This window comes from Octopus bimaculoides, chromosome 11, assembly GCF_046866305.1.
Source record: "Octopus bimaculoides isolate indiv1 chromosome 11, ASM4686630v1, whole genome shotgun sequence".
Classification (NCBI taxonomy): Eukaryota; Metazoa; Mollusca; class Cephalopoda; order Octopoda; family Octopodidae; genus Octopus; species Octopus bimaculoides.
Window position 1 is genome coordinate 29,274,580 of NC_142938.1, and position 72,089 is coordinate 29,346,668.

Here is a 72,089-nt window from a genome sequence, read left to right on the forward strand (position 1 = left end):
TCTCAAAAAAAAAATTAGCGAAATACCAAACCGTAAGCGGGCAAGACATTGAAAATTATATATAATTAAAAAGTTATTCGTGGACCAAGATTTCGGAGTTAAAAATCTCTTACCGAGAAAATCTGCTCCATCTTCAGCACGAACTGCTAGTGGCAATTCCAAGAATCTTATACAAGTTGTTCACCGCTAGATGCGAACGTGTATATGGTTCTGTTAATTACAACGAACTGGTAAAAATCAGATGTCTTCGTTTTGGCGCGCTAATTCCGGAAATATGTCTGCAGAAAATAGTTACTGCGTAGCATATATCCAATTTGAGAACTGGGTTATGGTTAATTAAAATATAGGGTAAAAATCAGATATTAATTAATATCGAATTATTACCAGGAAGCTAGCATATTTAAAGAATCCGAGAGATTCAGAAAAAATATCTGAAATCTAAATGGATTAAGGTATATTTTTATATATAGAAAGATGACCAGTAGTGTGGACATTTAATATGTTAGAAATAGCTAACATGTTGTGTCTACTAAGACCTAGTACGCAGTAACTATATTTCTGCAGACATATTTCCGGAATTAGCGCGCCAAAACGAAGACATTTGATTTTTACCAGTTCGTTGTAATTAACAGAACCATATACACGTTCGCCTCTAGCGGTGAACAACTTGTATAAGATTCTGGGAATTGCCACTAGCAGTTCGTGCTGAAGATGGAGCAGATTTTCTCGGTAAGAGATTTTTAACTCCGAAACCTTGGTCCACGACTAACTTTTTAATTATATGTAATTTTCAATGTCTTGTCCGCTTACGGTTTGGTATTTCGCTAATTTTTTTTTGAGAACTACTAGGTCTTAGTAGACACAACATGTGAGCTATTTCTAGCATGTTAAATGTCCACCCTACTGGTCATCTTTCTATATATAAAAATATACCTTAATCCACTTAGATTTCAGATATTTTTTCTGAATCTCTCGGATTCTTTAAATATGCTAGCTTCCTGGTAATAAATCGATATTAATTAATATCTGATTTTTACTCTATATTTTATATATATATATATATATATATATATATATATATATATATATATATATATATATATATATATATATATATACATATATATATATATATTTACATACATACATACATATATATATGACATATATGTATATATCTATATCTATATCTATATCTATCTATCTATCTATCTATCTATCTATCTATCTATCTATCTATCTATCTATATATAATATTATTATAAGATCTAGTAATTAGTCATATATTAATATATTAATTAATATCGATTAATTATCAGGGGGCCAGCACATTTAAAGAATCAAAGAGATTCAGAAATATTATCTGCAATCTCAGGGGATTAAGGTACATTTTAAAAAATAACGTCGACCACTAACGTGGACAATTAATGCGCAAGAAATAGATCACATTTTGTGTCTATTAAGACCTAAAAAGTTCTCAACATGAAATATAGCAGCATACCAAAAACGTGAGCGGGCAAGACATTTAAAATCACCTAAAAAAATCATTATTAAACAGGAACCAGGTTTCGGATTTAACAAATTCTTACCATTTGTCTATTCCTCATCAGCCTGATTTGTAATGTAGCAGTAATTTTCAGAATCGTATGCGTAGTTGCCCACCGCCATGTGTGCACGTGCATATGGTTCTGCTAATTACGGCTTAATGGTAAAGTTCAAAAGTCTTCGTTTTGGCGCGCTAATTCCAGGAATATATCCGCAGAAACTATTTACTGCGTCGAATACATTCAGAATGAGAACATGAGTAATGGGTAAATATTATTATAAGATCTGGTAATTAGTCATATATTAATATATTAATTAATATCGATTAATTATCAGGGGGCCAGCACATTTAATGATTTTTTTAGGTGATTTTAAATGTCTTGCCCGCTCACGTTTTTGGTATGCTGCTATATTTCATGTTGAAAACTTTTTAGGTCTTAATAGACACAAAATGTGATCTATTTCTAGCGCATTAATTGTCCACGTTAGTGGTCGACGTTATTTTTTAAAATGTACTTTAATCCCCTGAGATTGCAGATAATATTTCTGAATCTCTTTGATTCTTTAAATGCACGCGCACACATGGCGGTGGGCAACTACGCATACGATTCTGAAAATTACTGCTACATTACAAATCAGGCTGATGAGGAATAGACAAATGGTAAGAATTTGTTAAATCCGAAACCTGGTTCCTGTTTAATAATGATTTTTTTAGGTGATTTTAAATGTCTTGCCCGCTCACGTTTTTGGTATGCTGCTATATTTCATGTTGAGAACTTTTTAGGTCTTAATAGACACAAAATGTGATCTATTTCTTGCGCATTAATTGTCCACGTTAGTGGTCGACGTTATTTTTTAAAATATATATATATATATATATATATATATATATATATATATATATATATTTACATACATTCATACATACATACATGCATACATACATACATACATTCATACATACATACATACATATTCATTTTATGTAGGTACCTACAAGAAAGCTTTCGATGGTTGTTTGCAAAAGGGAAAATTGTTGAAGCCGAAAGAGTTGTGAAACGCGCAGCAAAACTTAACGGAGTCCATTTCGAATCGACATGGACAAAATGTCTGAAATCTAATGAATCTGCCATGGAACTGCATCAATTAGATGAACAGTCCAAACAACTGATTGACAGAACTGCAACAAACCCTGAAGACGAAACCAATTTTCATCCTAAAGAAACTGCGCTTGGATTGTGGACCATGATGAAATACAGTAAAACCAGAAATATCACCCTAGTTGTCATGTTCGCATGGTAAGTCTTCTTCTTCATGATAATAATAACCCTTTCTACTGGAAGCACAAGGCCTCAAATTTGGGGGAAGGGGATTAAGTCGATTACATTGAGTCCAGTGCGTAACTGGTACTTATTTCATTGACCCCGAAATGATAAAAAGCAAAGTCGACCTCGGCGGGATTTGAACTCAAAACGTAAAGACGAACGAAATACCGCCAAGCATCTTGTCATGAGTGCTAACGATTCTGCTAATTATTTTATTGTTGTTAAGGTGATGGACAATGGAATGTTTAGCTCGAAAGACACAATGCAGTATTCTGTTTTTACTTACGATCCCTTATGTTATGAATTCTAGTCCCACTGCAGACATTAGGAAATTACAAAAAGGTGTTCTAATAAGCTACACTGCAATACTAGTGAAATACTACACTGCAATACCAGTGAAATAACGGAATCCGAAGCATCGACCTTACTCACTGCCCTTAATATTGCTGGCCTAGTGCCTAAATCAGAAACTAAGGCAGTGAGCTGGAAGTATCAATGGCGCGTCGGAGAAAATGCAAAGCGACATTTCCTCCGGTTCTTTAGTTTCAGTGTTTAAGACCTGCAGAGGTCAACTTTGCCCAATAAAACAAGTACCAGTTCAGCCCTGGGGTCAATGTAATCTAAAATTACTGGCCATTGTAGCAAAATTTGAAACTATTGTTATTGTTGTTGAAGCTGTTGTTCTTATTCATGTTCCTGTTATTAATGTTTTTGATAAGGCGTCGAGTTGACAAAATTGTTTGCATGCCGGGCAAAATACTTAGCAGCATTTCGTTTGTCTTTATGTTCTGAGTTCAAATTCCACCTAGGTCGACTTTGCTTTTCATCCTTTCGGGCTCGATAAATTAAGTTCCAGTCGAGTACTGGGGTCAATGTAATCGACTGTCCCCTTCCCCAAATTCCAGGCCTTGAGCCGCCTATACTAGAAAGGATTATTATAATCATCATCATCATCATAATTATTACTCTTATTTAGGCGGCGAGCTGGCAGAATCATTACCGCTCCGGACAAAATTCCTTCCTGATTTCAAATGTCGCCGATGTCGTCTTTGCTTGTCGTCATTTTAGGGGTTAATATTATAAGTACTAGCACATGTAATCGACATGCCCGCTGTTTCAAAATTGCTTGCTTAGTACCAAACTTGGAAACCATTATTAGTTCATCATCAATAGCTAAGACACGAACTCTTTTCGAACTTTATCGAAAATTCCGCCGTCCATACACATTTAAGATTGTGACCACAAACAAACTGTTCATTTATGATAGAGAGACTTAGACACCGACATGTCTGTGTTGTTAAGAAGATCTATTTGCAACCTCGTGATTCTGCGTAGAGCTTTAAGCAAAATCCTTCTTTTATAATCTCATGTTGATCAGTTCCTTCTAAGTATATTGTAGTTGGAATCAGGGTAGGTAATATGCACAAGTCTACCTTGTGCTATATTCTTTCCTTTCCGTTCTGTTCTTTTATCCAGAGTAAGTCACAGCTCTAATCTATTTTTTTATTTTGAATTTCTAATTGAGCACTTTTGCAATTAATGTTTCGCTTTGAATTAAGATGTAAAGTGTTTGAATGCATTTATGCATGTATAATTATGCATGCATGTACGAGTGCATATATACAAACATGTATATCAACGATTAAGGTAGGCGTCATAACAAGCAGATGGGCATCGAATGAATGTCTTTGTACTGAATTACAGGCAATCCTTTACCATATTTGTTATTCGCCAACTTAAGAAATGCAGTAAACCTATTATCATAATATATAGTTTACAAATTACAATGCAAAATATACTATTAATGATTTTTTTGATAGTGACTTCGAAGTTTTGAAAGTAGTTAGCGTCGAAAGACTAGCGAGGCCAACAACGGGCAAAATATCAGAGTCACTGCCTTTATGATTAAAAATAAACATATATTGAATCTTTCATTTAATGTTCGCATCTTTTATACTCATAAAGTTATCATTTAATTAAGCAAAATTCCTTATATTTGGACATGGTAGGTGCAGCATTGTGAAAGGCACAACTAGATGTTGGAGATATATAGCTCTAGTAAAACATTCTTTACATTTACTAAACCCCATCCACACGATCCGGCAGTGTCCTGCGAGCAGGCGTTGGGTGTCTTTTATCAGGCAAACTTGACGCGCAAACCAGCGGAATGCTCTTGACCGTCGTTGAGCGAAATCACCAGACAATGGCTGCCTACTTGGTGGTTTGCAGCCATATATTATTGCTCTTAGCTGTTCATGCGACACACCATGGTCACACTCACCGGCGTTCGACTAAGACTTCCACCAACCTCACTTGATTTCAGAAAGTTAACAGCAATAATATCGTGATAGGTGCATCATTTATCTTTTACTTATTTCAGTCATTTGACTGTGTACATGCTGGGGCACCGCCTTGAAATTTTAGTCGAATGAATTGCCCCCAGTTCTTATTTTATAAAGCCAGGTACTTATTCTATCGATGTCTTTTGCCGAACCGCAAGATTACTTAGACGTAAACACACCAACACCAGTTGTCGAATGGTGGGTGGATGGGGACAAACACGGACACACATGCTAATATATATATACATACATACATACATACATACATATATATATATATATATATATATATATATATATATATATATATATATATATATATATATATATATATATATAACGGGCTTTTTCAGTTTCCGTCTATCAAATCTACTCACAAGATTTTGGTCAGCCCAAGGCTATAATAGAAGACACCTGCTCAAAGTGCCACGCAGTGGGACTGAACCTGGTATCATGTGGATGGGAAGCAAACTTCTTACTAAACAGCCATGCTTGCGCCACAAATACATATAAAACAACATTAGTTATATTTGATAATGTACAACAAAAAACTGACCATTACGTGTAATATCTTTAAGAAAAAACAAAAGCCAAATATCTTTTTTTTCCTGTGTTTCAGGCTCATTACCAGTTTGACATATTTTGGACTCTACTTGACCTCCAGTGGTTTGTCTGGGGACCGTCATTTGAATTTCTTCCTCACAGCATCCATGGAACTTCCCTCCGTTTACCTTAACTACAAATTATTCATGCTGTTCGTAAATATTTTATGTTTGATTCACATACGCATATATATACATGTGCACACGTGAGCGCGCACAGATAGATAGATAGATAGATAGATAGATAGATAGATAGATAGATAGATAGATAGACTGAGAGTGTGTGAGACAGAGAGAGACGGAGAGACAGATGGAGATACAGATAGACAGATAGACCGGCAGACAGAAAGATATTTGTATTTGTGTGAATGTCTTTAACACACGTGCGTTCTAAATCTTAATTTAGAAGGTGAATGAAGATTGCATGGTGGAGAAAACATTAACTGGTTCAGAGAATTCTGGTGTCAAATGATCAGGGCACGCTAGAAGCTTTATGTGTTATGAGATGTGTACATTAAAGATGTGTACATTAAAGAAGCGGAAAAAGAGTGAAAAGGGGAGAGAGACAGACAGACAGAGAGTTGGGGTAGATAAATGAAATACTGAAGAGATCATTGAACAGGGGTTGGTGATCGTGAGTACAATAATTTTACAAGTTTTGTTATTATGTATACCCCAGAATAACCTTAGTTCAGCTGTCTATGATCAAAACAGTTCCAGTTGCTATCATTTTACCTCTTTGTTCCAAACACATTCTATTTTCAACTGTGTTATCAAATATATGCCTTGCTTTCATCTGAGACAAAAAGATATGATTTCAGGCGGCAAACTTGTGGAATTGTTAAAGAATTGGTCGGACTGCCTTTCGCAATCGTTGTTCCAGCTCTATGCGCCCTGAACTCGAATCCCTCCGAAGTCAACTTTATCATTTGTCCTTTCGAAAATATATGCCAGTCAAACATTGGAGCTCGCTCTCTCTCTCTCTCTCTCTCTCTCTCTCTCTCTCTCTCTCTCTCTCTCTCTCTTTCTCTCTCTCTCTCGCTCTCTCTCACTCTCCCTCTCACTCACTCCTCCCTACCCTTCTCTCTCTTTATTTCTATCTCGCTCCTTTTCCTTCTCACTCTCTCTTTCCGTCGTTGCTTTTCTTTATTGCATTGTACGTATCACCGAAAGGTCGACTACGATATCTGAGGTAATTTACTCCGTGTACTAATCTATGAAACTAATTATTCAAGCTCACCACCATAATCTTATTTTGTACCATGTTCCAGATTTGGACGGAAGAAAACCATCATATTTTTCATTGGTGCCTCAGCTGCGACATTGTTAACCGTGGCAGTTCTGAAGTCGGTCGGTGGTAAGATACCTATATTTTATAGGCAATATTTGAGCACAAAAAGTTGGTTTATATATATATATATATATATATATATATATATATATATATATATATATATAGGCAATTCCTCTCAACACTATCTAGTAAGAGATTTCATTTCTCGTGGTGAAAAGGATAAGGGAGTGTATGTAAATGTTCACAGAACAGACACCACTTGGCCTTGACAACACAAGACTTTCGATGCAGTAGACCTCACAAAAATTCAAACTACACTACACTTATATAAAGCTATTATCTACCATTAATATTTCCTTTACAAAACTCTGACATATCCACTGCATAAAACAAAATAAATTAAGCTGATTTAGAAACGGAATGACAGCGGTCAGCGAATAAACGAAAAAAAAAACCCACAACGTGAACAAGGAAAATCACATGGCGATGAAAGGGCTCGGCAGGCTTTTAAAGCTAGCATGGAACAATACTAAACGTGCGTGTGTCTGTGTGCGTGTGAGTGTATGTGTGCATTTACACACACACACACACACCCACGCACACACACACACACACACACACACACACACACACACACACACACACACACACACACACACACACACACACACACACACACACACAGATTCAATGCAAACACAAGAATGATGGACCAGAAGAGCTTTCTAAAAAGAGATTGTATGAAGTGACAGCAAAACGCAGAAATGTTAACTTGATCGCATACTTATCTTACTGTTTATGCTTTTATCTTGAATATTCAAGACGATCTTGTAAACAGAGAGAGAGAGAGAGACAGACAGACAAGGGAAAGGCAAGTCATCTGATTTATGCAATTTTTTCTGTTTTGGTGTTTAGCTCTCTATGCATCGTCAAGTGGTTGAAGATCAAATTACACTGACATAAGGTCAGATATATTTGAATAGTCCAAAACATTCGAGGCCAAGTCTATTAAGTATCAGTGAATTTATTTAGCGAATTCTTTAAATTACCACGTTACCATTCATACATCTAGAAGGTGTCATCAAATGCAGTTTTTGGTGTTGTCATCATTGAAAAGAAGATATCAACTGAACAGAAGTTAAATATATTAAATAATATTTGAATTGAATTTATATTACCTCGTTTTCGGTTGTCAACCCATTATAATATGAGATCTGTTTTAAGTCTGTGATAATGTTGACCTATATTTTCTATTTACAGACAGTGACGCCATGAATACTTCTATAGTAGTTTTGTCTTTACTTGGAATGGTTGGTGTCAGTTGTGCCTTTGGTGGTGTATGGTTATATACTCCTGAAATCTATCCGACCACATTAAGGTTAGCATTAATCACAAATATATACATGTTCTTTTGTGTGTATGTGTGCGTGTGTGTCTTTGTGCGTGTATATATATATATAGTTTATACGGGTGCAGGGGTAGCTGTGTAAGATGTTTGCTTCCCAATCACATGGTTCCAGATTCATTCCTCTATAGTTTCGAGTCGACCAAAGCCTTGTGAGTGGATTTGGTCGATGGAAACTTAAAGAAGCCCGTCGTATATATATATGTATGTATATATATATATATATATATATATATATATATATATATATATATATATATATATATATATATATATAGAGAGAGAGAGAGAGAGAGAGAGAGAGATAATAATAAATAGAGCAAAACGCATGTCAATAAAAGTTCCTTTAATTCCTACATATGTTTCAAAATAAATGAGAATACTTTCACATGTTTTATTATGAACTCCCTGAAGAGAAATAAATGAGGAACCCCAACAGCTCTTTCTTCTTTGTGAAAGACTCTCATTTATTTCGAAACATGTGTAGGAATTAAAAGAACTTCTATTGACATGCGTTTTGCTCCATTTATTATTATCCATATCTTCTCAAAATGTATCACTTTAACTTGGTATCTCTACCTGTAAAACGGCTGTGATATCTTGTTTTTTAGTGTAATTTTGCTACCTCTGGTAACTATTAACGTATTTAAATTATCGAAAGTTTTAATAACTGAGATAATATTAATATATACATAAACTTATATATATATATATATATATATATATATATATATATATATATATATATATATATACATACATACATACATACATACATATATACATGCCCAAGCTGAACAGAATAAATGGTATCATTGTAAAACTATTTAAGCGTAAGAGTGGCTGTGTGGTAAGTAGCTTGCTTACCGAGTTTATGTTGGCAGTCTAATTCCGGTTACCATTGAAGATAGACGTGTAGCTCATAGCTCTGCCTAAGGAACAGAGGAAACCGTCAGGGTAAGCGAATTTGCTTTTTTTGCGAGCTGGGTAGAAGTATTGTTTTTATTTTTACAGTATATTCTGCCCAGCTCTGGGGCATTTCGCTTGTGCTTGGCGGTGTTGAAAATTTGAAAATTTGAGAAAATTTGATTGAATTGTTGCCTGTTCCAGGCATAGTGTATGTGGCTGGCTGCAGGTGGGCGTTTCTATGAAACAGCCAAGATCAGCAAGCAGAAACCATTTAAAGATTTTTTTCTCACTTCGGTCGCTGGATTACGGACCAGGACAATTGTGTGTTTATTTGAGTGCAACGGAGTACCAGTTCAAGCCAGGGCTGGAGTACGGTGTAGCCCATTTTGTTCCTGCCGAGGATTCTGTGTTTTTCCTTTTTTTAAAAAAAATTCTCTTTCTTTACTCTTTCCTTGAACTGTTTTCCATGTTTTTCTCTTCCTCCCTTTTTTTTGTTTCTGTTTCGTTTACTGAACTATTTCTTTTTTCCTGAACTGTCATCCTCAACTGGACAATTATTTCCTATTTGAATATTTAATTATGGCAGGAAAAAAGTTAAAAGAGAAGACTACTGCTTTGGAGTGGGAGATTGTCCCACCCAAGCAGTGGCTTGAATACCTTGAGAAGAGGACGGTGGTATTACGGACCTATTCTAGGTCGCGTGATAGGGATATTATTTATAAAAATTATTTTGTGTCCAGGGGTATCAAATATGCAATGGTGTGGTTGCTTTTTGACACCCCTGAAAAACCTTGCATTGCTGCAAGCCATCCCCTAGAAGGGGAATTAATATTGTTCCTTCCCACATATTGTGGGAGGAAGGTGATAAGAGCCTGGGTAAGTGGTCTACCCCCGGGCACCGAAGCGGGGTGGATTGGCAATACCATCCAGCAGGGCCTGGGGGATAGCCGGATGGTATCTCCAATCTCGGCGACCGATTGGCAGGGATCAAAAGCGAATTTTGACCCTGTGGAGCCCATCGGCCGCGGCCGAAATAGTCTTTCCAGACTTTTTTAAAATGGCTGGCTGCAGGTATCCGGTGATACTTGAGGGACACCCCCAAGTGTCACTCGTGCCTGGAACCAGACCATATTAAAAAGAACTGCCCCCAGGACCATGGTAAGGTTCTGGAATAGTCACTGGAAGCCACCTCCCCTACCCGGTCAAAGGGAGAGGTGGATGTGGTTGAGGAGGCTTCAGCATCCTCAACCTAAAATCTTGCATGATGCACCGGATCTTATTCTGTTTTCAACACTTCCCAATTTTTTATATCTTTGAATAAATGAAGATATGGTAGAAAATGGAATACAAAGGGTCTCTGATATTTTCCTGTAACTTTTACCTACTTTCCACTGTTCAATAATTAAGTTTTTCACCGAATTTGTGACTTCTTTACTTTTCGCCATTATTACGACTCTAATTTATGTTGTCTCAGTGCTGAATGAAGAAGCTATCTTTTTGACACTTAAAAATGACCACTGATAAGATTATTGGAACAAACGAGAAAGTTCTAGTAAAAAAAAAAATATTTTAACAGTATTTTGTGACAGAAACTCATAAATTTATTCTGTACGAATACTTTTTTCACCCCCTAAATATTTATAATTGTATATAAATTCATTTGTTACTATAATTTATTAGTTTCTTTTGCATATTCTTAGTTTATGCATGTGTATGCAAATATACTATTGGTATATCCCATTTATGTTGATTAGAAATTAAATAAATAAAGAATTTTGACATGTACGAATATTTATTTCCCCCCACTGTATGATTTCTATGATTCTACCAAATATTGTACACAAATTCAAATACTTTCAGCCTCCACCCCAATTTCTATTTAAATTTAATCCTTACTCATAGCTCTCATTTTAACTGCTAACTCCAAACCTTAACTTTAAATCCTCAATTTAAGGCGTTATCTCAAAATTTTAACCCTGACCCTAAGATTTGTGTGTGTGTGTGTGTGTGTGTGTATGCGCGCGTGTGTATGCGCGCGTGTGTATGCGTGTGTGTGTGTGTGTGTGTGTTTGTGTGTGTAGACTAGCAATCTGTTATGTTTAAAGCATACACTTTTGGAAAAAATTGAAAATGAAAAAGTACCACAAGGTACGTACTTTAAAGTGGATGAACTTGCAATTTAGAAAAACCAGTGTTTAGAACCTAAAAAATATGAGGAAATTTCAGAAAAAAAAAAAAAGAAGTTATGTGGAGCATTTATCCGATAATTTGTAAAGCAATATTAAAGCAAGGGACATACCTAAACTGTACTATTACACCAACATGGAGCACTTAGTTTCTTGCAAAGAATAGCTGAGGGCCTATTTTTTTCAGTGTTAGTCCTTGATGTGACATTCCACATGTTTCCAATCTGTTATTGAGAAACTCGCTTGTATATGTCAGTTTCAGTACACAGTTTCAAAGATCTACAGCTGTTGGTTCATCCTGTCTTTAGTCTGGTCACAGGTAGTAAATATATATGTACAAATATATGTGTTGTTAATACAGAGAAAGAAAAAGAAAGATAGAGAAGAAGAAACAGGGAGAGAGAGAAGGGGAGAGTGAGAGGTTAGGTGGTACAAATAGTAGAAATATGTAACTCAGTGTCTAAAAGGACAGCATATATACATGTATATTTCATTTGATTGAAGTGCTACATAAGTGACTCATGTCAAACGCATCCTATCTAATATATATATATATATATATATATATATATATATATATATATATATATATAATTATATGTATTTCTTCTATCTTAATGAATAAAAATTCTTCGGATAGAATAAATGGGTTAATAGAAACCAATGTAGCAAAGAACACAAAATAACTTTGGTGTAGTTCTTGTTTTTAAGGCAGGAACTCCTTGAAATTTTGGGTATTTGAGTATATTTAAAAATGAGAAGGTTACAATTTTAATATCACAGCTCCCTATGGATCACATAGGTTGTAACCCTTTGAAACATATGTAGGAATAAAGTATGCAATTATAACATGCGTTTTCTCCATTCCTTAAATTTATATATATATATATATATATATATATATATATATATATATATATATATATATATATATATATATATATATGCAAAATATTCTATAATTATAAACATAATTATAATTAGGGGTCAGCTAATTGCTTCACCACATACCGAATTTAGAAATAGGAGTTTAAAAATTCCTTAGGAGAAAAGGAATTTTTAAACTCCTATTTCTAAATTCGGTATGTGGTGAAGCAATTAGCTGACCCCTAATTATAATTATGTTTATAATTATAGAATATTTGTGTAATTTTACCTAAAAAGGTTATTTTAACGTACCGATCTACTTGGTAAAATTATTAATTAATTGATTAATTAATTAATTAATTAATTTTACCTTTATATACCTATATATATATATATATAATTATTTAAAATTATTTAAAATTATAATACAGGGTATCAAGAGATACCACCACGCTGAAAAAATAGCAGTCAAATCCTGACTCTAAAACCACAATAAATGTCCGCATGGCACGATTAGCGAAGACGAAGACCAAATAAACAAGTAAAAATAAAGATAATTCCAAATCCCGGATTTCTGGCTTTGCATAAATAATAATGCTCTGCCTTCATCAGTGGAATATTCCACTGGCAACAGACCATCAACGCTATCTCTACACCCTCTCTCTCTCTCTCACTCTCTTCTCTCTCAATATAACTGCCTCCCTTGTTCATCTCTCTTTATCTATCATTCCCTACTTTTTAACCACGTAATAAATATTCTTACCCCAACTCACCGCACGTCGTTTATACTTCTCTCTCACACTTTTTTTCGCGTCATTTTCTCTCTCGTTCTACACCTCTACCTTCAGCTGACCACGTAACCATTTGGTCTAAGTGTATTAATACTAATCACCTTTCTCTACTTCTTCCACTCTTCTTTCTTCAACCCTCCCGCTCTCTCTCACTCTCACTTGCTCCACCACTCACTTGCTCCACCTCTTTAATTAACTAATGTATAACGGGCGAACGAACAAACAAATTATGTGTGTGTGTGTATTGTTTTGACAACCTATATAACACTATTTTGCCATGCTATATACATATTTATATTTCATTTGAAGTCCTCCAATTCATTCAGCACTACTTCACATTCTTATTGTGTTATTTCGTCCTGTTATTTACTATTTACTGTAAATATAGTAGTTCCTTACAAACAAAGTTACGTGATTTCCCGGAGGAAGCATAAACAAAAGCATGGCTAGGAACTCCAACTCTTGTACAGGCAATATACAGTTACCCGTGTGAGAAACAATGTTCAAGTTGTAGCCCAGGAAAAAATAAAGCCTGTCCTTATGATTTATTTACAGACATGGCAAAAGTGAGTTTTATTGGCAGTCGCAGCCCTTTTAATGCAAAAGGATTTCTCTGTCGGATGGTATTAAGGGTATTCTGGATATAAAAATATATTCCATGGAACAACCAGTTAAAATAGTGGTCTAAATAATATCGGGCGTTAACTTTTAGCACCGTCTAGTACCATTACACAACCAAGGCTGGTTACGGTTCCATGATAGCATAATGATGGTTCTTACTTTCAATAGGCATCGGTTTTGTAGGAGTCTAGGATATTCCAAAGAATTTAAGAATTCAGCAGGATAGTTGACAAGTACAGAAGGATGTGAAAGTGGATATAAATATTTTGACTGGAGACCTACAGTTGTTATACATATTGCAAACAGTGACATGAGATTGGAATACTCATTCTTCCTCAATGAGCATCTGAAGCTATTGTAAAGTGAAATGGTTTCAGCCAAGGTCCTAGCTTCCATTCACCAGCGTGTTTTGACCGCGACCGACATTTTCATGATATACAATGTTCGCTTGTTATATTAATGAGTGTTTCAGTAATTTGTTGTGTTGCGTTCAATTCTACCAAATGGGAATGGAAACCTGAGTAATTGGGAAACTCTTTCAGTGTTGTGTCTTAGAAGAGAGTTTCCATTTTAGTCAGTCACTCGATAAACTATGCTGCATGGTCCAGAAATCGCAACTCCCTGTTGAGACAGGAATTTGTGACAACAACTGTTTGTTCAAAAATTGCATTCTGTGGTAAATTCGTCACCATAAATTCGTCAACATGAGCCAACAAAGGAAAATATATGTGATTAGCGGACCAGTTAGAAATATCTCCCTCAATTTTCATACAATACCTTTTGAAAATGGCAAGCAGACATTGAAAAATGCGGTTCTAGATGTACTGGTAAAAAAAAGAAAACCACTGAATAGTCGTGGTTTGATTACCATTCATCATTGATTTGTATGGTTACCTAGGACTAAGTACCAATATAGACAATAATAACCTCGAATTAGGCATCTTATTTGTCTCGAGACAGTTTCTATAAAAAAAAAGTCTCTTTAATTAATTATTGTTGGATTGTCTTTTAACAGGAATGCTGGAATGGGTATAGCCTCAGCTACAGCACGTCTCGGTAGCGTGATCTCTCCTTACACAAGAATGCTGGTAAGTAAAATGTTTTCTTAAACTATAACATAATATATATGCACACACATATATACTCTCCCTCTCTCTCTCTCTCTCTCTCTCACTCTCTCACTCACTCACTCTCTCTCTCTCTCTCTCTCTCTCTCTCTCTCACACACACACACACACACACACACACACATGCATGTGTTTATAAATTTGGCTATGCAGGTATATTGTTCTGCGTATGTTTTAATATGATATTTCTCTTAACTGCGAGATGATCTCGCTGGAGTCTCAATTGCTTGACGGGTAAAATTTTACTTTTGCTATGAAAGCAGAAGAGACAATTCGTATGAGACTAAGCTATCTGCATCAAGGATATAATGGTGCACACATACAGTAAGGAAAACCCAGTGGTATACAGATTTCTAAATCTAAGTCTAGCAAAACTGAATTTGGAGATACTCACTTTCTCGAAATAATTGAGTTGTAGTAATCAGAAAATTTCCCTTCTCTCAACCTAAGTCGTCAGCTTCATGAATTCATAGCAATCATCAATTTCTGCCATTGATTTATAGAAAAGCAACTCTCAGAAATAAAAGGACAGCTACATTCTCTTTCAACAGCAGGAATATTGAATAGTAAGGAAATCATTTGGTTGAATAAAGCTGCAATGGTCTTTCCCACTATTAAGTAAGCTCCTCCAATTAGATCACTTAAAAAATATTGCAATAAGGATTAATTTATTGCAGTAGAATGGGTTTTGCAACAAGCACCACCGAGACGGCAAAGAGCGACCAATAGACTTCTCTCGGAAATTTAGCTCTGTGGAAACTGAATGGAGTACACTTGACCATGGATTGCTAGCGATTTGCCTTTCTTTGTGCCGTTTACATTTTTTTGCAGTGACGACCCTCCCAAATGTTGACAGAACACAAACCATTCATGTTCCGCACTCCCTGCCGCTTCTAATATGCCATACAAAAACAAATGTGACAACTGACCGACGTCATGTTCGATCTCAAGCATACCGACAACTCTGTTGGTGATTCTCTAACAGATGCCAGTGCAGTCGCTAGACAGGTGATTGTACTTCAAGCAATGGCACCAGCTCAGACTAACGATCACGAATATCAACGGCATTCATTCTCACTCCGTTTACTACCTACATAATTGATATGGTTCTGTGTTACCAGCAAAACAGTCCAATCCGTATACCCCCAAATATCAGTCGTAACGTAATCTTCATTGTCCTTAATTTTCCTTCATACACAGAAACCCATGATATATAATGACTGACCAATGTGATTGATCATGTACTTGTTAGGCTTTCGACCACATGTTTTATCAGCCGACATGCTAAGGCCCACCAACACTTCACTACATACATTCAAAAGCTAACGGTTCGCTTTCAAAACGTCTACTTTGTCAACCGACTGCTTATTTCTTCATGGTATTACATTAGTATTTAAGTACACTCAAAACGAGCGATGACTGCTCGTATTAACTCTGAATAAAAAGCTGGCTGTTAAACAGTGCTTATCCATATCTGTTTCTTGTCCTTTCTGTTAATTATCGTACACACCGTCACCATTAATTTCACACACACACACACACACACACACACACACACACACACACACACACACACACACACGCACACACACACACGCACGCGCGCGCACACACACACACACACACACACGCACAAACACACACGCATATATATATATATATATATATATATATATATATATATATATATATATATATATATATATACAATTTGTAAATTTCTATTTTTCAGGCTGCGCGTGTTGTTTGGGGCCCAGGACTTGTCTTTGGTACTGGTTGTTTCATTGCAATGGGCTTGTTATTCACTCTTCCTGAAACGCACAATAAACAACTATCACAGCATTTGGATGAAATGCTGAGCTTCAAACGGGAGCGCGGTAAAGGAGAAGGTGGGAAGAAGAGGAAAAATATAAATTCGAAAAACAAAGAAGAAATTTAATAAAACAATATTTTATTTTACTTTTCTCTGAAGTTATCTTTAAACATGGCTGTTTAGTTTTCATTTACTATTTCTCTCTCGCTTTCACTCTGTTCTCCTTTTCTTCATATGTGTGTGTGCGTGTGCGTGTGTGCGTGTGCATGTGTGTATGTATGCATGTGTATGCAAACATAATAATATATATACACACATATATGTATGCCTATAAGACAAAATGCAGTATTACAGCAGCATGTGTTCATTATATACACGCTGTGTTTATAACACAACCCTTCATCAAAATATAAGAACGATGCAAACGCAATCATTTCCCCAGAAGTATTTTGTCTCTCTCTCTAATGACAAAGATTTTATGTACGCAAACTTCGCCCAGAAAATTTTTTAGCTCTGAATTCAAGATTTTAAATCGCTTTAAATGTACATAAGGTCGCTTAAATCCATGGATATTTTTCGAAGCACCTCAACAGTGATTTATGGAAGCGTTTACTTTTATATAGAATATTTTCTTAAAGGTAAACAATAATGTACACAATGGGGCACTGATAAATGGTTCGAGAAACATACACACTAAATATAAGTTGAAAATGAAAAGTAAAATTAGAATTTGGACCGACCGCGTTCCCATTCTATGTGTCTTCTTATGTGTGAAAATCGCACACAAAGATTTTTTTTTGGAGGAGGGGTCACAAATGAATAAAAATTAACGCACACACATGCATACACCTCCCTCTCACCACCACCACCACCACCACCACTACAACCTATTTAAGAGTAAAAATGCTCTGGTAAAATTCATGTAGAATATGCAGATAAATGAAAATAACTCATTATCACAAAAACCAGAACATAAAAACAAATTGTTGCTGTGTAGACATTGTAAAACAGTTTGAAAAGAAAAAAGGTCATTAAAAACGTCAGAAAAAGTTGATAAACAATGTAAAATGCCAAAAGTTCAAAAAGTTAGCAGCTTTAAAATCCCAAATATTTCATTTCACTGAGGAGTTCGAAAGATATTTATCACTCATCATCCATTAACACGCTATATGTGTGTGTTGTGTGTGTGTGTGTGTGTGTGTGTGTGTGTGTGTGTGTGTGTGTGTGTGTGTGTGTGTGTGTGTGTGTGTGTAAGTAAGTAAGTAGACATATTAATATATATACACACATATACGTAGGCATATAAGATAATACCAAGCAAGTATTTCGATGTGTGCCTGGAGGAACGCTGATTTCAGGTTCAAAGCAAATTTATTCTGAAAAAGAATGATGTAATACTCGCTCAACCAGATCTCCCATAGAATTGCGAATAAAGACTATCTTTATATAGATTATCTCGTTCTAAAACAGACTAGTGTCCTTTAAAGTGAGCTAAGCCGGATTTCTTCAAAAGCAGAATATACTCAGATAGACTTTTGTAAGAACTTGTGTTCAAATATTTAAAAAAAAGTTCATAAATTTTTACGCAATTAGACTCTTGTTTTAAATGCATTTTCTTTTAATCCGATACGTTTTCTACATTGGGTTACTATCAGTCTATACATTTGCATTGTAGACTCTCCCTGTTGTCAGGTAATTACCTCGAAAGGATAGTTGTTGACACTTACAAATCGGATGTTGCTTGCTTAATATTAACTTCGGGGAGCCTTTCAGCATTTAATTGATTAACACGAGACGCAGATTTCTTCAAGAATAGTCATCTTTTAATGATCAATAAAATGTTTGGTTTTCATCAACCAAAGTCAAAACTATTTTTTCCAAATCTCTCCTTTCTTTCCTGAAATTATACAACTTCCATATCTTTACCCGCAAATATGTGTGCATCTGTGTATCTATGAAACTGCGTCTGTGCATGTGTCTGTGTATGTCCTTTTATCTATGTATCGGTACATTTGTCTCTGTGTGTGTGCGCGCACGCGTCTATGTATCTGTATGTCTGAGTGTCTCTGTGTTTGTTTGTCCGTGTATCTGCGCGTCTCCCGGGAGCTCTTACCAATTCGTGTTTGCGTGTGATCCCATGTTTTCACAAGGTATATGTACGTTGGTTTTCTCTTCTCGTTGGCTTTTGTAAACCTCTGAGAAAGGCTGACCACATTTCGATGCACAAAATAATCACAGGTTTTTGATCTTTCAGGAAAATATTTATCTGCTGAACAAATCATTGCCAAAAGACAATTTATCATTGCTCGTGTTTATACCCGAAAGCCATACACAAATGAATACTGTTGTTGTTCTTGTTACTGCTGTTCTGTTCTGGTTATGGACGATGACCAGATTTCTAGGTTTTCTTTTAGTTGCCGAATTTTATTAATATTTTGTATTGTTGCTAAGTTAACGGTCGCTCTTTTCTTTGTTTTCTATGTTAAAGGTATTTTATGCATTTTCGGTGTTCATTCGTGGGGCGTGGCGTTAAATGTTCATGATCGTTTATTTGGGTGACATGAGAAGAAAACGAATTATACTCTTGTCTTAAAATAAAACACTTTATAATTTTCTTTTATCAACCCCTATAATAATTATCTCGAACACTATTTTCTTTATTAAAATTATTTCGCTTCGAAGACAGATTAGAAAACACGTTTGCTTCCTCAGCAGTTAGTAGTAGTAATAATAATAATAATAATAATAATAATAATAATAATGATGATAATAATAATAATAATAATAATAATAATAATAATAATAATAATAATAATAATAATAATAATAATGATAATATGCCCTGATGCAGTACCAGGCAGTGTCTCTTAATTGATTGGAAATGTTATGTACATTGTTTTGTCTTGGTATAAAAAGATGGTCTACAGCAAATATTTTGCTCAATACTAGAGGTTTGCTTGTCAGTTGTTTGACCTTTTACAGTTGAGCATGTCCCTTGGTGGCTGACGATATGTGCATCTCTGATCATGAGCAGAAGTAGTGGGGGAGCATCATAGCTCTGTGTTGAGAGGAATTCTTTGGGGTTTGAATAATTCCCCTTTGGAAACATGAGTGTTTTGCTCAACATCCTTAAACGAACCTTAATCAGGGAGCTGAGCGGGATGGGCAACACGACCTGAAGAAAATTCTAACTGGGACCCACCTGCGAGGTCATGCGCTGTTTATCTTGATATTAGATCACCATGTCATGCACATATGGTTGTGATGCATGTGCTTGGTGTACCCTTATCAGACGGGTAGTCATGATGGGTATAATGGGCTTCATATATTTTACCACAGTGTCACTTTGATGGCATGCACTGCTCTCTCACTCAATAATAATAATAATAATAATAATAATAATAATAATGATAATAATAATGATAATGATAATGATAATGATAATGATAATGATGATGATGATGATGGTGATGATAATACTTTCTACTACAGGCACAAAGCCTGAAATTTGTGGGGAGAGGACTAGTCTATTACATCGATCCAAGTATTTCACTGGTACTTAATTTATCGCCCCCATGGTGCCCTTATTTTTAGAATGCCTTAATTTTATTAGATCCTGAAAATAATTACTTATATATATATATATATATACATACATACATGCATACATACATGCACACATACGCACACACACATACACATATGTATTTATGCCATTTTCGCCGTTTAGAGGATACCCACATGCCATAAGAAGTACTGTGTGTAGAGCTATACCAAGGAAAACCTGCACAGGTATTTTAAAGACAACTTTTAAAGACACACTTAAAAAGATGTATATCCATACTGATACTTGGGAAGATCATGCATTAGATGAGTAGCTTTGGAGGAATGTGAATCCCTGCTTTTAAAGAATTCGAGAACATCTGGGTTGTATACACAGGATCGAAACGTGCTGGTAAATGTATATGCAGGAGATGCGAATCGTCTCCCTGTGAAGTGTTCAATTGAGTCTCTTTCGTCTGGCCAGTGAGGTTCGGCCTGTTTCTCAAAGGCAGGATTATTCACCCACAAACGTTGTCACGGAGCAAGACCCGTCTATCAATTTGATATCCTGTATCATCTTTCATTCTTAGAATAAAATGAGTCCAAAGAGTGGCCTTGCTCTCCTCCTGCTACCGCTATTGTTATGTCTCCGCCTCCAGCTTCTGCACAGATTAATACGCTCACTCCTTCCCAAAACATAAGCCCTCTGGAACTTTCCCTCTGCTCATGTCTCTTCTTAAGATTTACAATCAGTAAAGATTCAACTTGAATCTGAATTGCATCTAATAAATCCAGTGTGGAAGCGGCAGCGAAGGCCACAGGCCCATAGGCACTGTCTCTTTCTTCCAAACACATGTACCCTTGATGCAATTCTCAGGCCCAAATAGCGTCACACAATATTACAAATTTACACCATTGAAAATATGTTACAATCCAGACAGCAAGTTATAAATAAGACTAAACCCCATTTCTTGATTGTTACTTCATTTATCGACTCTGAAATTATAAAAGAGAAAATTGACTTTGGCAGGAATTGAACTCAGAACGCAAAGAATTGAGACATAAACAGCAAAACATTCTATCCGATGCAATAACAGTTACGTCAATTCGCCCACTTTCTAAATTAATTACTCCATAATCAACAAGACGATTATGACGTAACAACGAGCGCTTATTGAATATCTTTTCACTTTTCACTTCTCTTAGCTATCCAATTGACGTGAAAATCAAATTCTTATCGAAATTATATAAATTATTGATTGATTCTTTGAATTAATTGATACATCGATCTCGTTGAATTGGAATTGTTACTTGAACAATGCCAAGCAAAATCAAGGAATTATTCAGCCGCTGTATTTGCATACCTGACGGCGAAATTGTCTTTACAGATTTCCATAAGATTTTATTTCCTGATATGCCAGAATATGACCCCAAAACAATTTTTGCTCCCCAAAAACTTAAATTCCATGATTGCCCCGAAGAGAAACCAATTTTCACCATAGATCACCATAACGTCAAACGCCATTTCATTGTCGAAGACATAAGTTGGTTAACATTGCAAACTTTTCCTGATCCAGATATTACTGAAATAGAACTGCCTAAAGTTATCTCAAACGAATGGAAACCAGAAAAAGCCAAAGTATTTTGCCCCAGCCGCAAGAGGGGCCCACTTAAACGGTAAAGATTGAAGTTTTCTCAATTATAACCAACGCAGCTATACACAAACACAACACATATCGCATACAAATTCACGTTAACAAAACCGTACAGTACACACACAACACACATATATACACACACATACACACATACACACTCATACAAACTTACACATACACACACACACACATACACACTAATTTCACACACACACATACACACACACATATACACACACACATACACACACACGTATACACACACACATACACACACACACTCAGCTCACACACATACACACACTCATTTCACACATACACACACATATACAGGTTGTCCACAAAGTCTGGGTACATGGAGTAAATAAAATCATAACATAAACAATTAAATATAAGAAATAATGATTTCTTAAAGTATGTGTTAATCCTCATGTGGGTACATGGAGTAAATAAAATCATAGTATAAACAATTAAATATAAGAAATAATAATTTCTTAAAGTATGTGGCAATCTCATGTACCCACACTTGGGGATACCCTGTAGATACACACACACATTCTGCATACCTTACGACATTACAATACAGTAATCCCTCAACTATCGCGGTTGTTACATTCCAAAACCCCCAGTGATAAGTGAAAATCCGCAAAGCAAAAACAAAAGTGTGCTCTGTTTTTTAGCTTTAGCTTAGAGCTGTGGCCATGCTGGTGCACTGCCGTTTTGCTACACTGTTATTATTGAGAGCCTCCTTTGATATGTAGCATTTGATGAATAAGGGCGTCTGATGTCACTACCTTCATTTGCACCTCTTGCAGTGAGGTAGGTTCGTCTGGGACGCGCTCGACAGGAAGACGTCCAGTTTTCATCTGAAAACACCTACATCCACTTTGTGTAGGTCCTTCAGGCTCTTTGGCAGAATATTAAAAAGCTGTGGGCCCCTGGAACCCAGACTATTGCAGTGACTGGTCCTGAAGCGCGATGGCATTGTTGGGATCTTTGATACTGTGCAGTGTCGAGCCGTTCTGGCATTGGTGTAGCTTTCAATGCCAAAATTTGGCACAATCCCTTCCAGGATCTTCTAGATGTTTATTACTGAATACCTCTCCCGCCTTCGCTTCAGGGAGTAGAGTCTTAACTGTTTCAGCCTTTCCCATTAGCTGAGTTGTTGCAATGAGACGATCTTCTCCGTGAAGCTTCACTGGATTCCTTTAAGTTCCGCTGTTAATTTTACACTGTTGGTTGACCATAGCTGGGAACAGTAATCCAGGCGGCTAAGGAAGAATGACCTCCAGAGAACCATCATGGTTTCCTTCTCTCTGGAACATTGTCAGGATTTATCCAGCCAGTCGTCTGCACTATGTTACCATCCTGGCAATGTGCATTTGGAAAGAGGTATCATCACTCATGTCGATACCAAAGTCCCTCACGGATTTAGACTCTGGGATTGTAGTCCCCTCTGGACCAGTGTACCCTGTAAGTTTTATATTCAGTTTTGGACGCTGGTAGCGCAGGGCTTGAGATTTTTCAACAGTAAACTGCATATTATTGTCCTCAGCTCATCAGCGAATTGAGTCCAATTCCTGCTGCAGGTGTGCAGCATTGCTGGTGTTCTGTATTTCTTGCGAGACTTTCGTATCGTCTGCGTAGCTAGCAAGGGTGGCTATCCGGGCAGCTGAGGGCATATCTGAAAAGGCCACTATGAAAAGTAATGGTCCCAAGTCAGTGCCCTGTGGAACACCGCTCATTATTTGTGTTTTCTTCGAAGTGGCTCCTTTGGCCACTACTGCCTGACTCCTATCTTTCAAAAAGTCATGTAGCCGCTCTTCAAGTTTTCCAGCTATGCCAAGATCACGCAGTTTGTGGCATATCATACCATGATCCACTTTATTAAAAACTTTTGCAAAATCAAGGTATATTACTCCCACATTTGATTTGCGGAGTAACTGCCTCAACACCCAGTCATCGTGCTGTAAGAGCTGGATCTGGCAGCTCCTACCTGGTCGAAACCATGCTGGGTATCACTCAGCAAGTTGTTTTCTTCAAGGAATGCGATTAGATTCCCTCTAACTATCCGTTTCATGCCTTTGCTGATGTGTGAAGTAAAAGAGATAGGCTTATAGTTTTTAGCATCTGCTCTGCTTCCTCCTTTATGGATTGGGCATATTATTCCCTCCGTCGGTTTGCTTCGCAACCTGCCATTTGCAGGAAAACTCTGGAAGAGAATCTGTAGTGGTTTCGCCAGGGCACGCTTACACGGTTTGAGGAGGATTGCAGGGAAACCATAAGGACCAGCAGTTGAGTTTGCGTCCACATCTATGGTTAGTAGCATATCTTCTTCGCTAATGTCGGTGTAATCCATCGTAACTGCCTCGCTGGTTATAGGTGAAGTGGCAAAGAAATCCACTGGTTCGTTCACTTTCTCTTTTCCAGTGGGGTGGTAAAGACACTTTTGAAGTCATTCAGTACCTCACTAATCTTGGACTATCTGTGAGGGAGCCATCCATTTGGAAGAGGGGTCCTATTTTGCGGCGTCATGAGGCTGTTTTATTTGCCGTATTGACTTAATGTTTTTTATAACCCCAGGCTTCTTTGTCTGCTCTCTCCCTCACATAGCATTGTATGTTCAACTCTGTATGAACTCTTGTGATAACATACACGCAACCACATCAACACCTGGTACTGAATATATATTCCCATTACGGGTCCATACATAGACAGCTCTATTATGTTGTGATCCGTACCTAAAGTCGTCGTCACTTTTACATCATGAACGATGTCCATATTGTTTGTGAAGCAGAGATCTAAAATGTAATTTGCCCTAGTTGGTCTGAGCGCCACTTGCTCTATGAATAGAGCATCGGTGAGGTTGAGCAGGGACTCCATCTGTGCTTGTTTGCAATGAGTTATTCTTGAGGGCATGAGGCTTTTGGGGCCATTTGACATTGGGGATGTTGAAATCACCCATAAGAAATACGCTCACATGGTGTTCCAGTTTCAGGAGGATTTCTTTAATTCTTGTGAGGCAATCTTCAAATTAGCCTATGTGGTGTGGAGCATCTGGTGGGCGATATGTATTACATATGACTATATTATATTGTCTTATGTATACAATTAGAGCGTCAGATACTGAATTTGAGTATGACAGTAAGACCTGGGGTGTGAGGTCTTCACGGATGGATACAGCAACTCCACTGTTCGCAGTATGGTGTAATATTTTGGTACGTGTACTTCTGTATCCTCTATATCAGGGTCCAGATGAGTTTCCACGAGTGCTATGTTTAGGGTTTGATTGCGTGCAGCAAGGTCGCTTAGGAAAAAATGTTTACCTTTGTTGTTGTGAATCAACAGGACTCCTATATTTAGTAAAAAAAACAACTATATTTAAAAAAATATTTTTTTATAATTTGCATATGTTTATTTTATTATAAAAGCAAAACACCACGAAGGACTCGAAAGCTTATATAATAAACCGCAATATGGCGAGGGGTTACTGTACATATGTTGAAATGTTCTAAGTTAAATATAAAGGTTTTAAAACTTCGACTCAAAGAACGGCACCGAAGATCTGTTTGTTAGAAACAGGATTTCAAAGAGGATAGACGACTCATCCCCTTTCTTCTTCTTCTTCTTCTTCTTCTTCTTCTTCTTCTTCTCATTTTTCTTCTTATGCTATCTCTTTTTCTTCTTTTGATGCTACCTCTTCCTTTTCTTCTATTTCTTCCCCCTCTCATTTTTCTTCTCCTCCTCTTCCTCCTCTTCCTCCTCCTCCTCCTCCTCCTCCTCCTCCTCCTCCTCCTTCTTCTTCCTTTTCTTTTTCACTGACTTTCTTTTTTTCTTGACTTTGTTTATCTTTTTCTCTCTCATTTCCTTCCTTCTCTCTACTTCTCTTCCTTCACCTCCTTCTTATCCTTCTTCTTTTCCTTCTCTTTCATCTCCTTCTTGTCCCTCTCCTTGTCCTTTTTATTATTTTCCCTTCAGTTCTCCTTCGTTTTCGTCTTTTTTTCCTTAACTTCTCGCCTTCCTTCCTTCCTTCCTTCCTTCTTCCACTTTCTTTTTCTTCTTCTTTTCTTCTTCTTTTTCTTCTTCAGGACAACTTTCGGGCCGGCACCTATGGACAACCACCAGAGATCCCTGGCCTGGCAATGCTATCGAGAAGCACTACCCGTTCGGGATAAGCTGTACAGGCACGGTTCGAGACACACTGGACCGACCTGCCCGAGATGCGGTCAGAGCGACGAAACCGTTCTGCACGTACTCGTGCAGTGTCCAAAGATTTCCGACCCGTGGGCTTATGCCGAACGGCTGCTGTCACGTGTGGGACGAGTCCGCCTGTCGGCCGAGTCTATTGTGCAAATTGCTCCGCCACCGTCCCTCAACAGGGAAGGCAAGGCAGTGTTCATCATACTGGTGGCCATGGTGAAGGAATGTGTGTGGTGGACCTGTGCGAAAGGATTAGAGACGAAAACCTACCTCTCTGGCCAATCGCTCATCAACTTTTTCAGGTATCACTTGAAAAGGAAGGTGAGAATAGAGAGGCAGGTTTTGTCTCGTGAAAGTTTCATTAAAAGGTGGGTGAATGTAGCAAATCGAAATAAATAAAAAATAAGAGAGAGAGCGCACTTTGCTCTCATGTGTCTATTCCCTGTTGAGGTTACCGTGGTCTTTTCCGTAGGCTTTTCTCTCCATGGATAAACCTAATGTTACCCCATTTTACACTATTGGCATTTTCTGTGATATACGATACCTTTTCTTTTTTTGCCCCTACCGATCCCTTTTGATCGGAATTTTTATTTTTATTTTTATTTTATCTTTTTTTTATTTTTAAAGAAAAGCTCTACAGTTGTATTTGTCCCCTCTGTGTGCAGCCCTGTGTGGCTAATAAAAGAAAGATATCTATCTAAACTTTCTATCTTTTTATCTATCTATCTATCTAAACTCCATAGACAGAAACAGAGTAGAGGGTGAGCTAGTTAAGAAGCTAGAAGAGGCAATTAGAAGTGGCATCGCATCCGACGTTTTGGCGGCGAGGTTGGCCCTAGACCAACACTTCAACGCTAAACACGAAGGGTGCGTTGTCAGGGCTAGGATGCGTGCTCTAAGAAACGAAGGTGTTGGAGCCGCGCAAGAGGCCCGGGTGGCGGAGGCGCAACAGGGCAACAAAGCCACCATTCGGTCTCTGGTGGACGAACAGGGGCGCGAACTGCTCGAGCCAAGCAAAATGAGTGAGGCCTTTCAGCGGCACTTTGCTCGACTGTTTGGGACGAGTGGCGAGCGAGAACGCAGGGTGGACTTCAGTGCCTACCTGCACAGCCTGCCACGACTCTCGGCAAGAGAGGCAGAGTGCTGCGAAGGTGCCATCACGGCGGCGGAAGTGAGGGATGCGATGGCGGGATGCTCGAGGGACAAATCTCCGGGTTTGGATGGTCTGCCCTACGAGCTTTACAACTGTATGCCAGACTTGTTTGGAGACGTCTTGGTGGCGGTGTACTGCAACTGGCAGCAAAACGGGAGCATTCCCGGTTTTGTGAGTCGAGGAGCCGTAACGCTGCTGAAGAAAGATCCAAACAAGGGGGACGTCATAGATAACTTTAGGCCCATCACTCTGCTCAATGCAGACCTGAAAATTTTGGCCAAGGTGTTAGCCAAGCGGTTGGTGCTTGTCATCGAGAAACTGATCGACAAGGCGCAAACGTGCGCCGTGCCGGGCAGGAGCATCCATGACAACCTCCATCTGATGCGCTACATCATAGAGCGGGTAGTTAAGGAACCTGGCATGGGTGGGGCCCTGATCAATTTAGATCAATCGAAAGCTTTCGATAGGGTAGACCATCAATACTTGGAGGCTGTCCTCATAGCGGCCGGCTTCGGTCCCATTTTCCGTGGCTGGATGGCTGCTTTGTACAGAGGCATCCGTTCGGTAGTTCGCGTCAATGGGCATCTATCAAGACCCTTCGACATTGCACGTTCGGTCCGTCAGGTATGCCCCTTCTCGTCGCTTCTGTACGTGTTGACTCTCGAGCCACTACTGCGGAAGCTGGCGACGCTGAGGGGCATCCCGCGAGAGTTGGGATGCGGAACGAGCGTGTCGGCATACGCGGACGACGTCACCGTCATAGTGTCTAGCCAAAAGCACATCGAGCTTGTCGGCGAGACACTGAGAGACTACGAAGCGGTAACGGGAGCGAAAATCAACCGGGATAAGTCAGTGGGCTTGCGGCTCGGCACCTGGAGAAGCAAGCCCATGCCGTCAAGCAGCGCCTCCGTCGTGGGACGTTGGACTGACGGTCCGGTTGAGTTGCTCGGGGTCTGGTTTGGTCCAGACCTCCAAACGGAGAAGAACTGGAACGAGATAACGAGAAGGGTGGCCACTCTAGCCCGGCAATGGGCCGAGAGGAAGCTGTCCCTAAAAGTTCGGGCGCAGGTGGCGAACACGTACATCGCGTCCGTCATCTACTACCGCCTGACCATCGTTCCTTGTCCCGACCCTCCCATCACCAAACTGGAGTGCATCCTCTTCCGCTTCTTGTGGAAAGGAAGCGTTCCGATGGTTAGGCGATCCGTTTGCTGCCAACACCCGTTAAAAGGAGGACTGGGCATGTCGTGGTTGATGATGCGCAAACACGCGCTGAGACTGCGACATCTCCGGCTCTACGTAGACAGCGGTGAACAGGTGTGGTCACCGTTTGTGCGGCGCGCTTTCCCGCAGCTCGTCTCCATGACCGAACTGCAGTCGTGGATCAAGAAGAGGCCGAGGAAGGGCGAATGGCACCGCGAGTGTCGCGTTGCTCTTCTGCAACTCCAACAACCCGGGTCAACCTTGAGCGACTGCATCACAACTAACGCATTCTATAGTGGATTAGTGGAGGGAAGGTACGACGACGATCTCGGGGCGAACCTGGGCGTCGACGAGGAATACCTGACCCGCCTGTTTAAGACGACCTTCGGGCCGGGACCTATAGACAACTTCCAGAGATCCCTGGCCTGGCAGTGCTATCGAGAAGCACTACCCGTTCGGGATAAGCTCTACAGGCATGGCTCGAGAAACACGGGGCCGACCTGTCCGAGATGCCGGCAGAGCGACGAAACCGTTCTGCACGCACTCGTACAGTGTCCCACCATTTCCGAGCTGTGGGCTTACGTCGAACAACTGCTATCGCGTGTGGGACGAGTCGGTCTATCAGCCGAGTCTATCGTGAATATTGTCGCGCCTCCTTCCTTTAAACGGGAAGGAAGAGCTATTTTCATCGTACTTGTGGCTATGGCGAAAGAATGTGTATGGTGGACGCGTCTGAAAGGTCTAGAGACAAAGACTTTCCTCTCTGGGAAATCTCTCATCAACTTCTTCAAGTATCACCTGAAGAGGAAGGTGAGAGTAGAAAGGGAAGTCTTGTCTAGTTTTTTTCTAGTTCATAGGGTTATGCTCAAGATGGCTCCGTCGTTCACACGTGCCATCTTTGCTACATTCACCCATCTTTTTTTGAAGCATTCACTAGATGGGTGAATGTAGCAAGGATGGCACGTGTGAACGACGGAGCCATCTTGAGCATAACCCTATGAACTAGAAAAAAAATCCAGGAAAAAAAATAAAACAAAAAGGCAAAAGAGAGTCACTTACTGTTATAGTTTCTTCAATGACAATATTGACCAAGGTTACCGTGGTCTTTTCCGTAGGCTTTTCTTTCCACGGCTAAACCTAAACTGTCCTCCCCTCTTTTTACACGAGAACATTACTGTGTGATACACGATCCCTATTGATCGCTTTTTTTTTTCTTCTCGATCCCTTTTGATCGACACACCCTTTTTTTTTCTCTCTTTCCTTCCCCCTCCCCAAAAGAAAAGCTCTACATTGTATTTGTCCCATCTTTGTTGAGCCCTGTGTGGCTAATAAAAGAAATGTATGTATGTATGTATGTATGTATGTATGTATGTATCTATCTATCTATCTAAACTTTCTATCTATCTATCTATCTATCTATCTATCTATCTATCTATCTATCTATCTATCTATCTATCTATCTATCTATCTATTTACCTACCTACCTACCTATCTCTCTCTCTATCTATTTATCTTCCCATGTACAACCCAATTCTTTGACTAAACATAAAAATATTTTCGTTTTCAGCCTAACTAGAGCCGTCCGTAGATTCCTGCGCCGACGCGGATTTATAATGTGGTTTTATTAAGGAATTAGACATGAAGACGTAAAGTAAGAAATCTCCCATCTTTCTTTCAAACTTTCTTTTATTTGTTTCAGTTACTGAACTACGGCAATCCTGGGGCACCACCTTCAAAAGCTTGGTCGACCAAATCCACCCCAGTGTATATTTTTTTATGTCTGGTACTTACTCTATCGGTAACTTTCGCCTTACCGCTTTGTTATGGGGACATAAACAAACCAATATCGGTTGTCAAGCAGTTGGGACGCAAACAAAAGCAGATACACTCTCTCACACACACACATGGGCGCATACACACTTACATACGCACACGCACACTCACACAAACGCAGTCACACAGACACACACAGACACTCAGGCAGACAGAAACACACACACACACACGCACACACACAAACACACACACACACGCACACACACAAACACACACACACAAGCGACGAACTTCCATACAGTATCCGTCTGCAAACTCCCCTCACAAGGCATTGCTTGACCTGAGGCCACAGTAGAAGAGGCAGCCAAGGTGTTCCGCAGTAGGACTGAACCGAAAGCCACTCGGTTGCAAAGCGACGCCCTTAATCTCACGCCCTGTCCCTTTAAAGCACTTATAATCCCTATTTTTTGTTATATATAAGAACTGAAATAATTTTGTGGGGTCCCAGAATAACATCGTCCACACTCCATTCCTTATAAATTTTACGAACTTTCTAGGGTTCAATCTATAGAGATGCTCCCTCACAAAATTTTATTTTTCATTGTGGAAAATAATTTTTTGGATAAATTTATTGATTTGGTTTTTTCTTGTTGATTTCCAGACTCAGAAAACATTTCTGAATTAGATTTGATCTAAAATACTAAAAATATTAAGAATTAGAGCCCAGAAAATGAGGATAACATCAAAGAAACTAAGTGACATGCGGGATTTCTAAATCAAAGTCTATCATTAAGAATGAAATAGACGTGGAGGATGTAAGTATAAATGTTATATTGATTAGACAACCACCGCTGCGGCCACAGCCGCCACTACCACCACCACCACCACCACCACCACCACCACCAACACCACCACAACCACAACCACTACCACCACCACCACCACCACCACCACCACCACAACAACAACAACAACAACAAGAACAACAGCAACACATCAACAAACACCACACATGTCTACAACTACACAGCTCAACACACACCACCTTAGTACAAAATCTACAACATCTATTGAAGTTTCAATAAGAAAATAAGTTATAAAATCTGAAACTGCAATAATTAAAATGAAGGAATTTGTTTCTGTCTTTTCTCTCTTCATAGTGTTTTTTTTCTTCGTTTTCTTCCAGATTACAACCATAAAGCAGTGTTTATACATCTACTAAAGCAAATGTGATATATCCTAGGATCATCGGATTCTTCTCATGACCACCTTCACGGTAATATGTGACTTTCATTGTCACACGATAGTGAATTCACTGAGAATGATGTTGACCAAAAACTGAAGGGAAAATGACGCTAATTACGATACAATTTATTATATTAAAAGAACAACAGTGGAGAAAATATTTGTTGAAGAGAGTGAAAAGTTAAATGATAACAGAGAACTGTTATAGCAATGATAAAACCATATGTACAAACAAAAGATCTAAAAGAAACATTGATAACAGTTATATAAAAGGCTAATGTCGAGATAACAGACTGTAGCTATAAGAACAACGTGTAGCAGTGAGATAAAAATAACAGAAAAGAAGAACGATGCAGGGTTTAATGATAACAACTCTAAAATTGAGATCTTGAGAGATGGAAGGAGACAGAAATATTGGAAAGGAGAGAAAAGAACTCTATGAACAGATATTGATATTATAACAATATTTTATGAGGAGTAATATAACATGGTGTAGATAGGTATTACAAACTCCTGTTAAATATAACAAAGTGCAAATTGATAACATTCACCTCGTGTTAAATGCAACGCCTTATAACATCTTCCTTTAAACATAATAGTGATATGAGAGACATACTTTTATAACCTCCAGCTGCTGTTAAATACTGGGTGTAAGTTAGTAACCCTTCACTCTTGTTCAATGTAAACAAGGTGTAACTGTATAACATCAAAGCCTGGCTGTCTGCAACAAGGTGTTAATCGAAAGCAGTCAACTGTTGTTAAATATAACAATGAGTAAATGGCTGCGAGTGTTGCAGGATAAATAGTTCTACAGCTAACCAACAAATATAGAAGCGAAATCCCTCTCAAATAACATCTAAAAAGAAGGCCACATTAAGGAGTGAAGTCTGGGCTCTACTGAAATGATGAGTGTGGCTGGCATGGCTTGTATCACAGCTAGGTCTTCTGGGCTAGGGATTGATTTCGAGGGCTAAACAACCTACAGTCAAGTTGTAGGGCTAACTCCCCATCTCCCTTCACCCGTAACCCCACTAACACCACTAACGTCCTCTCCCCTTATTATTAACCCTACTAACACTACTAACAACCCTACAGCTTATTGTAGATGTTGTTTTAGTAGAGATCAACCCTGTCACATGTTGGCTGACCTTGATCAAAGTTGTTCCAATCTCATTTATCCTGACAGTATATGTCAGGCTACATTGATTAATTAATGCCCTTTCTTAATTAGCGAGTGATTGGCTGCGATTTCAACGACAGCATATAAAGCTTCAATAATTGGTCAGAATATATCTTTTAATGTTTAAACTAACATAGGAACACTCCATAACACCACGTTCCAAATAAATATAGGAAAGACCACATATTTAACACCGAGAATCCACGGAACATAGCAAGGAGTAGACGTACATAGGATATGAAGCTCCTGTAACATCCAGTTTTTGTTAAAGATGACATATTCATATCATCTGACTCTTGCTAACAACATGAAGAGTACCCCTAACAAGCAGCGACAATATGGAGGAAATATTTTGTACAACAACAGCCAGGAATTGTTCACCACAACATGAAGGCAATATTTCGTGCAGCAACAAACAGCGATTGTTCGCCATAACACGAAGGCAATATTTCGAGCAGTAACAAACAGCAACTGTTAGTCATAACACGAAGGCAATATTTCGTACACCAACAACCAGGAATTGTTCACCATAACATAAAGGCAATATTTCGTGCAGCAACAAACAGCAATTGTTCGCCATAATATGAAGGCAATATTTCATGCTCCAACAGACAGCAATTGTTCACCATAATATGAAGGCAATATTTCATGCTCCATCAAACAGCAATTGTTCGCCATAACATGAAAGCAATATTTCGTGCTCCAACAGACAGCAATTGTTTAATTAATACTATAACAGCAATAAATGTTTCTGCGTTAGAGGGTGTTTATAACACCTTGCCATGTACTGAAGATCCTACGTACAGCATTTATTACAACAAGCCCTGATTTATACACCTCACTTACTTTACAATATCGACTCGCTGCTAAAATTAATTTAGCTACATCAACACATTGTTACTGTTATCAATAACATGAAGGCTACATAAATTATATCTAACAATGAAATGTTGTGCACATTTAACATGGAGACTTCAATTCTAACATCTTGTTAGCAACAACATGGAGATTACTTGTTACATTCAGTTCTTGTAGCTACACCAACACATACCAGCTACTGTTATCAATAGCGAGAAGGCTACATGTACAGTACCCAGCTGTTGTTCACAATAACATGGATACTTTAAACACTCCGTCCCAGGGCTAATACCTAACAACAACCAGCGTCATTTAAAAGTAACATTGATATACTTCATTAACAGCCATTGGTCTGCTAAATATAACATGGTCAACTATCATAAACAATCCCCTCCTTCGGAGAGAATATTGGATAGCTTTTGCAACAACAACAACGCCTACAACAATCTCCTGAAGGATGTAAGAATATCACTGTATGAACCATCTATTACAAAATAACTTTGTGACTATTTTCAACATCAAACTCCTCCAACTGACAACATCGAAACTTTTCAAGAACCAGGATTGGGCTACCAGTTTCTTGCAGACTTTTATTAAGACCAAATTCCATGAAAAACAACAAAAATTATACTTCTGTGTCTTATAAACAATAATGAAATCTAAAAGATCTATTTCTTCCCGCAAATAACATCAAGACAATAAAATACTTCTTTTGGTATGAATAATGTGATCGAAGCTACAACCATCAACATTCGATCTCACATAATACAGTAGAGATAATAATGACCACTATCTCCTGATCTAAATATTGCAGTGGAGACTATACCAATTATATCCTGATCGCAACTACTTCGAACAGACTTTAACAATCAGGTCTTGGTTATATATACACTGTCAAGCGTATGACATCAATTTTAGGGTCGTAACAACAGTGTGCAAATTATAGCATCAATCACGTGGTCATAACTACATTGTACAGACAATACCATCTATCTTTTGATCATAATTGTATTCTAGAGACCTTAACATCTATTCTTGCGATCGTATTTACATTTTAAGGACTAAAACAACCATCTCCTGCAATACCTGTACATAATGTATATACGTTTGTTCTACTGGTTGAGTTACTTCAACCATATTCCAACTCCTTTTTCAAGTTGAGTTATTTTATAGTGTATACACGTTTGTTCTACTGGTTGAGTTACTTCAACCATATTCCAACTCCTTTTTCAAGTTGAGTTATTTTATAGTGTATACACGTTTGTTCTACTGGTTGAGTTACTTCAACCATATTCCAACTCCTTTTTCAAGTTGAGTTATTTTATAGTGTATATACGTTTGTTCTACTGGTTGAGTTACTTCAACCATATTCCAACTCCTTTTTCAAGTTGAGTTATTTTATAGTGTATACACGTTTGTTCTACTGGTTGAGTTACTTCAACCATATTCCAACTCCTTCTTCAAGTTGAGTTATTTTATAGTGTATACACGTTTGTTCTACTGGTTGAGTTACTTCAACCATATTCCAACTCCTTCTTCAAGTTGAGTTATTTTATAGTGTATACACGTTTGTTCTACTGGTTGAGTTACTTGAACAATATTCCAACTCCTTTTCTAAGTTGAGTTATTTTTACAGTATTGTTACTTAGTAACCACAGTTAAATACTTTTTTTTATTATATTGTTCATTGTTCTTTTTCAAAAATAAAATTTTAAAAATTTCTAGTTTACGCTTCCTTTTGTCAATGTTTAATTGAGAAAAAAAAGAAGTTTTTAAATGACAGTATTTGACTCTTATATTTTATGCCTCTATTATAATTCAGCAGCTTCTGTCATGGACAAAATACCGTCATCCTTATCACCAAGCTAACCAAGCGAAGTGGTTTCTGTTCTGCAGCACTCCTTCAACACATCCACTGTTCCTATTGCAAGAAACACACAGAGATAAAAGCCAGATCTTAGAAGAGGAAAAATTATCCAAATACAGGGACAACAAGTTTCTAGCATGAAGTCAGAATAAAAGCACATGAGGACTGAGGAAAACTGAAGATAGATGTTGAAGAAGTGATTCATCGATGCTCCATTTTGTCATAAAGATTCAAACCGTCTTTGAAAAAATTAACAACTTTCACGATCAAAAAATGCTGAGTGGTGAAGTTTTAAGAAAAACAGAAAGTAAAAAACAAAAATCAGCAAAGCCCAACCAACTAAACATATCGTTCGCATTTTAGTTATTAATTATTCAGACATCATAGTGCATGTAGGTTAGAGGAATGCAGCAAAAGCAGGTATTACACATCCATACACACACACATACACACATGCACATGCACACACACGCACACACACACACACACACAGACAGACAAACAAACAAACATACAAACATACATACATACAAACATACATGCATACTTAAATACATACGTACATACATACATACATACATACATACATACATACATACATAAGGCTGATAATATCATAAGGCTTGGAAGGCAGTTCCTTCAGCAGCATTCCTTGTGTGATAATCTTGTTTGCCGCAACATAAAATCGGTGAAAGGAAGAGCAAGTTTGAGCGGAAGACCATGCATGGTCTTCCGCTCAAACTTGCTCTTCCTTTCACCGATTTTATGTTGCGGCAAACAAGATTATGTTAGAAAGAAGAAAGCTCAGAGATGATAGTAACATTGATCCCCAAAGCAGTCTCTCATAGAGCAACACTGAACTATTGAGCAATCTGCAGTTACTTTATCCAAATAACAAGTTCTGGTTTATATCTGTTATTATTGGGGCATTAGGGTATGTAACACATAGATTAAATACAAATCCTGAGAGATCAGATTTCTCAAAGCCAGAAACGAGAAAGCTGTTTCGAAGACTACAGATCCAATCTAACATTGAAGATATAAAAATCTCTAGAAATTGCCAGAACTTTATCATTTAAGTATATATGAAACTAAATGAATGAAAATACATACATTAAAAACAAAACGTGCCAAGCTATACGTATACATACATACATACATACATACATACATACAGACAAACAGACATAAATACATACATAATACATAAATACATACATACATATATACATACATACATAAATACATACAAACGTACATAAATACATACATATATTCATAAATACATACATATATACATACGTACATACATAAATACAAGCGTACATACATACATATGTACCTACATACATAAATATATACATACATAAACACATACATGAATAAATACATACATGCATACATAAATACATACATACATACATACATACATACATAAATACATACATACATCAATACATACATGCATACATACATACATACATACATAAATAAATACATACATCAATACATACATAACTACATACATATACAAATGCATACATAAATACATACATACACACATACACAAATACATACATACATACATGCCTCACGCTATGAGGGACTCTAAGGTCAGACTACCATAAAAAGCACATTTTTACCGAACGCGAGGAAATGCAACTCTCAAAGCCAACCCCTTAAAAACAGACTAAGTTATAGATCATGATTTCGTAGTAATGCCCTTATATAAATATAAATATATATTTCGGGAATAAATGATGGATTTTTTCCCTTATGAGGTTTTTTCACGCTAGCTACTTGATAAATTCTTGTAAAAGAATTCGTCCTATTATTGAATTTAAATATATTACCAGAATATATTCAGTGCTGAATTTATTCTGAGAAAAAAGCATATTTACCGAGATGCAATTCGAAATTCCCGCCACTTACATAGGGAAATAGCGATGAACAGTCTTCTATATACTATATTGGATACACGATGTTCGTTTGGTATGTTGATTCTCTGTTTATTACTATTTATCTTGACCATATTATACTGACGAGTAGAGGTTGTATAATACTACAATAACTACGAAATCATGATCTATAACTTAGTCTGTTTTTAAGGGGTTGGCTTTGAGAGTTGCATTTCCTCGCGTTCGGTAAAAATGTGCTTTTTATGGTAGTCTGACCTTAGAGTCCCTCATAGCGTGAGGCATTATTGTATAGTAATGCCCTTATATAAATATAAATATATATTTCGGGAATAAATAATGGATTTTTTCCCTTATGAGGTTTTTTTCACGCTAGCTACTTGATAAATTCTTGTAAAAGAATTCGTCCTATTATTGAATTTACATACATACATGCGTAAATACATACACATATACATACATACATGCACACATGCATACATACATGCACACATATAAATAAATAAATATATATATATATATATAAATACATACATATATGAACACATGCATACATACAATACATACATGCATACATGCATACATGCACATATACATACATGCATATATGCATACATGCACAAATACAAACACATACATGCGCACATACACACATACATGCAGACATACATACATGAATGCACGCATGCATGCATACATGCAGGCATACATTCAGGCATATATGCAGACATACATGAATACATACATACCTACATACATACATACATACATAAATAAATATCTACATTCATACATAAATACATACATAAAAACATACGTACATCCATAAATACCTACATACATAAATACATACATACATACATACATACATATATATATAAATACATACATACATACATACATAAATACATATATACATAAATACGTATATACACATATATACAAATACATACATACATAAACACAAGCATACATAAAAAGATACATACATGCATGCATACATGCATACATATATGCATACACACATGCACACATGCATACATGCTTACATACATACATGCATACATACATAAATACGTACATATAACAATACGCACATAATAAATAAATACATACATAAATATATGCATACATGCATGTATGCATACATTCATGCATACACGCATAAAATACGCACATACATACATAAATAAATACATACATACATAAATACATCTATACTATAAAAGGCAGATTTTCTCTGTGTGTGTGTATGTTTAAAATTCATACATTTACACAATTCCAAATTTCTTGGATTAAAGAATCGCAATTATATTCTAAATACAATTTGTTAGGTTACTGCGTCATTTTTTCACTCCAAAAATTTCCTAATAACGAATAAAATACATAAAACTACAGAAGTAAACATTTTCTACCTAATAAAATCTAATTTCCTCTTTCTAATACAAATCCTTTCAACTCCTACTTTCTCTTATGAAGCTTTACGGACAATCCAAGAACAAATACAAAATGAAAGGAAGGAGAGACACTGACAGTAAAAGAAAACTATTTCAGTATCAAAACTGAAACAATCACATTTCGATACTGTAATGACAGTTTCACTTTAATGGTTTCATTTTAATACTACATACATATATACATACATACCTCATTCTAATTGGCGGGGATTGTAAGTTATTTCTAACTCGTCCTTCACCATGATAACAACAGAAACAGAATAGTCACACATCTTTTTCAAATACGATCGACAAACATTTATTCCCTACAAACTGAGTTTTTTGGAAAATCTTTTCGTAAATCTTGAGATTAACACCCGCACGATTACCTACCTAACCCTAAAACCCCAATTCTAACACTGTAGTGAAAATCGTGCGGGTGTTAATCTGAAAATTTAACAATCTTTTTTATAACACTTTTACTTACTAACATTTTTTTATTTAGTGTGTGTGTGTGTGTTGCCCATATATGTATGTACACTTAAGACTTAGTTGTGGGTTGGGACTTTCATCGGCAGAGGTCATTATTATTACGACCATATATATATATATATACACACAGAATGCACATTAATACACACATATATACAAACACCTATCATTCTTTTTTATTTAGTGTGTGTGTGTGTGTGTGTGTTGCCTATCTTAATATATAATGCTGAAGTTCTGTATCTGTGTGAAGCCTTTTTCAAAGTTTATAGAAATCCACATTTTCCACTTTTTCGTCCTAACCCTAACACTGTAGTGAAAATCGTGCTGGTGTTAATCTGAAAATTTAACAATCTCTTTTAAAACACTTTTACTTACTAACATTTTTTTTATTTAGTGTGTGTGTGTGTTGCCCATATATATATACACTTAAGATTTAGTTGTGGGTTGGGAGTTTGATCGGCAGACGTCATTATTATCACTATTAGTATTATTATTTTAAATTTTTCCCACAAGGGCGGCTTCGGGAAGGTGGAGAATAGTCGATTATATCGACCCCTATGTCCAAGGTTACTATTTTTGGGTTAGGGTTTTAGGGTTACGATGAGGGTTAGTGTTATGGTTACGGTTTTAGGGTAAGGGTGAGGGTTTAAGGATTACGGTTACGTAATCGTGCGGGTGTTAATCTGAAAAATTACCGAAATGTGAAAACTACCGACCCTGCCAACTGTTATAACTTTTGTTGTTCTCTTTAATATGTACATAGATTATGCCTCCAAACAAGACAACTTGCTGGAGAAAGAAAGCAACCGGTTTAAAAAGACAGCAACAGGCTGCATCAATTCAACACATTCTAGAAGCTACTTTGAACATAATGCAAAATGGTGCATCAACATCTACTGCCCAATCTGATACAATTCTGGCAGAACTGTGTAGCAACAGATCACCAGCAATTGCTTCATCACAAATTGCCGACCTACCTCCTGCGAAAAGGAATTACCCTGCTATGTATAATCAAGGCAGCGCTAAAAGTTGTTTTGCACAAGCATTTCTATAGCCAATTAGACGGATGAAATTTACGTACGCTTAATAATTTTACGCAAAACAGCCTTCAGATTTTCCCTATTAATTTCATCGTCATTTGAATTATGAACATATTTACATCATAAGGGTTTTTTCGTTGTAAGGCTTTATTTTTTAGTTGATTTTCACCTAGCAAGACTTATCGTAGATGGCGTAATAAGTCACGCCCGGACAAGGTCGGGTTATACTGCTAGTACATACATAAATACATATATAAATAGATACATATATACATACATACATCAATACATCAATATATATAAATATACATAAACACGTGCATACACACAAACATACATTAATATATACATGAATATATGCATACATACACATATAAATAAATACATACACACATACATACATAAATACATAAACTCATATATACATACACATATACATACATACCTACATACATAAATACATACACACACATAAACGTACTTACGCACAAACATACATGAACACATACATACATACAAACTTACATAATACATGCACACATACATGCATACACACATACATTGATACACGTATACAGACATACACACATACATACATATACATGAATGCACGCATACATACATGCATACATGCATAAAAGCATACGTGCATGCATGCAAACATACATACATGCATACCTGAAAACCTACATACATATATGAATACATACATGCCTACAAACATACATAATGCATGATATATAAATATATACATACATAAATAAATACCTTCATTCATACATAAATACATATATTTACGTACATCCACACAGACATACATAAATACCGACATACATAATACATGCATACATACATACATACATACATAAATACAAGCATACATAAAAACATACATACATACATGCACACGTACACACATGCAAACATACATACATGCTTACATGCATTATCCATGCATACCTAGCTGCATACATGCATATATATATGGACAGACAATACACACATACATACATGCATACATCCACACATTCAAACATACATGCATGCACACATGCATACATACACGTATACAGACATAACAAATACATACATACACACACACATACTCACATGCACACATGCACATATACACACTCATACATGCGCACATACATACATACATGCAGACATACATAGATGAATGCACGCATACATACATGCATACATGCATAAAAGCATACGTGCATGCATGCAAACATACATACATGCATACCTGAATACCTACATACATACATGCATACATACATACATAATGCATAATATATAAATATATAAATACATGCATAAACACATACACACATGCAAACATACATACATACTTACATGCATATATACATGCATACCTACCTGCATACATGCATATATACATGGACAGACACATACACACATACATACATGAATACATCCACACATTCAAACATACATGCATGCACACATGCATACATGCATAAATGCAAACATACATACATACATGCATACATGCATAAATACATACATGTATACATGCATAAATACATACATGTATACATGTATATATACATACATGCTTGCATGGTTACATACATGCATGCATGTATCCATGCATACATACATGCATAAATACGGACATACTTAAATACTCACATACATAAATACATATATACATGCATACATATATAATACACAAGTAAATACATACATACGGAAATGCATGCATATATAAATACATAAAAATATATAGATACATCTTTACATATATACATAAATACATACACACATACATGCGTAAATACATACACACATACATGCGTAAATACATACACATATACATAAATACCTGCACACATGCAAACATACATGCAAACATATATATATATATATATATATATATATACATACATATATGAATGCATGCATACATACATGCACATATGCATATATGCACACATACATACATGCATATATGCATACACGCACAAATACAAACACATACATGCGCACATACATGCATACATGCATAAAAACACGTGCATGGATGCACACATACATGAAAACCTACATACATGTGTAGATACATGCATAAGTACCTGCATACATACATGAATACATACATATATACATACATAAATACAAGCATACATAAAACATACATACATACATGCACACATAAACACATATATACACACCTACATAATAATGCACCTATACATGCACACACACATATATATTACAAATTTAGATAATACAAGCACCTATAATACATATACACACACATACACACATACATACAAGCATTACACACATACAAACACGTACAGATACATACATACACCCATACATACATGCATACATGTATACATGCATACATATATACATACACACATGCACACATACATACATGCATACATACATACATGCATACATGCATACAAACATAAATGCATACATGCTTACATACATACATGCATGCATACATACATCAATACATACATGCCTACATTCATAAATACATACATACATAAATATATACATGCATGCATACATACATGCATGCATACATACATAAATACGTACATATATAAATACGCACATACATAAATAAATAAATAAATGCATACATAAGTACAAACATACATACATAAATGCATATATAAATAAATACATATACACATCCATGCATACATAAATATATATATACAGAAATACGTACATACACACATTCATACATTAATAAATACATAAATATATGCATACATACATATATAAATAAATAAATACACACATACATGCATAAATACATACACACATAATTACATACATAAATACATACACTCATACATACATACACATATACATACATACCTACATACATAAATACATACATACACACACATAAACATACATACACACATACATACATGTACACATACATATATACAAACTTACATAATACATGCACACATACATGCATACACACATACATACATACACGTATACAGACATACACACATACATACATACATAAACACACACATACACACATGCAAACGTACATACATACTTATATGCATATATACACGCATACCTACCTGCATACATGCATATACACATGGATAGACACATACACACATACATACATGCATACATCCACACATTCAAACATACATGCATGCACACATGCATACATGCACGCATACATGCATACATACACGCACACATGCATACATGCATGCACACATGCATACATGCAAACAGACATCAATACATACATAAATAAATAAATAAATACAGACATGCATACATACGTACAAACATAAATATATACATACATAAATGTATACTTACATATATAAATACATTAAAAGATACATAGATACACACATGCATACATACACACATACATATATAAATACATACAAACATACATAAATACACACACACACACATTCATATAGGCACACATACACACATACAGACATCCACACATATATACATGCATACACACATACATAATACATGCACACATACATGCATACACACATGCATACATACATGTACACATACATACACAGATACATACATGCATGCACGCATACATACATACAGGCATAAATGCATATATAGATACATGCATACATGTATAAATACATACATGCATACATACATAAATATATAAATACATACGTAAATAAACACATGCATACATACATAAATATATACATATGAATATATACATATGAATATATACATACATAAATAAATACATACACACACCCATACATAAATACATATATACATAAATACATACATACATAAATACATATATACATACATACATAAATATATACATACCTAAATACAGGGTGTCCATAAAGTCTCTTTACCATTTAAAAAAATATTACAAAGGCAATTGATAAGATATTTTATTCATTGTTTACTAAAGTCTTTAATCACATTGCATTTGCGTGTTTCATGGACCCCTAAAAAATGACCACCCCTCAAGAGAAGGTGCAATATGTTTCATGGTTTATTGAAACAAAATCGGATGGGCAGACTCAGCGAAACTACAGGACTAAGTATGGAAGAGATCCGCCATCACGTCCGTCAATTCGTGCACGGCACAAGAAATTTATGGAGACAGGGACAGTGTTAGATAAAGGGAGGAGTGGGCGACCAAGAACATCTAATGCAAACATCGATCGTGTAAGACAATCTTTTTCTCATTCTTCCACAAAGTCCATCCGAACTGCTGCCACACAGTTAGATCTACCGCGTTCCACAGTGCACAAGGTCCTACACAAGAACTTGCGATTGTACGCTTACAAAGTGCAACTCTTACAGGCACTCGAGCCAAACGATAAACCAAGACGAAAAGAGATTGCAGTTAACATGCTGGAACAAATATCTGAGGATGAAACATTTGTCAGACGAGTGATGAAGTAACCTTTCATGTTTCAAGGAAACTGAACAAACACAATGTGAGAATCTGGGGATCAGATGTGACTAGACAAATTAAGCGTAATAGCCCAAAGGTGAATGTGCGGTGTGGGATCATGTGCAATCGAATAATTGGTCCATTTTTCTTCAACGAGACATCAATTACTGCAAATGTTTACCTTGACCTTTTAACTGAATATGTGGCACCACAACTGAATGACCTTCAACCAGCCATCATTTTCCAGCAAGATGGTGCACCACCACACCTGAATGACCTTCAACCAGCCATCATTTTCCAGCAAGATGGTGCACCACCACATTGGGGACTGCATGTTCGTGGGTTCCTCAATCAAACATTTCCAAACCGGTGGATTGGAACGGATGGGTCAATTCCTTGGCCGTCACGTTCACCAGATATCACTTCACTGAACTTCTTTCTATGGGGCTGTTAAAGATATCGTGTATCGAACAAAGATACGGGACATTACTGACCTAAAGCAAAAGATTACTGATGCCACTGCCACAATTGATGAGCTATGTTACAGCGAACATGACAAGAAATCGAGTACCGTCTTGATGTGCTTCGTGCAACTAATGGTGCCCATGTAGAAATGTATTAAATGAGGTAAAAAAAAAACTTTAATAAACACTGAATACAAATCTGAATAAAATATCTTATCAATTGCATTTGTAATAAAGTTTTGAAATGGTAAAGAGACTTTATGGACATTCTGTACATATATACATAAATACATACATAGATACATATATACATACATATACACATACATACATAAATACGAACATACATAAATACATACATAAATAAATACATACATATAAATACATGAAAACATACATGCACACATAAATACATACATACATCCATAAATACACACATACATACACACACACACAGACACATGCATTCATACACGCATACATACACACACACATAGATACGTGTATACATACACACGTACATACATGCACACATATATACATGCATACATAAATGCACACATACATACATATATCCATGCACACGTGTATACATACATGCACACATACATGCACATATTGATACATACATGCATGCACGCATACATACATACATAATACATACATACACGCATACATGCTTTAATGCATACATGCATACATGCAGTAATACATACATGCATGCTTACATACAATCATACATGCATACATACATACATGCATATATATATATATATATATATATATATATATATATATACATACATACTTAAATACGAAACCACATAAATAGATACGTACATAATACATACATAGACATATTCATACATAAATACATGCATACATAAATGCATGCATATATAAATACACATGCATATATACATAAATACATACATGCACACATACATACACAAATACATAGATACACACATACATACATAAACACATGCAAACGTAAATACATACACACTTACATACAAATATAAATACATACAGAGATACATACATGCATACATAAATAGATACACACATACATACATACCCAGAAACATATATACATGAACACATACACACATACATGCACACATACATACGCACATATATGCACCCATGCATACATACGAGCACACATACATACATTCATACATGCATACATGCATATATTCTTACATTCATAATGTATACTTGCATACATAGAAACTTACATGCATACATACAGGAACACATGCATGCCTACATACATAATAAATACATAATAAAAACATAATATATCATACAAACATAAATACATAAATACATACGTAAATACATTCATAAATACATACACACATAAGTACTAACATACATACATAAATACATATATACATACATAAATAGATACATAAGTAAATGCATACATATATACATACATGCATAAATACATAAATACATACATAAGTGAATACATACATTTATAAATATATATATATAAATACATACATATAGAAATACATACATATATAAATATATTTATCTATACTATATATAAAACAGAGATGTTTGTGTAATCGCTTTTCACGTGAAATCGACTTCACAAAATGCTTCCATACTTGTGATGCATGAATAATTTGACCTCGGATAAATGTTAGGCTCTTCATTTGATTTTTTAAATTAAAAATAAATAATATTGCTTTATATTTAAGATTCCTCAATGTCAACTTCCGGTATTGACGTAACAACGGCAAAAAGCTTCAATCTCTATTTTGTGTGTGAGTGTGTGTGTGAGTGTGCATGAGAAAGAGAGAGAGAGAGAGAGAGAGAGAGAGAGAGAGAGAGAGAGAGAGAGAGAGAGAGTAAATACTACATACACACCGCTCTCTCACTCTGTCTCACACACATACACACGCACACACACACCCCTTGACTCACTCGCACTCTGTCTCTTACAAACCCACACATACATAAATGTATACAAACATATTTACAAAGACACACGTGTGCATGCGCGCGTGCGTGTTTGTACGAGACAGAATGCGAGTGAGTCAAGGGCTGTGTTGTCATATGCATACATCCAAGGATGTATGTATATTTATGCATGTACGTATACATGACAACAAACCTCTCTCTCACTCACACTCTGTCTCTTACAAACACACACATACATAAATGTATACAAACATATTTACAAAGACACACGTGTGTATGCACGCGCGCGTGAGTGCGTGCGTGGGGGGTTCCACAATCGCCATTTATTTCAATTACTCTTGTGAGGATATTCACGTAAATAATTTTTTTCATTTAATCCCCATTTTAATTTTCGTAAAAGTTTCCAAGTACCAATGAGGCTTTTTGGCACATCTTCAATTTTCCCCATTCATGAGAGGCGCCCAGCCATCATTCATCTGAGAGTCCATCTACAGAATGTCCTCAAATTTCTATACAGCATATTTTGCCTTTTTTTCTTCAAGTATATAAGCAACAATTTCATTCCCGAGCAACGCCGGGTGCCTCTGCTAGTACAATATATATAAATACAAATATAAATACATATTGAAATACATATATACATACATACATACATAAATACAAAATTACATACATAAATACATACATGCACACATACATACATACATACATAAATACATACAGACGTAAATACGTACATACATAGATACATACATAAATACATACGTAAACACATACATACACATACATAAATACATACATATATAAATACATGAATACATACATACACACACATACATATATACATACATACATACATACATACATACATAAATACATACATACACATAAACATAAATATATAAATACATACACACACACATACATAGATGCATACGCACAAATACATACATAAATAAATACAAATACACATACATACATACATACATAGACACATACATAAATACATACACACATACATACTCATATGCACACATGCATACACGCATATGCACACATACATACATATATGCATACAAACATACGTACATGGACACTTACATACACACATGCATAATACATACAAACGTGCATGACTACATACATGCATACATAATGCCTGCATAAATGCAAACATAAAGGCCTACGTACATGCACACATACATACATACATACATGCAAACATACATAAATATATACACATGCATACATGCTACATGCATACGTACATACATACACACATAGATACATGCACACATACATACATACATACATATATGCATACATACATAAATGCGTACATGCATAAATACATCTTATCTAATATAATAAAGCTTAAGTTGTGTGTCTGTGTGAAGCCTTTTCAAAAGTTTATAGAAATCCACATTTTCCACTTTTTCGTAAATTTTTTTTACATCAATGGAATTTTCTCGATGTGAACTTTGCAGTGCAGTAATTAGATTTTTTAAATTCCGTTTACTTTGTGTGATTGAAGGGAGATTTAACTGTTGTTTCTAGCAACTTTTATATTTCTTCCCTTCTACCTGAAACGCCGTTCTTACACACGCGCTTAACATAAAAATATAGAGAATAAGAGTAAAAGAGGGAGAGGGAGAGAGAGAGAAAGTGATGCATACATAGTCATAGATTAAACTTTCATCTCAGTATTCTTTACCTATTTTTCATAACATAGATACGTAAAAACACACACAACCACACATACGTGACCTGTGACAACAACATACACATTGCTCCCGTTCTCCCCATCTTCCTCTCTCGCTGTCTCAAACGCATACACGTGCAAGTAAACATAATCATTCACAAAAATATAACTCAATGTGGCATAACTACAGAGTTGTACCCCCACCAACTTTGGAAGGTCATAACCTTCAGAAAAATGAATATTTTTTAATGAAATTTTCTATGCATATATTATTTATTACGTCGATTCCGAATATACAAAAATGTTCGGTGAAAGCGTTTTGGGAGGGGGTGTGGGGCAATGTTCGGAAATTCCACTTAAATTCCTCTTAACCTCCAGGAAAATGAATATTTTTTCGTGAAATTTTCTACAAATATGCCTTGATGTATGTACATTTCGAGCATATAGGAATTTTGAAGGAAACAACTGCAGGTTATTTTTGAGAAGTGTTCCCCGCTAGGTGGTGTTTCGGAGCAAGTCGTCCATATTTGTTTCATTTTTGTCTATTATGTGCATATGTGCATCTTTAGATTTCTAATGAAGTAATAGGAAGTGAAGAGAAGCCGTCATAAGAAAAATTTTAACTACCTCTATTCCTTTCTCCCCCTCTCTCTACCTCTTCCTCTCTCGCTCTCTCATGTTCGTCATTGTTTTGTAAATATACCACGATTTTCACTAGGGTGTTAGGGTTAGGGTTTTAGGGTCAGGGTTTAGGTTTAGGGTTAGGGTTAGGGTTAGGGTTAGGATTAGTGTTACGGTTACGGTTTTAGGGTCAGGGTTAGAGTTTAGGGTTTGTGTTAGGTTTAGTGTTAGGATTAGGTTTAGGATTAGGGTTGGGTAATCGTGTGGGTGTTAATCTGAAAAATTACAGATATGTGAAAATTACCGACCCTGCCATCTATTATAACTTTTGTTGTTCTGTTTAATATATACATAGATTATGCCTCCAAAGAAGAGAGTTTGCTGGGGAAAGACAACAACCGGTTTAAAATGACAGCAATAGACTGCAGCAATTCACCACGTTCCAGAAACTACTTTGAACATAATGCAAAATGGTGCATCAATATCTTCTGCCCAATGTGATATATTTCATGCAAAACTGTGTAGCAACAGATCGCCAGCAATTGCTTCATCACAAATTTCCGTCCTAGCTCCTGCGAAAAGGGATTACCCTGCTATGTATAATCAGGGTAGCGCAAAAAGTTGTTTTGCACAAGCATTTCTATAGCCAATTAGAATGATGAAATTTACGTACGCTTAATAATTTTACGCAAAACAGCCTTCAAACTTTCCCTATTAATTTCATCGTCTTTTGAATTATGAACATATTTAAATCATAAGGGTTTTTTCGTTGTAAGGCTTTCTTTTTTAGTTGATTTTCACCATACAAGACTTATCGTAGATGGCGTAATAAGTCACACCCGGACAAGGTCTGGTTATACTGCTAGTACATACATAAATACAGACGTAGATACATAAATACATACATACACACATACATAAATAGATACATACATAAATACATACATGCACACATATACACATACGTACATAATACATAAATACATACATATATAAATACATACATAAATACATACATACACACATACTTACATATATACATACATACACATATACATACACACACACATACATACACACACATACATACATATATACATATACACATACTTGCATGCACACATACATACATACTTACACACATATATAATACATACACACTTACATGTATACACTCATACATACACACATACATACATACATACACGCACACATGCATACGTGCACTCATACATACATACATGTATCCATGTGTAATTACATACATGCACACATGCATGCATATATACATACATACATACATGGATGCGTAATGCCTACATACATGCATACATACATGCCTGCATAAATGCAAACACACATGCCTACGGAGAAGCACACGTAGATACATACATACATACCAACATACATACATATATACACATGCATACATGCTACATACATGCGTACATACATACATAATACATTTATACATAAGTACACACGCACATACATACATAAATACACACGTACATACATACATAATTATATTCATACATACATACATACATAAATACATACATACAAACATACGGACATACATAAATACATACTATATACATGCATAAATACATACATTAATGTATGTATATATATATAAATATATACATACATGAATAAATACATACACACATACATACATACATACATACATACATAAATATATATATATACGTACATACATACATACATAAATACATACATACATACATACATAAATACATACATAAATGTATACATACATAAATGTATACATACATAAATACATACATACATATATACATCCATACATCCATACATATATACATCCATACATCCATACATAAATTCATACATACATACATACATAAATACATACACACATACATACATGCGTACATAAATAAATGCATACATGCATACATCAATACATGTTGTTGGCACCCCGTCACCTACTACCTCGAGTGTTCCAGTTGATCCGATCAATGGAACAGCCTGCTCGTGAAATTAACGTGCAAGTGGCTGAGCACTCCACAGACACGTGTACTCTTAACGTAGTTCTCGGGGATATTCAGCGTGACACAGTATGACAAGGCTGACCCACTATCTCCTGCCGGAGCCTCGTAGAGCTTTATGTGTTTTCGCTCAATAAACATTCACAACACCCGGTCTGGGAATCGAAACCGCGATCCCATGACCGCGAGTCCGCTGCCCTAACCACTGGGTCATTGCGCCTCAACACATCAATACATACATAATTACATAAATACAATTGCAGCGTGGAAGGTGTTTATAAGCCATTTAAAATAACACACAAAATCCGTTAGATTCTCTTCAACATTTAAATTTAATTTGTCAAAATATTTTCGTCGCTTTGAGACCGCGACCTGTTCACTGACAAAATTCTGTGCTGTAAATACATATATACAGAAATACATGCGTACATAAATACATGTATACTTGAATAGGTACATATATAAATACATGCATAAATAAATACATACATAAATACATACATACGTACATAAATACATACATAAGTACATAGACACATACATACATAAACACTTACATACATACACACACTCTCTCTCTTACTTCCTGTTTCTGTTGTAATTCAAAGGGTCGGCCTTGTCACACTGTGTCACGCTGAATATCCCCGAGAACTACGTTAAGGGTACACGTGTCTGTGGAGTGCTCAGCCACTTGCACGTTAATTTCACGAGCAGGCTGTTCCGTTGATCGGATCAACTGGAACCCTCGACGTCATAAGCGACGGAGTGCCAACAACAACACACACACACACACACACACACACACACACACACACACGCACACACACACACACACACACACACACACACACACGCACACACACACACACACACACACACACACACACACACACACACACACACACACACACACACATATATATAATTCTTATACATATATAAGAGATTTGATGAATAAAATTTGAAGAAAAGCAACAAAAATGTATTAGGTTATAGCAGTACGTATGTTTCGTACAAACTTCATTTATTTATGTAGTGAGAACACCATTTCAGAAAGTCATTTTGTAAATTTACAAAATGACTTTCTGAAATGAACTTCCATTATGCAGCTGAGGAGTACATTTTCATTGCACATCTTATGTGGTGTTCTCACTACATAAATAAATGAAGTTTGTACGAAACGTACTTACTGCTATAACCTAATACATTTTTGTTGCTTTTCTTCAAATTTTATTCACCAAATCTCTTGATTTTGTTTTTGGTTTTTACCCTACCAAATTCTGGTGCCTCAGACATTTTTAGTACCACATTTAATCTTTTGATTAAATCTATATTATATATATATATATATATATATATATGTATATATATATAAAAGTTTATGTATATATTAATATTATCTCAGTTTTAAAAAAACCTTTGACAATGTAAATATGTTAATAGTTACCATAGGTAGCAAAAATTACACAAAAAACCAAGATATCACGGCCGTTTTATAGGTAGAGATACCAAGTTGAAGTGTAGGAATTAAAGGAACTTTTATTTATATACGTTTTGCGCCATTTATTGTTATTATTCATATATATATATATATGTGTGTGTGTGTGTGTGTGTGTGTATGTGCGTGCGTGTGTGCGTGTGTGTATGTGTGTGCGTGTGTGTTTGTGTGTGTGTGTGTGTATAAATATATATATAAATGTAACCTTCATACTAGATACGGTCAGCCTCATCCTCGAAAATAATACGTTCCTTTTCAATGGAAAAAACTACTTCCAAATTTGAGGCACAGCTATGGGGACGCGATTTGCTTCAGTTTTCGTGATCTCAATATTGGGATACATAGAACAAAACCTATATTAAAAAATTGAAGATAACTACAGCATGTCCTTTAAAAGACATATAGAAGACACATGGAAAAGATACCTCGATGACTGTTTCCTAATTTGGACCAAATCCCTAGAAAATCTGGGAGAATTCAGCACCCTCCTCAATAATCTACACCTTAGATTCAAATTCACAAGAGAAATAAGCATCACACAATTACCATTTCTTGACATAATGGTAATTAAAAACAACGCTACAATCACAACTGATATTTATTACAAAAGCACAGATACTCACCAGTACCATAATTTCAAATCATGCCACCCAAAACACACAAAGCGCAACATCCCATACTGTCTAGCCAGATAATTTTGCTTTATAGCCGATAATCCAAATACCAGAAACACACGACTTATAGAACTCAAGGGATTTCTGTTCAAGCAAAATTACCTCCTAGTTATAGAAAACAGCATACAACGAGCAAAAGAAATACCCATAGAACAACTTAAAGCAACACGAAAAAGACGAACCAATCAAAGGAACACAGTACCATTTCTAGTAACACAATCCGCATCACCAAAGCATTTTTAACATCATCAAAAAATTTGATAATTATAAAACAAAGTGGAGAACTAAAAAACTTTATAACTAATCAAACAAGTATCTTAAGCAACAGTCAACCACATGACCTAAAATAACTATTTACAAACGCAAAATTCAACATGGACTAACAAGATAAAGCATTCACAGTATGCAAGTGTAATGATAACAGATGTGAAACGTGTCAATATATGCATACGGGTAGATCCATTAGAACAAAAAATGGACACATTTTAGCAAATGCAGATATGAACACCAAAAGCAGAAATTTGATCTACTGCATTAAATACCCGAACTGCGAGGAATTATATATAGGCGAGACCGGGAATGCTTTATTGGAACGCTCCCGAGTCCACAGACAACAAATCCGGAACACTAATGTTCGCCAAATTCCACTGAGCGAACATATGGAGACATGTGGTAAGAAAATGTTTCTAATTTTTCCTTTCCACAAACTACATGACACAAGTGAGGTTGGAAGTAAGATAAAAGAAAAACGGTTTATTTAGATGTTCAAACCTCTTCTGAACGGAAATAACAGTAATAATATAACAGCCAGTTAATGATGTGGATTAAAAGATATCTTTAGCATATAAATATAAACAAGTTACAGAATATCGGTACGCCTGGCAAAGCGTGGTGGTTAAGATGCATGCGGATTGGGCAAAAAGGTATTCTAAAAATTCAGCTTGTTGGAACTTTCTAAGAGGCACTAAAGTTGTCAAAAACCCAACTGTCAGTCAAACTCATTTGAAATCTGATGATTACACTGTGTATGAAAGCGCTAATTTAATTTTATGAGGAATATAAAATACTTTTTAATGTTAAAATACCATAATAAAAAACGTGAAAACCAGACCATGTTTTAACTTTATTCAACACACACACACACACACACACACACACACACACACACACACACATGCACACACACACACCAACGCACACACACACACACGCACGCACGCACACACACATACACACACACACGCACGCACTCACACACACACAAACACACACACACACACACACACATATGGATGAATGAATTATCCTTTGTTTACAGTTAACACGGAAAATTCAATAAACAGTTACCAGGGTAGAAAAATTCACGCAAGTAACAAGGATGTAGCGACCTATTCTTAGGTAGAAACACCAGGTTAATGTGCAGTAATTTGTATAGTATAAGTAAATAAATGGAGTTAAACGCAGATGTTATTCAAATTCTTTTACTTTCGACATATGTCTCGAAGACAACATTGGTTTTATTCCAAAGGAATAAGCGATGTAAAATAATGTAATGTTCTCATCAGGAAAGAAAGAGAACCAATCTCAACAAGTATTTATAACAATTTTGATGACTGCATAAATGATAAACAGAACGCCATTAAGTATTTTAAATAACCGTTAGTAGATCTGACGTCAAAGGTAGACCATAGGAAGGGGTAAAGGAACAAATAAAGGAGAAATATAGAGGGATATGTTGGTTGAGAAAATGTTCAAAGGCTTGGAAGTAGATTTCTCTATTGAAGTAGAGTGCAAGGTGAACTAAATGTTCAAACTATACAGACTGGTATAAATCACTTATATGAGCTAAAGGTGTGTTTCTGCCAATGCTTACATTTGTAAGATCGCTCTGTAAGTGTGTTAACAAGGTGATTCTTAGAGAAGAGAAGAGAATATGGAAGAGTTCTGAGTTGCAAATGTTACAGAATCCTTTGCCCTTGTCATAAGGGAAAGAGATGGTCAGGATGAACCAATCTAAATTAAATTCCTTATTCTTCTCTTTAAGATACCAAACCAATTTACTAAGCTCTGTGCAATTGCGTTTACTGCTATCCCTAAATGAAGAATAATGATTGGAAATTCTCTTAGATAACTGGGAAGAGGAAGTGCCAATATAGAAATAGACATCAGTACAGGAAGCAATTTTACATTGGTATATAAAATTCTTAATCTTAGAATTATTAGAAATAAATTTAATTCTGTTGGGGTTGTCCTCAGAGACCAAAACTATGTTGTTGTTGTTATTATTATTATTATTATTATTATTATTATTATTATTATTATTATTATTATTATTATTATTATTATGGGAAAGGCTGGTATTAACTAAATTAATGTTGGAACTCTCAGTAAATGAACTTTTATTTAGCAAACTGGTATTATGAGAAGATATAATTTGTGAAAGATTCCTTGTGTTGGAGAAGGAAACTCTAACTATATGAGAATTAATAATTGAATAATATCTAGAATTTTTTGGAAAGTTCTTACTAACCGCTTCACGGAACTGCAAAGGAAGATTAGATTTAATTTGCCTTTCATACGGAATAACAAACCAAATAGTTTTGCTAGCACCAGTCAAATTGTAAGTGGTACTATCTCTAAAGAATGGTGAATTACCTCGAGAGTGAAAAAATGGGCTTAAATAACGGTTGCCTCCCTTACTCCGTAAAAGAATTTTATCATGATTTGTGTTGTTGTCCATATTAGAATTAAAATCACTCTTCTTATTACAACTAGATTTCTTGTCACGAATAGTAGATGAAGAATGAGATTGAACAGAATCAATGTAGGTAACTTTTTCTTTATACCCTGCATTACCTAAGGCAGAGTTATAAAATTCTACCTTGTCGTTAAAAATATCAACATTGGCGTGTAGTTTAGACAATCTAACTGAAATATTTAAAACTAAATTCTTAGTAATTGCCCTAAAGTAAAAGAATTTGAATAACATCTACGTTTAACTCCATTTATTTACTTATATATATATATATATATATATATATATATATATATATATATATATATATATATATATATATATATATAGTGAAAAATAGAAAGTTCTGTATACACGTGGGAAAGTTATATAAAAAAGAAAAGAAATGTATGAGTCACAGAAAGTTTGTATAATAAAATTTATGGTGATATTCGGATCATATTACATCATTACAAATTAAATAAGTACCGATTTTACGAACAACGATTGTCAACTTATATATAGAGAAAATATTTTTGCTGTCAGTAGGATGCCATCTTTGAAAAAAAGTAAACAGAAATAAAGCAATATGTCAAGGGGAGCAACTCTTATATTTTCACGAAGCTCTTCAGTGTTTTTGACAATCGTGCAGTTACAGGAGTTATTTCATTTTATACAGTTAATTATATTACCGTACTAGGTTTTAAAGATTAAGCAGTAATGTATGAATGAGTGTATATGCATATATTTTATGCTCTAACATCTCATTTTCTCTCTTGTAAAATATATATGTACACATACATATACACACACACAGATACACACACACACACACACACACACCCACACACACACGCCCCCCCCCCAATCCCAAGGCTTTAAGGACATCTTAGATGTGATGTCATACAAGGATTGTGTTAGACAGTCCCTGCCGCAGCGAAAGTCATGCTGGTTGAAATTTAGAAGGTTGTAGTTCTGCTGGAACCTTGATCTGACCACCTTTTGAACCACTTTGAAGATATGGGAGGTGAGTGAGACTGAGTGATAGTTGACTGCGTTTTGTTTCAGCCGAGGATTGGCTCAGGACATGTCTAACTTAATAGTACCACCTGATAGGATCTGTTAAGTCATTTTTAAAACAAGTTTTATCGTAAATGGCTGCTCTTCCTTTATTTCGATCTGTTCAATCCGCACAGATGATGGTGAAATTTTTTATTTTCACCTCAGCATCCTTTTGAGTGATCATTAGGTGGCTTTCTGTGAGGATGAAGAAAGGGATGCAATGTCATTTCAGCAATCCCACTCTCTATATAGGGAATCTTCTATTTTGGGCCTTGAGTGATGGGCTGGTGTCATGTACATTCAGCAGGAATGTCGTAGCGACGCTTGTTCGTATTGTTTTAAATGCCTTGATTTATGTGATTTGTTGCTCAGTGGCAACCTCAAGAACAGTTTTCGTACGGAGCTGTATGTGACGAATGACGTTCTAGCTGATGATGGGTGGGTGTTCCAAGAGTTTTGGATATACAGCTGCTGACAGCCCATTGAATTTCCAGCCTTAGGTCGGTCTTCATATTTTCCAGATAAGTCAGTAAAAAAGAATGACTAACTCTTGGTCAGTCATTTGATCAGGTGATGCGTTTTGCTAGTTAATCTTATTTGATGTTATGGTTTTCCCATAGTTCCTTCTCATGGATGGAATTCTTCGTTGGTTTGTATTAGGAAGTGGAATGTGTATGTATTTTAATTTTGTTGCACCTGCGAGTTGCTGTTTATTTTTCATTCGATCAGTGCGTTTCAGATGGTAGTAACTACATTCTAAGCCCAAGCTTATTCATAGGGGCAGAGAGTCCTGGCACAATTTAGGATGGAAGAAAGTACACCAGTTGCCTTTTGTACAATCCTATTTAGGGTCAGAACCAAAGACCCTGTATTTGGAACAGCATTTGAGGTGAAGATAAAGACAGTCACTTGCCGTTACACCATATGTACAAGTGCCCTTTATAAGTCTGTGGCTGTTGTATAGTGAAACTGTACACGCCTCCAGATAGTCACCAACCATTATAAACAGACCAGTAGCCGGTCGACAGGAGAAGGCGAGAGGTCGAGAGTGCGTGTAGAGTGTGTCGATTGTCGTGTCCGCCCTGATACAGTAATTATACTGTGATACAAGTGGACGTTATATCGATCTAGCCTTTTGAGGATAACACTGTACGACTTGGGGTCGTACAGTGCCAGATAGAACCATTCTATTGACGTCTTCGGAATATAACAATATCTGTCAGAGTGACAACTGTCGACAAAAGACAGATAAAAAGGTGGTAAAAGACAGCTTTACAACAGTGGCAACGAGGAAAAACAAATTTACGCGGAGTGAAAAGAAAAAAACAAACACATTCACACGGAGAATTTAAACTAATTCACGTGGAAAATTAAATACCTCAACTAAAAAGAAACAAAAATCTTTTTGTGCAAACTTGCGAAAATCGTAAAATATGGAAGACTTGTTAGCTGTTATAGCTGAGTTGCAAAAACAGCTACAATAAAAACTCAAGGAACAACGAGAACAACAACAAGGGATGCAGCCGCAAATGTTACACTTAGTGAAATTGATAACCAATTCGGAGAAAACATTTTCAATATGTGGCAAATTCCATAAGCGAATTCAAATATGACCCTGTAGAAGGAGCAACCTTCGAGGCTTACTTTCGAAGATTTCAGGAATGTCAGGATTGGACGGACGATATGAAAACGCGTCTAGTGTTAAGAAAACTAATGACAGCAGAGCATGAGAAGATATAATAACTTCATATTGCCAAAATAAGCGTCCGACATAGTTGACATTTTGTGAAAAATGTTTAGTGAAAAGATCTCACTGTTTAATACTAGATGGAAATGTTTAAACATAGAAAAAAGCGAAGATGAAGACTTCATTACTTACACAGAGTCAAGAAAGAATGTAAGAGATTTAGGTTAGATATGCTTACTCCAGATTATTTCAAGTGTTTGACTGTTGCACAAGGATTGATAAACAGAGGGATGCAGAAATCCGAACGGATATTCTATCAAAGCTGGAAATGAACCAGGATTTGACATTGCAGAAACTGTCGGAAGAGTATGACAGAATATTAAAATTAAAATTAAGGCATGACATGGAAGAAACTCAGCGGAAAGGGTGTTTCCACACAAGACCAATGCAAAAGAGTCGGAAGACAAATAAACTGTTGCAGTAAAAACAGAAAACATAGGAATTTAGACCCATGTATGGTATGTGGTGGGATGCACCAGAAAAAAAAAAGATGTTAAACAACTGTTTACTAACACATGATTACCCATTTCCAAACCCAGAAGTTTTTGCTAAACTAAAGGGAGGGAAAATTTGTTTCGAAGTTAGACCTTTCAGAAGAGTACCTTCAAATTAGAAGAAGATTGCACTCATGTACTAACGATCAACACGCACCGTTCAAACGACTGCCGTTTGAGGTAAAATTGGCACCCGCCATTTTCCAACAAATAATGGATACGATGCTACTAATAACGATATACGGATCCAAGAAAGGAATCCCGACACAGACGGCAAACAGACTGCAGTGGTGGGGTACCAGTGAACTACCAGTAACTTTGAAAGAAATAAAAAGAAATGAGAAGCGGCAAATTTATTAAGGATACAAAAAGAAAACTGTGGTCGACAAAATGGAATGAAAAAAAGGTCTGGTGCAAAGAACCGCCAAGATGTGAGCGTGTACTCTATATGTGAGGGTGTACTAATGAACGTTCAGAGGGTGGTCATACCACAGACATTACAGAAGAGAATGATAAATGAGTTTCATGTGGGACACCCAGGCATCTCTAGAATGAAAGTATTGATGCGAAGTTTCGTACACTGGGCGAGCACAGACAAGGAAATTGAAAATATTATTACTTAATAGTAGTGGACAGCAACACAAAATGGCCTGAGGTCGCGAGGTGTAAACGACCGACCTCATATACGGTAATAAACTTCTTACACGAGCTGTTCCCAAGATTTGGTGTACCGGATAGATTTGTCTTTGATAAGGGACTACAGTTTGTATACTGTGAGTTTAAAAGATTCTGCGAGATGTTCACATTAGGTCATAAAACTATCGCAGTGTATCACCCTAGATCGAATGGAAGGGCCGAACGGTTCGTGGACACTTTTAAGGAAGCGACAGACGAGGTCGCGATCCATCAATTCTCAAGAGTATACAGGGTAACTCCGAACTCAAATGCGACAGAAGGAAGTTCACCAGCAGAGTTAATATTTGCCAGAAAGGTGAAGTCAGTATTTTTTCACTTTTACTAGTGAAGAAAAAAATACGTGCTAGTAAAGACATGCCAAAATTCTTTAGAGTCAGTGAAAAGTTATATGTAAGAATGCACAAAAATGGCAAGCAATAATGGGAAGAGGGGGAAATTGTAACACAAGAAGAATGATGTATGGTGTAAGAAGCAGAAATGGAATGGAAAGGAGACAGAGAAACCAGCTTAAGGAAAGAGTCATAGAAAAGGAACCAACAAGAGTTGAAATACCGATGGAGTGGCTATATGACACTTTTCAGGTTCCAGAATCGTTACAAGAAGTCGAAACGACACATACAAGGAAAAGGAAGAACACTGAATTCCTACAAGTAGACCCTAAGAAAAAAGGAGATTGATATATATATATATATATATATATATATATATATATATATATATATATATATATATATATAAAAGGAGGAGGAGGTAGGGTGAATAAAAAAGATTGATTGTTACATACAAAATTAAAAGTGGAGATGTTGTATAGTGAAACTGTATACCCTTCCCAGTAAAAGGTGGTAGTCGCCAACCATTATAAGTAGACCAGTAGCCGGTCGACAAGAGAAGATGAGAAGGTCAGACGGTCGGGAGTACGTGTAGAATGTTGATAGTCGTGTCTGTGCTGATATAGTAATTATACTGTGATACTAATTAGACGTTATCGAGGGTAATGACACTGTACGACTGGGGGGAAGGAATGAACAGAAATTTTAAATTATTTACGCAGGCTCTATCACTTGATATTATTGTAAACAATAATACCCTTATATATATATATAAACATCGGTGTCAAATCTCTTTCTTAAATGTAAAAATTTAAAACTTTGTATATATATATATATATATATATATATATATATATATATATATATATATATATATATAGAGAGAGAGAGAGAGAGATAGATTGTTAGATAGATAGATATGTACATACATATATATTTTTTACTTGTTTTACTCATTACCATGCGGGCATTCTGAGACGCTGTCTTGCTTTTTTAGTCGAATGAAACGAGCCCAGAACTTCTGTTTTTGTTAGTCCCGATACTTATTGTATCGATCATTTTGCCGAACCGCTAAGGCTGTGGTCAGCTTGTGGGTATAGTAGAAAGCATGGGAAGTGATTGGGAAGTAATCTTCCTATTACACAAATTTCTTCCCAAACAATTGTTGCGAATTTAAACACTGACTGTTATTTGTTAATTCAATGTCGCACCAAGGAATTGGATCATTGGAAAGTAACTGGAATTGAGAACCAACTAACAACAGTATCCTGTCGTACATTTGATGTCTATGATGATGGATTATTTGCACTGTTTGCTCTGTGTGATTCTATCTAGCCAATTGGTGGCGTCTTACACGTTGCTGTAACCTCGATTCTTAAATGAATCCTTGGAACAAAATTAGCATACATATACGAATGTATGCGTATGTATGTGTGTATGTGTGTGTATTTACAGTGAGAAAGAAAGAGGAAGGTACTGAAAATGCAAAGCATAAAAATAGTGACTATTTTAAAAAAATGCTATACAGGGGAACTAACTCTTAGAATTCTAATGCAAAACTTTTCATTAGAAAACAAATTACGTGAACGATACACACACACAGATACACAGATGTGTATATAGAAGGTAGTATATATGTGTATATTACATTTCAATGAGAGTGTGTATGTGCGTGAATATGGTGCTGTTGGTTGGAGTTTAGAGGGCAAATTATTTACGCACAAACACAGAAATGCCAATTTATAGACAAGCATTATGTTTTCCTTTCTTTCGTAAGACAAAAAGAATTCAAAGTGATTTCCCTTATACTGCATAAATTCTTTTCATACGTAACAGCAAGATTTTTCCTTCTTTCAATTGGTATATTTTATTTCCTAGTTGTTTGTGTGTATGTGTGTGTGTGTGTGTGCGTGTGTGTGTGTGTGTGTGTGTGTTATTGACTTATTCAGTTTTATGCAGTGGATATGTCAGAGTTTAAATAAAGGAACAATTTTATAAAGGAACAATTAGTGGGGGATAATTCTATATGATATAAGTGTAGTAGCGTTTGGATATTTGTGAGATGTTACAGCAGATGTAATACGTATAATGCATACATATACACAGGCATAGATATTTTTGTATATATATATGGATACAGAGAGAGAGAGAGAGAGAGAGAGAGAGAGAGAGAGAGAGAGAGAGAGAGAGAGAGAGAGAGAGAGAGAAAGAGAGAGAGAAAGCTCATAAAACTCTCGAATGTTACCCAGATTACAAAATGGTTCGCAGTAAGATATCAGGTTGGTGCAAAAGTAATGTCCGATTTAAAAATCTAGGGTAAAAATGAATAAACCATGTATTCATTAACATACTCTCCATTGCTTTCAATGACCTCATTCCATCTTTCAACAACCTTATAAATGCCTCGCTTGTAAAATTCTGTAGGTTTAGAACCAAAATACGCATCCAACTCATTTTCAATCTCTTCTCTTGTTGTTAACCTAATGGTTCTGTAGTCCTCGGAACAAATGGTGGTCAGAAGGAGCAAGGTCAGGAGAATATGGAGGATGAGGCAGTATTTCCCAACCAAGTTCTTCCAAGTGAGTTTTGGTAAGTCGAGCTGTGTGAGGACGAGCATTATCATGATGGAAGATGACACCCTTTATGTCAACCAAGGATGCTTGTTTTTTGCTCAGAACCGTTTTCAAACGACGAAGTTGCTCACAGTAAAGATTAGCATTAATTGTTTGGTTGTTGTCCAATAGTTCATAATGGATTACTCCTTTAATATCCCACCATACACTCAACATGATCTTCTTTGGATGAAGTCCTGCTCTCGGTTGTTGAACTGGCCATCCTCCTCGACTGATCCAAAAACGGCAGCGTTTAACATTATGGTAAAGAATCCACTTCTCATCATCTGTAACAAAAATGCAGCTTGAAAGTGTCGCGAAAACAATGATTGACAACAAGCAGCACGCTGTTGTCGATTCTCTGGAGACAGCTCGTGAGGGACACATTTTCCAGCCACTGAAACCTTTCCAATGTGTTTTAGCTGGCGTACCACGGTTGTATGGACCACGATTAATTGTTCTTCATGTTCTCCAGTGGTAATGGTAGGGTTCTCTGAAACAAGAGCTTCCAACATTTCGGAATCAAGTGTTTTTGGACGACTCTCTTTTGGCTCTTCTTTCAAAGTGAAATCACCACTTCGGAAATGGAAAAACCACCTCCTGCGACTTCTTTTATTCACTACATCATCCCCATAAGTACTCTGAATAGATCTTGCAGCCACACTTGCATTAACTCGTAGGCTAAAATATTTCTTACGTGATCTTTAGATGGGACAAAACATGGTGGTAAAATTTTCTGGTAATTATGGCCAGAAGCTAGATAATCTGATAAAAATTAGTACAAATTAGACACAGATATATCTTAAAACTATGAGAAAAGGTTTAAAAATTGATAAATTCGCTCTGAAACATTTTTTCTAGAAATCGGACTTTTGCCCCAACCGTTAAACCATATACAAGAGGCCACAGAGATCCAGTACGCCTTTAAGAAAAGATGACCTGAACACTTTAAATAAGTATTAAGTCAAGAATCTACTACCGGTCCTGAAGTAATTAATGATGTCCTTCAGTGACCTAAAATTGAGAAACTTGCAGAAGATCCCTCCTTTGAAGAGATAAGTATTGCTATTAAAAAACTTTCCAGTGGTAGATCTGGACGAGACGATATTCCTATAGAGGTGTACAAGCATGGTGGTAGATAACTAGTAAGAAAGCTGCGCAAATTGATCTGTTTGATCTGGGAAGATGGATCTGTTCCGCCAACAGTTCAAATATGCATCTATAACGCATTTGAACAAATTCAAAGGGAAGAAGAGTGCATGTGATAATCACAGTGGGATAAGTTCGTTGTGTATAGCTGGAAAACTTCTTGCGAGAGTGATCCTCACCGCATCAACAAAAATGTAGTAAACAGCATATATCCAGAATCCCAATGAGGATTTCGCGCTGGGAGAGGCACAGCTGGTATGATTTTTACCCATCAGCAAATTCAAGGGAAAACATGTGAGCAAAATACTGACTTGTACATAGTCTTTGTCGACTTGACCAAGGCCTTTGATACAATGAATCAAGGGGTACTATGGAAACATTTGTCAAAAGTTGGTCTTCCTGATAAGATGATAAGGGTAATAGTATCTTTGCACTAAAGAATGATGGCAACAGTAATATCTAGCATTCAATGTTCAGAGGCATTTTCTGTTGCCACTGGGCTGTGCTTTATCCCCTGCACATTTTACCATATCCTTTTCGGTGTTGGCCCAAAATGCTTTTAGGGGTTAACATGAAGGTGTAAAATTTCAGTTTCGCATAGAAGGGGGTCTACTAAAACAAAAAGAACAAAGTTTCAGATCAAAGAAAAGACCAAAGAAGAGATTTTACCTGATTTTTTTTATTTCCTGATGCGAGCAGAATCGATTTCTCATACATTTGAGGGAATTCAGGTAACTGTCGACAGGTTTACTGCGGCAACTCGTACATTTGGAATGACTATCAGCATCAAAAAGACTGAAGTTTTATTCCAACCAAAGCCTGAGACAGAACATACTCAAGATTCAAATGTGATGATTGACAATAAGCCACTCACATAGGTCAAGTCATTTAAATGTCCTGGAAGTACAGTAGACTTTAACATTGCTCTTAACGAAATCAGCATTAGATTATCTAAGGCTACAGTTGTTCTTGGAAAACTTTCCCATCGTTTGTGGGATGAACACGGTTTCTTTCGGAAAACTAAAATAAGTGTATACACATCTTGTATATTCAGCACATTTTTGTATGGGGAAGAAGCATAGGCTTCCTACTACAAATATATAGAGAAACTTAAAACCTTTTACATGTGCTCTCTGCGCAATATCTGCAACATAAAATGCCAAGATGTCAAATGTCAAAATCTTAAAAAATACGATATTTCCAGTATCAAAAGCATGCAGTTAAGAATTCACTGCAGACGGGTAGGACACATTCGAAAGATGATCGCATTCCGAAAATTCTTTTGTATAGCCTACAAATAGAGGGGTGCCACAGTGAAGGAAAACCCATAAGTTGAAACAGTCGCTAAAATCCCTACAGCTTAATTCAACATCTTAGGAGTGGGGTAAAATGTATCATGATGCATTAAATCAATTTGAGCTGAAGAAACAGAACAATAAAAGAATTATACCCTGCCATCAACAGACACATTTATCCACTCCCAGGCAAAATCAAAACCATCAATTTCCTCATTCTAGCTTCATAGCAAAATTGCTTTCACGTATTCATTGCTGATAGAAGCAACTTTTTTATTTTAAAACTTTCTCGTTTTTTTTTTTTTTTTGGTTTCCTGTTTAATTTTCTAAAGACAAGATCAGATCATTCTTGTTCGAAATAGCTTTCTTATTTGTATTGATTACCTTCGCCTGAAAGTCAATACAAAAGATTACAACCAGAATAATAAGGAATATTTTACTTGTGTCAGGTCACTTAATATCGCGACTGGTAACCCAGTACAACTGACAAACCCATTAAACCTACTTGGTGAAGATTGTTTTATTATTTTTTTTCATATTCGATAGGATGAAAAAAAATAAGCTTATCAAAGGGTGGATGAACCCAGGAGAGTTACCGACGATCCAATATGTTAGATAGATAGAGGGGGAGGGAAGGGGAGGGAGAGGGAAAGGGAGTGGGAGGGGATTGATAGACAGAATTTATTAGAGTCTAGGTGCATGAATATATAGAGCGCTAGGACTGGCTAGGTACTATAACATTGAATTCACGGTGAGGTAAAAGCAACCATCAGGTTTCATGTGTTGGTAGTGTCCTGCAGGTTTATATATATATATATATATATATATATATATATATATATATATATATATATATATATATATATATATATATATATTTTACTAGTTCATTTGGTCTTCGTCTTCGCTAATCGTGCCATGCGGACATTTATTGTGGTTTTAGAGTCAGGATTTGACTGCTATTTTTTCAGCGTGGTGGTATCTCTTGATAGCCTGTATTATAATTTTAAATAATTTTATATATATATATATATATATATATATATATGGGAACCAAATCCAATAAAAACCGCAGATCCGACCTCAGAGTTAGTTCCATTTGTATTCTTCTTCATATATATATATATATATATATATATATATATATATATATATATATTGTTACTAACGCCCGCACGCGAAGCACCTCCTTAACACCGAAGAGGGGACTCGCGCACGCGCGAACGTTCAACACTCAGTGAGCTAGCAAATTCGTCTGTCGGTCACCTGACCGCGATAATAAAGCCCCGGCTGGAGCACGTAACGAAGAACAACACAGGCAAATAGGACGGGGTGGAAGAAACAACACGAAGACCATGCGTTGGGTAACCTTTTCTTTTTACATACATAACATCACAGAATACATTTAAAACATTAGAATAGAGCATTACATAATAACAATTCCAATACATGGCATGACAGTTCAATAACGTTGACAAAGTTTCAAAACAATTACAAGCTTTTCAATCATTTTTACATCCCAAAGTTCGTGTCTCATTTGACAACAAAGTTCTTCTGCTTCTTTCTTTTGTATTTCTTTTCTTTTCCTTTCTTTTAGAAGCATTTAACAACACAGTTAACAACTCGGAGTTCTTTTTCTCTAAAATAATATAAAAGCATTTACCACAACGAAGTTTGTTTCCTTCAGGTCTGCTACTTCCACTGACCAAGGCAGTCTGCCACTACAATTCCGTCTCTCTGTCCCTCTCTCTCTCTCTGGGACTCTATGCGTTTCTGCTGACCATATCTTTATCTCTGTCAGACTTATAATTCTTCATCTTCATCTCTGTACAACTGCTTCATCTCTCTGTCCCTCTCTCTCTCTCTGGGACTCTATGCGTTTCTGCTGACCATAGCTTTCTGTCTGTCAGACTTATTCTTCATCTTCATCTCACTCGACTGGCCCCATCTCAACGGGCAAACTGCTTTCTCCCAACCGCACCGGCTGGCTGCTACAACCCAACTGCTTCGGACGACTGCTACCACTCGACACAACCGATCCTGCTGGCTCCCAGAGCTCGACTGCACCTGCTGGCTACCAGAACTCCACTGGCCAAAATTCTCTGCTCACTGCTTCGGCCGACTGCTTCCCGCCAATTCCTGTCCTGCTGAACTTTCGGTGACCGGAAAGGGGGCAGCTACGCTAAAAATAGCTGTGGTTGCCGACGAGACAAAGGAAATACCATTGTCCCCAACTGACCAGAGTACGGGTTCAAAACCCAGCCCGGGAAATAGGGATATAATGCTAATTGTATTTTCGGTCGTCGCATCAATATCTATATATATATATATATATATATATATATATATATATATATATATATAAACCTATTGTGTAGGTATTGGGGCGGACACTTACCCAACAGGTTGTTTTCCTCCACCTCTCCAGAATATAAACTCCCAGATGTATTGTACCCCAGTACACGCACATATAAAAGCTCCACGAACTTAACCAATGCATAAAAGAAAGAAAACACTAATGAACACAGATGTGTATGCGCACACCCCCTGCAAAGGTTATACATAGAGTAACACTACACATATTCCATTTCCACAACAACACCAACCTCAAAGACACACTCGTTTTCCACAAACTTTTCCAGAAAACTCTTATGGACTTGCAACATAACAACCCCAGTGGCGAGGTTTTGGTATCAAGGGACATAACTCAATCACCCACTTGTTTCATTTCACTCTCTTCACAGCAACCGCAAACCAGATGTGTCTATTCACCTCTAGCAATAGAAAGTAGTCGCCATATTTCATCCCACATCAGCTACCTTTGTTGAGCGCAGGGTTACATAGTTGGATTGTTACATAACACTCTGTTGAATCCCTGGCGCGAAACCCACGGAAAGATCGGCCGTTATGGATATATAATACTGCACACTTCGGATAATACATACATACATACATACATACTTACATACATGCATATCTCACAATGGTACCTGTAACAAAACACGTGTCACTAAAGAATAGTACAGCCGAATAAAGAAAATTTGGACCTCAGAATTGTCTGCATTCAATAAAACAGTCGCCCACAATGTGTTTACAGCGCCAGGCCCCATACCAACATTTGGTCTGCTTGATTGGACGCTTGACGAAATCCGAGCCATTGGTGTGAAAACCCCAAAAATACTAAGAGGCACACACAATCTCCACATAAACAATGACGTAGACCGCCTCTACCGAAAACAAAAATAAGGCGGCAGAAGCTTAACATCGATCCAAAATGCATTTCAATGTTGTATTATATCTCTTCGACAACATCATTTAACCACCAAGCGACGAAGTCCACCCTTTGACCAAGTTTGCATACATGAAGCTGATAAAATCATAAGGCTTGGCAAGCATCCTCTTGAACAAAATTCTTTGTCTGATAACATAGAATACATGCCCAAAGAAGTCGCACGACTCTTCCGCAATGTATCATCAGATGAAAAGATGAGCCTATATGAGCAGAAGACTATGCATTGAGATGTTAGTAGAAAGGTCCGAGATGATAATAACAATGATCAGGAAAGCTATCATAGACCAATAGCCAGATTACTACATCCCACTTTGAAGGGTATGCGTTTACAATCCAGGAACAGGAGATATCAACCAAGTGTCCGATTCACAAAAGGGACAGAGATGCAGGAAAAGCAGTAAAATGTGACAACCGATACAGACTTAGTGAAGTTAAGAGCGAATATATCACCCATATCATAAGCAGTTGGCCGAAAATGTCATCACGGTATTATCAACCGATGAAACATGATGCTGTAGCTAGGACACAATGAAATCTGTCGAAAGGATAAGCCCGAGGACAAAGAAATAAGAACCTACCGTATGTTAGAAGCCAAAGACACACATAATAAAAATGAGTACTGGTGGAAAGTCCCAGTGAAGACTTCAATAAAATGTAAACACAACAGATCTGGTATGATTTGGGATAGAGAAGCTGTGTACAGTTGTGGAAATTAGTTGCCCAGCGGATGTTAACATAAAGCGGAAGATCAGTGAAAAATAGAATACCTACGCTGAGCTATTGAGAAATCTGCAGTTACTCTATCCAGATTACAAGTTCAGGTTAATACCTGTAATTATTGGGGTCTTGAGATATGTAACATACTGCCTAAATACCTGTCTTGTGAAATTAGGCTTGGCAAAACCAGAAAGGAGAAAGCTGATTCGAAAACTACAGATCCAAGTTATCACTGGAACTGTAAAAACCTGTAAACCTTTCCAGAAGTTTATCATTTAAGTATATATGAGCATGTCTAGGTATGCAAGTATATGCATACGGTTACATACATAAAGCAAAACATACAAATCTGCAGATATACATACATACATACATACATACATACATATCATTACTATTATGCAAAAGTGTCGTAAGTTCAAAAGGTTGCTTTTTCAGAAAATGAAAAAATAGTTTCACCATTCCAGAGCAAAACTGTTGTACTACACTGACAATTTTTGTTACCTTGGCATCTGAAGCAGCTGGAGATACGATAGCAAAAATGAATATTGAAAAAATAAAAGCAAATTTTGACATACGACAGTTTAACATAATAGCAACGATATATATATATATATATATATATATATATATATATATGCATATGTATGCAGAGAGAGAGAGAGAGAGAGAGAGAGAGAGAGAGAGAGAGAGAGAGAGAGAGAGAGAGAGAGAGAGAGAGAGAGAGAGAGAGAGAGAGAAAGATGTGTAAGATATATTAGAATACTGGATTTTCGGCGGAGAGCGAGGACCAAACCCGACCATCAAAGGTTAAATTTCAATGGGCAGAAAGATCATACACAACAACGTCAGTATGGTACGTGTACCTCATTTACAACCCTCTACTTCTGCTTGTACATTGGTAATTCTTTTGTCAAAATATCAACCAAGTAGTCATAGCTGATACAAATTTGTTCGCTTTAACTGAAAACTGAAAGACATCAAGAAAAAAGACCAAGCAGTTTAGTAATCGAATGCAATGTAGTCTTGACTAGTGCTAAATAATTGAAACTACTTAAGTGATAAGTTAGTATTTCACGTTCTGTGATGTGTGAGAGGTTTTTAAGCGAAGGAACATTCATACACATTCAGTCATTAAATATCTTTTAAAGGTGAGAAATTTTGTGTTCAGTAAAAACTTGAGTTTCTGTAAACGATTTCACAAATGTTTGAGGCTCATGACTCGTCACAAGTGTTAAGAAGTTTGAATTGAGAAGATATTATCACCTTTTCAGTTCATTTAGTTTGACGAATGCATCATATTATGTTACAATTCATTACCGTAAAACGGTATGAGCATAGCCCCATGCACTAGTGTTTAACTATAGAAGTTAGCTAAATTAACACTACACTAAAATTTACCGGTAATTAAACCAGAGAAAAATTAACATTCATGTTTTAAAGATTTGAGAACATGAATTAGGAAGTGGCTCTATTGGACGTTTTCAAGAAGTAATGAAAATAAAAGCTAATTTATTGTGTCTGGAGTAAGCCAACATCTTAAGGTGCTTTTAGAAATTGAAAAGTAAACTAAAAAGTACCCTAATGTAATAGCCTTTTAAGTTGTATAACACACACCAAAGTAGTACCCATTTATGTATGTTTATAAATGGTGCAATGATAAATCATTTAATAAACATTTAGTGTTGATAGGACAGGGTTTATGAGTTTTCGTAATTAATGCAATCTGATGGTTAATAAGCTTGACCGTTGATGAAAATCAAAACTGTAATCATTGAAAACTTGTTAAAGTTGAATGAAGCAGAAAAAAAAAAAACGAATCGCATTGTATTGGTATAAGGTAATAGTTATAATATTTGCAACAAAGGAAAATTTTCAAACAGAGTTCTATTTAAAAATTAAGAACTTATGAAACCTAAAAGGAACAAATCATAGAAAGAATAAGATTAAAATAAAGACGAATGAGTATCACAATTTGTTACAAGTGAGGTGATATTGAAAGAAAGTTTGTGTATGAAAACAATGAACAAAAGAACAATGGGAAAGAAGAAATCCTTTCCACACCAAACGCTACATTAGCAACCATTTGTGCTCGCAGAAACAGAGTCACTGCCGCTACACTGGTAATAAACAATGACAACAACAAGAACTGTTACAACAGCTGCAGCAGTTACTAAGG

General features: G+C 36.3%; 2 protein-coding genes across 2 annotated transcripts in view; both read left to right on the top strand.

The window, feature by feature from the left end:
• The window catches only part of LOC149133223 (organic cation transporter protein-like), a 50,369-nt gene extending 33,396 nt beyond the window's left edge, over nucleotides 1–16,973 (top strand). The window contains exons 5-10 of the mRNA XM_089359731.1: nucleotides 2,535–2,843; nucleotides 5,832–5,966; nucleotides 7,086–7,171; nucleotides 8,369–8,486; nucleotides 14,903–14,975; nucleotides 16,747–16,973. Coding sequence (XP_089215857.1) covers nucleotides 2,535–2,843; nucleotides 5,832–5,966; nucleotides 7,086–7,171; nucleotides 8,369–8,486; nucleotides 14,903–14,975; nucleotides 16,747–16,953 — 928 coding nt within the window. The 3' untranslated portion in view covers nucleotides 16,954–16,973. The remainder of the gene's footprint in view (nucleotides 1–2,534; nucleotides 2,844–5,831; nucleotides 5,967–7,085; nucleotides 7,172–8,368; nucleotides 8,487–14,902; nucleotides 14,976–16,746) is intronic.
• Nucleotides 16,974–21,562: 4,589 nt separating this feature from the next.
• Nucleotides 21,563–35,367, top strand: LOC149133224 (uncharacterized). The gene is made up of 4 exons (XM_089359734.1): nucleotides 21,563–22,047; nucleotides 30,152–30,235; nucleotides 31,022–31,175; nucleotides 31,547–35,367. The coding sequence occupies exons 1-2, from the start codon at nucleotides 21,689–21,691 to the stop codon at nucleotides 30,210–30,212; spliced, it is 420 nt and encodes a 139-aa protein (XP_089215860.1). The 5' UTR covers nucleotides 21,563–21,688; the 3' UTR covers nucleotides 30,213–30,235; nucleotides 31,022–31,175; nucleotides 31,547–35,367.
• The last annotated feature ends 36,722 nt before the right edge of the window (nucleotides 35,368–72,089 follow it).

Coding starts and splice junctions, on each gene's coding strand:
- LOC149133224 (XM_089359734.1), top strand. CDS start 21,689: ATGCCAAGCAAAATCAAGGAATTATTCAGCCGCTGTATTTGCATACCT. Junction 22,048..30,151: donor AAGAGGGGCCCACTTAAACG/GTAAAGATTGAA, acceptor TTTCGTTTTCAG/CCTAACTAGAGCCGTCCGTA.